At 41.8% G+C, this 72,089-nt stretch overlaps 1 protein-coding gene and 3 long non-coding RNA genes across 6 annotated transcripts in view; 1 reads left to right on the forward strand and 3 right to left on the reverse strand.

The window, feature by feature from the left end:
- Positions 1-11,054: 11,054 nt before the first annotated feature.
- On the reverse strand, positions 11,055-29,515 carry LOC111922598 (uncharacterized). 2 transcript variants are annotated; one of them, XR_015282581.1, is made up of 5 exons: positions 29,430-29,515; positions 28,518-28,644; positions 27,773-27,883; positions 20,188-20,288; positions 11,055-13,098 (listed from the first exon to the last, which is right to left on the reverse strand). It is a non-coding gene; the product is annotated as an uncharacterized LOC111922598 (long non-coding RNA). The 2 variants fall into 2 exon arrangements; XR_015282582.1 differs by lacking the exon at positions 20,188-20,288.
- On the forward strand, positions 22,281-29,499 carry LOC147654518 (uncharacterized). Of its 2 annotated transcripts, none has more exons than XR_015282584.1 (5): positions 22,281-24,183; positions 24,708-25,673; positions 25,908-26,380; positions 27,649-27,763; positions 29,432-29,499. It is a non-coding gene; the product is annotated as an uncharacterized LOC147654518 (long non-coding RNA). The 2 variants fall into 2 exon arrangements; XR_015282583.1 differs by having other exon boundaries at positions 25,908-26,068.
- A 28,742-nt stretch (positions 29,516-58,257) lies between the features above and the next one.
- On the reverse strand, positions 58,258-62,032 carry LOC111922257 (uncharacterized). Its single transcript, XM_086875838.1, has 9 exons — positions 62,024-62,032; positions 61,739-61,780; positions 61,529-61,644; positions 61,319-61,397; positions 60,205-61,241; positions 60,082-60,123; positions 59,819-59,987; positions 59,657-59,735; positions 58,258-59,579 (listed from the first exon to the last, which is right to left on the reverse strand). The coding sequence occupies exons 1-5, from the start codon at positions 62,030-62,032 to the stop codon at positions 61,062-61,064; spliced, it is 426 nt and encodes a 141-aa protein (XP_086731964.1). The 3' UTR covers positions 58,258-59,579; positions 59,657-59,735; positions 59,819-59,987; positions 60,082-60,123; positions 60,205-61,061.
- The window catches only part of LOC147654519 (uncharacterized), a 19,030-nt gene continuing 5,198 nt past the window's right edge, over positions 58,258-72,089 (reverse strand). The window contains exons 9-10 of the long non-coding RNA XR_015282585.1: positions 62,381-62,957; positions 58,258-59,042 (exon numbers count right to left, since the gene is read on the reverse strand). This is a non-coding gene — a long non-coding RNA (uncharacterized LOC147654519). The remainder of the gene's footprint in view (positions 59,043-62,380; positions 62,958-72,089) is intronic.

Raw genomic sequence — 72,089 nt, forward strand, 5'->3', positions numbered from 1 at the left:
TCGTCGCGAGTGCCAGAAGCCCCAGAACGCGGCCGCGGTAAGGACCCCGGCAGAGTGAGGCGTCGTCACCGCTGCCTGTCGGCGACCGACCTGCTGGCGCCCGGCCCCGGCGCCGCCGAGCGCACAGCCCGTGTCCGCACGGCCGGAAAAGCCGCGGAAAATTGCGCCGGAGCGGCGTCGGCGCCGGAGTGTTTGTCAGGCAGTCGAAAGCATGCACCCACCGCCCGGGGGTCCTTCCATTTTCCCGCCTTTTTGGCCGCCATCCTTGGGAGGTCAAGCCGGGCACGACCGGGCAGCCATGTTGTGCGTGGCGTGACGTCACTTCCGCCCTTCCGCGCCGCCATCTTTGTTGTGGCTGAAGCCACTTCCGGCTGTGCGGCCATCTTTGTTGAGGCAAGATTAAGGCCCCCGCTGCTCTCAACGCGTCTGTCTAACTTACTTGCCTGAACGAAAAACCTGCCGACGCCGACCGACTCCGAGCACTCCGCCCGATTGTCCGCCGCCTTTCCCGGGGCGAGGACGATGGCGGCGGGGCGCAGCGGCTCCGTAGCCGGGCGGCGGCCGCACCTGCGGCGGCAGGCGTTGGAGTCAACGCCTCTGCCGGGGTCCTCCCGGCCGGCTCCGGAGTGGGGGGGGCCCGACGCGGCTCGGCTCGGTTCGGCTCTTTCCGTCCTGCTTCGGCTCGGCTCTTTCCGTCCCGCTTCGGCTCGGTTCGGCCCCGCCCGCTTCGGCTCGGCTCGGCCCTGCTCGGCCCCCGCTCGACCCGGCCCCGCCCGCCTCGGCGCACAGCTGCAGTACCGCTCTGTGCCCACAAGGCGGCAGCACTGCCGCACAGCTCAGCCCGGGGCGGGCGGGGGGGCGCCCCTGCACGTGCAGAGAAGCGAGGCAAGAAACCACGTGTGCAACCCCCTTCCAAAAACTCTTCTCCGAGGAACGCCCCAAAACCCACCCCCCATCGAAACTTAGCAAGCCCTGCCTCTAACCAAATAAAAAACAAAATACCCCTTCACTTAAATGTAATTAATATTTATTTCTATCAAATTGAGCTATATTTATACACATAGATATAATGCATAATCAATATAAAAATATATGAACGTCTATCCATATATTTTTCATATTGAATATTAATCTACTTGTCTAGTTTTAGATTACTTGGTGTTTTTTGCTTTTTATTTAAAATTACATATAGATATATCTCCCTATATTTATTCCTTTATTATAGACCTGTATATTTTCATTTCTATATTAATCATTTAAAAGCCCTGCCTCTAAACCTCTAACCAAATCAAAAACAATTAAACCCTTGTTTTAAATGTTTTTAATATCTATTTCTATTATACTGATTTTCTATATTTGTACGAACAGATATAATGCATAACAGATATTAAAGTACATTACCTATCTGTATATCTATCTGTATAGCTTTCATACTGATCATTAATTAACTTGTCCAGCTTTGGATTACTGGTATTTATTTCTTTTTTATGGCTCTATCTATCTATCTATCTATCTATCTATCTATCTATCTATCTATCTATCTATCTATCTATCTATCTCCCTATATTTATTTCTTTATTATAGATGTGTATATTTTCATTTCTATATTTCTATTTCTTTATTATAGATGTGTATATTTTCATTTCTATATTATTCACTTAAATGCCATGCCTGTAACCAAATAAAAACCAGTAATTCCCTTGATTGAAAGATTTAAAATACCTATTTCTATAATATTGATTTTCTTTATTTATACACACAGAGATAAAATGCACAACAGATATTAAAATACATTACCATCTATCCGTATATTTTTCATATTGAATATTAACCAGCTTGTCTAGATATAGATAATTGGTGTTTATTTCTTTTTTATGGCTCTATCTCTTTATCTCTCTCTCTCTCTCTCTTTCTCTCTATCTATCTATCTATCTATCTATCTATCTCACTACATATATTTCTTTCTTATAGATGTGTATATTTTCATTTCTATATTATTCATTTAAATGCCATGCCTTTAATTAAATAAAAAAAGAAAAGCCCCTTGTTTAAAAAAATTAAAATATTTTTCTAAAATATTGATCTTCTATATTTATACACACAGATACAATGCATAACAGATATTAATGTACATTACCATCTATCTATATAGTTTTCATACTGATCATTAATTTACTTGTCCAGATTTGTATTACTGGTATTTATTTCTTCTTTTATGGCTCTATCTATCTATCTATCTATCTATCTATCTATCTATCTATCTATCTATCTATCTATCTCCCTATCTATATATCTCCATATCTATCACCCTATATACATTTCTTTATTATAGATGTGTATATTTTGATTTCTATATTATTCATTTAAATGCCATGCCTCTATCCAAATAAAAAACAAAAAGCCCCTACATTTAAATATTTGTAATATTTATTTCTATCACATTGGTCTTCTTTATCTATACACATAGAAATCAGACATAATTGATATTAAAATATATTATATTAGCATCTATCCATATAGTTTTCATACTGAATATAAATCGACTTTTCTAGATTTAGATTATCTGTATTTACTTTTTTTTTATGGCTCTATCTCTCTCTATATATATCTCCCTATATCTATTTCTTTATTATAGATGTGTATATTTTCATTTCTATATTATTCACTTAAATGCCATGCCTGTAACCAAATAAAAACCAGTAAATCCCTTGATTGAAAGATTTATAATATCTATTTCTATAATATTGATTTTCTTTATTTATACACACAGGGATATAATGCACAACAGATATTAAAATACATTACCATCTATCCGTATATTTTTCATATTGAATATTAACCAGCTTGTCTAGATATAGATAATTTGTGTTTATTTCTTTTCTATGGCTATATCTCTCTATCTTTCTGTCTCTTTCTCTATCTCTCTATCTATCTATCTATCTATCTATCTATCTATCTATCTATCTATCTATCTATCTATCTCTCTATCTATCTATCTATCTATCTATCTATCTATCTCTCTATCTATCTATCTATCTATCTATCTCCCAATCTTTCTCCCTATATTTATTTCTTTATTATAGATGTGTATATTTTCACTTCTATATTATTCATTTATATGCCATGCCCCTATCCAAATAAATAACAAAAGGACTCTACATTTAAATTTTTGTAATATTTATGTTTATCATATTGATCTTCTTTATCTATACAGAGATATCATACAGAACTGATATTAAAATATATTATATTAGCATCTATCCATATAGTTTTCATACTGAATATTAGTCTACTTGTCTAGACTTGGATTACTTGTATTTCTTTCTTTTTTATGGCTCTCTCTCTATATATAGATCTACCTAGCTTTCCCTATATTTATTTTTACATGTATACATTTATATATTTCTCTTTCTAATGTTCTGCTTTTTGAAATTTGCATTTCTTTCTCTTGGAAACTCTCCCAATTCTTTCAGCTAACAGGTCAGAATGACAAAAATATAAATCCCTACTCAACCCCGAGCGCAGAACGCGCTCGTCTCTATGGACCTTAGGCCCAGAAATTTCTCTCGGTGCATTTTAATACCTCAGGGATGCACACATGTGTTTTATACACTCCCATTTTACAGGGAAGTAAGAGGTGGAAAGACAAAACCCACTTTCTTAACCCTAAGCCGTTCCTGACATAACAAAACCCTAACGACGGAGTGCACAGAGAGGGGGTTCCTTTCCAAGGGGATTTAGAGAGGTCAATTCCTGTCCCTTGCCAATACCTACCGTAAAAACCAGAACAACTCCACAGGTTTTTGGATTCTGCACCCAGCCCTCCCAGGGAATTTCCTGGCAGCTCGGGGTCCCCTCTGGGCAAGGGTACCCAGCACCAGCCCTCCCCATTCCCCGCTCACCTTGCTCCTCCAGCGCAGCGTGTCCCTCCCTCTGGTGGGGCCTCGGCGTGCCCCAAGGGACACGGGAGCCCCCCAGTCTCCATCCCGTCCCCCCCAGCCTTTGCTCTTCCCCCCCAAAGAAGGCACAGAACAACTCCAACTGCCCTGGACAGCAGCACCTTGCTTTATTGGAAGCCTTTCTAGGTCCAGACTACAGGGCTGGGGTGATGGTGCTGCCTTCTGCATGCCTTTCCTTTGTGGACGCAAAGCCCTGAAGCAACCGGGATCCTCCTGAGAGGGCCACTCCATTCCAGCAGCAGTGGAATGGTGGTGGTTGTGTTTTTCTGGTTCACATTTGGTGCTGTGCATTTATTTTTAGGTAACTATGGTGGTTCATGTGTATTTCTGGTTCGATATGGTGGTCTGCAGATGCATTTTGGGTTGAATATGGTGATGTGCATTTATTTGTGGTTAAAAATGGTTGTGCTCATGCATTTCTGGCCAAACGCGGTGCTGTACATTTGTGTGGTTTCCGGATGCTGTGCCACACGTGTTTTGGTGGGCTTGTGTGGTGTGGTTTATTTGGAGGGCTGTGTGGGTTGGTTAGTGGATGGTACAGCAGTGTGCATGTGCTGACGAGGTGTGGTGGATTTACATGGCTGCCGTGATGTATGTACTATCTATTGGAAATATTGGCAATATGATTTTGGTGAACATGGAGGGGTGTTGTTGTCATTGGTGACCTTGCAGTAGGGGATGAAGCAGCATATATAACATATAAGCATATATAACATCTATATATATCTTATTTAATATTAATCTACATGTCTATGTTTATATTACTTATATTTCTTTTTTATGTCTATATCTTAATGTATTTATTATAGATTTGTGCATTTTAATTTCTACATTATTTATTTAAAAGCTCTACCTCTAACCTAATAAACACCAAACAGCCCCTTTACCTGAAATGGTAATCAAACATTTTTTTAATGTCTATTTTTATCAAATATATATTTATATACTACATTGATATATGTATAATGCACAAGAGATATTTTTCCTGGTTTAGGGTAAATTTGGGAGAAAAGTTTTGAAAAGGGTTTTTAATAAAGAAAATTTAAGTGTTTTTTTTATTTTGTTTAATTGGTTTGGGAAAAGATTTCTTTGGAGGAAAATTGAAAAAAATGTTTATTTAATGAGTAAAGTATTTATAATTATAAACAAATGAATAATAAATAATAAAATTATTTGTTGTTTGAAGAGATGGTCAATTTAGAAAGTTCTTGTTGGGAAGTATAGTTTTCTTTGTTTAGTTATATATCAGTTTTTTTGGTGTTGCAAAGCGTTGAGGCCCAGACCCCCGAGGGCTGGATGTGTGAGTTTTTGGTGTTTGGGTTTTTAGTTTAGAGTACATTTGAATAGATTTAAGAGAAAGAAAAAAATATATATAGTTTGGAGAATTTTTTTGTTTTAGTTTGTTAAAAATTAATTCAAAGTAAGGGAGACTTTTGTTTTGTTGTACAGAATATCGTTAGGAGAAGGATGTGAGGGAATGAGTGTTGTTTTTGAAAATAACTTGTGTGGGGTGTTTTGTTTCTTTTGGAAATTAGTTATATATATAGACAGATAAGAGTAGAGATATTGAGTAAAAAGTGAGGTTTATACGTATTTTTTATTTAATGCTTAGATTTTTTTGAGGTATATAGTTTTTGAGGTATACATTGTGTTATTTTTTCATATTATTTATCATGTGTCATTTGGTTTTTGAGTTAAGACAATTTTACGGATTTTTTTCTATTTAACCTGGAATTGATTTTAATTGCTTTTTTAAATACATTTTTTTATTTGTTACTGGGATTTTGGTTTTGTTAATGATATGTCAGGGTTTAGATTGGGTAGGGTTAGTTTGCTTGGTGGAGTTTGGGGTGTTAATGAATTAGGTGGCTTTTGCTAGATGTTTTTTAATATTTGAAAGACTTTTTTATTTAATGTTTTTAAAATGGTTTTTAATAGTTTTGTTGGGTTGTTTTTTTGTACTTGGTGCATGGTAGGGGATATGGTATATTTACTGAATATTATGTTTTTTAGTTGAGGTGTTGATAAGGTTGTTTTTGAAATGAGTTTTATGGTTTGATTTAATTTTTTAGGGGCATTATGTTTTTAAAGGGCTTGTTTTTTAAGGTTAAGGATGATGTTTTGAGTAGCAGTGTGAGGTATAGGGTAGTTTTTTATTTATTGATGTATTTTTATTATTGTGAGTATGTAGTGCTTATGTATGTTTGGGGTACAGTAATGTAGCTAATTTGTTAGGTTTCTTATATTTCTATTTGGATTATTGTTTCTTAGAGGGGGTTCATTTGTTTGATTGTAGTATGTTTTAAACTCATGGCTAATGTGAAAAATATTGTTTATGGTTAAATTTATTTTTTGGTTTTGTGTTTATTTGGAGATAGTATTTTTATTTTGATGATTCAAGGTATTATGAGATTATTGAGTTAGGAACAATTTGGTTTTGTTTGGTTAATTGCAGTTTATTTTTGATCTTTTCTTTTTGTAGTTGCATGTACCTGTTTATTGCTTTGGTGGTTTTTATTAGTTGTATTTTTTGAGATATGAATATATATATGATGGATATGAATATATTATATGATGGATTTTTACAGTTAGTTTGTTTTTGTAGTGATTTCTTATTTTTTAGTAGTTTAATTTTTTTTATTGTTAATGTTAATCTTTAGTTATTTTTCTAGAGCATTGATTATTATTTATGAATTAGAAGGTAGAGATGTGGTTAGGTTGTTTTTAGTAATGCTTAGGGCTCATTGAATGGTTTTCAGTTTAGTAAGCTGTTGAGGTTTTTTTAAGCAGATTGGGTTGTGTTAGGTTGAGGTTTTTTTAAGCAGATTGGGTTGTGTTAGGTTTTATATAGCTTTTTGTGTTTTGTTTTACTTTTATGATGGGGTATGAATTATTAGTAAAAAGAGTGTAGTGGGGTTTTTTTGCTCCTCCTCTAATAAACAGGGTATAATTACTAATACACTTTTAAAACATGTTACTGGGATTGGGATGTAGGGTAGGCCAAAGAAAAAATAAACTAAAGCTATTTGGTACAAATTTCAGTACTTTTATAAAGTTTTTATCCATCATTATTACTGACCTTAGCATAACAGCTATAGTAATCTGTTCTCTTTTACTGTGAAAGTTATGTAGTAGGGACAGTATTGGAGTTATTTTTGGATAAGAAAATAAACTTAGGGACAAGAAAGGCATTAAAACCTCCAAAAAGCTCAGAGACTAGAACAACATAAAGGCCTCCACCCTGAGAGACATGAACTTAAGTAACACCATTACAAAGTCCTTTATCCCAGCACACAGTAAGCACCAATACAATATAATCAGCATGGGTTTTCCTTACTCTTCTGAACCCCACATTCGGCAGCAAATAATAAAATGCTTAGGAAGCTAAGACACAACTCAAAGCACTGCAGGATAACTTCACAGATGCAGACATCTTGTGTTGATCTAGGAAAAGCCTCTAGATTCCAAAGTAAAACCTATGTCACAAATTTCAAATTACAGGGGCCTGGGACTTGGCCTTTTACACCTACAGCCAGGCTGGGCAGCAGGGCAGAGCAGCTCCGGGGCAACTACACCCAGACACCCGTGACACACCAGACAACAGACGAGGGGACACAATGGGGAGACAAAACTCTGGGCCACAAGGACGGCCGCAAGGACTGAGAGAATGCGGAACGAGATGAGCCGGGTGAGAATGAAGGCGAGCTGATGAAGCTCACAGAACCCGGGAGGAAGAAGATGCTGATGGAACAATTAACTCCAGGAACTGCCAAGACAGATGCTCAAGAACCTGAGGGCCGCAGTCCCCTACCTATCTTTGCGTTTCTTCAAGTCCTAAGCCGCAACAATGGATCCTCGCGGCGCACGGCTGTTGACACAGCTCGGAAGAAGACATCTACAAGACATCCGATCGGATGTTTTTCAAAAGAGACGCGATTCCAAGGCCTCTGAGAGCAGCCGAGCCAAGGAGCCCAGAGATCGCAGATGCTATAAGTGACGCTGGGGTTTCTGGTAAGCCCCCAGAAGGGATAAGGGAAGGCACATACAACACAGGAGGCACAAAAGACACAGAAGGCACGATGGACGAGTGACACGCCACGCCCCGAGGCTGCTCTGTCCTGCACACCTCAGCACTGTGAACAAAAGTGAGGCTCTCCCACCGTGCGGCCTAAGGGGCCACAGCCTGGACCTCCCCGTCCCCAAAGCTGACTCAAATATCCCAGGTCACAAGTCCCGACCCGGCACCCCACTTTCATCCCCTCTGCGGGTCGTAGCCTTCGACTCAGCTCTCGGATGCCCGCTGGGGAGGATCCACACGGAGAGCCAAGGAAGGCCACCTGGCTATCCGGGAAGTTCCTGCCATCGCCAGGCTGTCGTCTCTCCGTCAGCTACAAAAAATAAAACAGAAAATCAGCAGCTGATCTGTGCAGGGCGTCGGCCAAAACCCGACAATTCCGCTACTCACGGTCTCCTGCGAACGGCCGTGTCCTGAGGCCGCACAACACGGCCACGCCGGGACCAGGCAGCGTCGTCGCAGGGCACGCCTGAGTTAAGAGAAGAAAAAGTGATGAGGCATTGCTGAGACTTGAACAGGCCCTCGCTCCTCCCCCCGACATCCCCAACTCACGGGAAGCCCTCGGCCCCTTCCTGAAGGCCAGCCACAAGGCCCCTTTACGTGGAAAAGGCTCCGTCACGCGGTCCCTGTGACGCTTCCGCAGGGCTCACGGGAGCGGCGAAGCAGGCGTGCCGGCCGGCTGGCGACGGGGTCTCGACGAAACGCGACTGGACCGCCTAAAGCACGCAAACAAGAAGGGACGCTTGGCGTTGCACCAGAAACTGAGAGCCCAGCGATAACAACAACCTCCCTCCACCGGTCAACGCTCACCTTGCCCGCTTCACCTTGACTGCTGCTAGATGGCTCTATTTCCTAAAAATAAAGACAAAGAGGAGACCTGTAACACAGGGACCGGTTCCAGTTGCCCTGCAAAGACAAACACTGACTTACCTTCTCGGGGGAACCCCCTTACCCTGGATGGGGCGCTCTGCCACTGATTTCATCCATCCGCATCTGAAAGAGAGCTGAGACAAAAGTCAAAGTGCTGCAGGGTAACTTCACAGCTCCAGACATCTTGGTTGATCGAGGAATATGTTCTAGACCCCAACTACACCCTACATCACAAAGTTCAAATTACAGGGGCCTGGGACTTGGCCTTGTACACCTACAGCCAGGCTGGGCAGCAGGGCAGAGCAGCTCCGGGACAACTACACCCAGACACCCGTGACACACCAGACAACAGACGAGGGGACACAATGGGGAGACAAAACTCTGGGCCACAAGGACGGCCGCAAGGACTGAGAGAATGCGGAACGAGATGAGCCGGGTGAGAATGAAGGCGAGCTGATGAAGCTCACAGAACCCGGGAGGAAGAAGATGCTGATGGAACAATTAACTCCAGGAACTGCCAAGACAGATGCTCAAGAACCTGAGGGCCGCAGTCCCCTACCTATCCTTGCGTTTCTTCAAGTCCTAAGCCGCAACAATGGATCCTCGCGGCGCACGGCTGTTGACACAGCTCGGAAGAAGACGTCTCCAAGACATCCGATCGGATGTTTTTCAAAAGAGACGCGATTCCAAGGCCTCTGAGAGCAGCCGAGCCGAGGAGCCCAGAGATTGGAGATGTTAAGAACGGCGTCAGGGTTTCTGGTAAGCCCCCAGAAGGGATAAGGGAAGGCACATACAACACGAGAGGCACAAAAGACACAGAAGGCACGACGGACAAGTGAAACGACGCACCCCGAGGCTGCTCTGTCCTGCACACCTCAGCACTGTGAACAAAAGTGAGGCTCTCCGACCGTGCGGCCTAAGGGGCCACAGCCTGGACCTCCCCGTCCCCAAAGCTGACTCAAATATCCCGGGTCACGAGTCCCGACGAGTCCCAACTTTCATCCACTCTGCGGATCTCAGTCATCGACTATGCTCTCGAATGCCCGGTGGGAAGGATCCATGTGGAGCGCCAAGGAAGGCCGCCTCGCCATCCAGAAAGTTCCTGCCATCTCCAGGATATCATCTCCAGGTCAGCTACAAAAAATAAAACAGAAAATCAGCAGCTGATCTGTGCAGGGCGTCGGCCAAAACCCGACAATTCCGCTACTCACGGTCTCCTATGAATGGCTGTGTCCTGAGGCCACATGCTACAGACATGCCGGGTGCCGGACGCCATCAGCACAGGGCACGCCTGAGTTAAGAGAAGAAAAAGTGATGCGGCGTTGCTGAGACTTGAACAGGCCCTCGCTCCTCCCCCCGACATCCCCAACTCACGGGAAGCCCTCGGCCCCTTCCTGAAGGCCAGCCACAAGGCCCCTTTACGTGGAAAAGGCTCCGTCACGCGGTCCCTGTGACGCTTCCGCAGGGCTCACAGGAGCGGCGAAGCAAGCGTGCCGGCCGGCTGGCGACGGGGTCTCGACGAAACGCGACTGGACCGCCTAAAGCACGCAAACAAGGAGGGACGCTTGGCGTTGCACCAGAAACTGAGAGCCCAGCGATAACAACAGCCTCCCTCCACCGGTCAACGCTCACCTTGCCCGCTTCACCTTGACTGCTGCTAGATGGCTCTATTTCCTAAAAATAAAGACAAAGAGGAGACCTGTAACACAGGGACCGGTTCCAGTTGCCCTGCAAAGACAAACACTGACTTACCTTCTCGGGGGAACCCCCTTACCCTGGATGGGGCGCTCTGCCACTGATTTCATCCATCCGCATCTGAAAGAGAGCTGAGACAAAAGTCAAAGTGCTGCAGGGTAACTTCACAGCTCCAGACATCTTGTGTTGATCGAGGAATATGTTCTAGACCCCAACTACACCCTACATCACAAAGTTCAAATTACAGGGGCCTGGGACTTGGCCTTGTACACCTACAGCCAGGCTGGGCAGCAGGGCAGAGCAGCTCCGGGACAACTACACCCAGACACCCGTGACACACCAGACACCCGACGAGGGGACACAATGGGGAAACAAAACTCTGGGCCACAAGGACGGCCGCAAGGACTGAGAGAATGCGGAACGAGATGAGCCGGGTGAGAATGAAGGCGAGCTGATGAAGCTCACAGAACCCGGGAGGAAGAAGATGCTGATGGAATGGCAAACTCCAGGAACCGCCAAGACGGAGGCCCAAGAATCTTATGGCCGCAGTCCCCTACCTATCTTTGCGTTTCTTCAAGTCCTAAGCCGCAACAATGGATCCTCGCGGCGCACGGCTGTTGACACAGCTCAGAACAAGAGGTCTAAAAGACATCCGATCGGATGCTTTTCAAAAGAGACGCGATTCCAAGGCCTCTGAGAGCAGCCGAGCCGAGGAGCCCAGAGATTGGAGATGCTATAAGTGATGCTGGGGTTTCTGGTAAGCCCCCAGAAGAGATAGGGCAAGGCACGTACAACACAAGAGGCACAAAAGACACAGAAGGCACGACGGACAAGTGACACGCCACGCCCCGAGGCTGCTCTGTCCTGCACACCTCAGCACTGTGAACAAAAGTGAGGCTCTCCCACCGTGTGGCCTAAGGGGCCACAGCCTGGACCTCCCCGTCCCCAAAGCTGACTCAAAAATCCCAGGTCACGAGCCCCGACCCGGCACCCCGCTTTCATCCCCCCTCTGCGGGTGGTAGCCTTCGACTCAGCTCTCGGATGCTTGGTGGGGTGGATCCACATGGGGCGTGAAGGAAGGCCTCCTCGCCATCTGGGAAGCTCCTGCCATTGCCAGGATGTCGTCTCCTGGTCAGCTACAACCAAGAAGACCAAATATCAATGCAGGATCTTAGTGGCACATCTGTGAAAACCCAGCACTTACCTTCTCTAGAGAATGCCCAGGTTCATGGGCTGCACACTTCACCCCACAGGGAGGCAGAGGCTTGCTTCACAGCAGTATTGGCTGACAGCCAAATGACCACCACCTCAAGGAGGGGAGGAAGACTCTCCAGTCAGTGAGGGCCAGGGAGCCCAGGGTACCCCAAGGATAGAAACCCCAGCTTATATGACAGCAGTAGGCCCGAGCACTCACTATCGCTTCCTGGCTGGCCCTAGCACCAGGGGTACTGCCTGCACCTCTCGGGGGTTCTGGCACTCTGCTGCTTTCGGGTTCCTGCCTGCAGCTGTCTCAAGGAAACGGGAGCGCTGTTAGGGCTGCTGTTTAGGGTTTGAATAGTCCTGTACTCTACCTTATATCCCAACCTATACCCCTTTTATTTTCTCTGTTTGTCTCCAGCCCTCGAGCCCTTGACCTCTGAAGCCCTCCCTCAGCCTCTCCGTGTCACTGCCAAGCTGCCCCGCTGAACCCTACAAACTTACAACCCTACGCTTGCAACCGGGGATGCTCCTTATCCATAGGCCCCAAGAGATGTCCCTTAGCCCGGACCAGGCAATCCACAGTTGCTCCCTACCCTACCTAAGTTTGGCCCTGAGACAGGGCAGAGGCTGACAGAGCCGAACTCTTTGCGGAGGCCAGGCACGAAGCCTTACCAACCGCCGCCTCGAGGAGGGGTGGGAGCAATCCCCGGCTGCGGAGGGACAGAGAGCCCAGGGTGGGGCGGGGCGGGAAACCCCCTGTTTCCCCAACCCTGCGGATCGTCCCCCCACTATCTCTTCCTGGCTGGCCCTAGCACCAGGGAACTGCCTGCACCTCTCGTGGGTTCTGGCACTCTGCTGCTTTAGGGTTCCTGCCTGCAGCTGTCTCAAGGAAACGGGAGCGCTGTGAGGGCTGCTGTTTAGGGTTTGGGGTGGGGTACACCTGAACTCCACCTTACCTATACCCCTTCTTTTCACTGTTCACTCAGCCTTTTTATTTTTGGAATTCTTGTGACAGATTGAGGGCACCAGGGAGGGACTGTCAAGATTAAATCAAAAGGGGAAAGGTCACCCCTGCAACTCCACACTGGCTCAGCTGTTCAGGTGCTGCTTCCTGGCAAAAAGCTTTGTCCATCACCACCTCCTTTAAGCAGTGCTCCACGTCCAGTTGCATCCACGTGCTCCCCCAGACCCTATGAGATGCTCTCACCGTCACTCCATCAGATGCCACTGGGAGCCCACCAGAAACTCCTCTCCTTCAGCAGTTCCATGCCAAAGTTGATTTGCCACTCGTATTTGGCCCTGTAATAACAGCAAAATCATTGCCCTCTGTCAGGCACATGTTGTTAGACACAGGTTTTTCCATAGCCATCTTTTCAAGAACGAAGTGCCATCCCTGCTTGATGCTAAATCAACAGTAAATTCTGGAAAACCTAAATGAGAAAAAGAATCTAAAAGACTGACGAGTTAATATGGGAATCTTTATGTGATTAAACTAGTATGTTTTGAAATAAAGTAAATTCTTCCGGGTGTACTGCAAAAATCCAATTCCTAAAAAAAAAAACAAAAACAAAAAAACAAACAGCATCAAATTCCCACCCATATGATCAATAGAACCAGCCAAGGGAAAAAAATCTTAACCTAGAAAAAATCCAAACCACCTCAAAAAGATTCAACACTGAAACACAATGCATCCTAACACTTCAACTAACAATACTAAAATAAATTTTAAAAACAAGTATTCCCTCTATCCACACCACCAATACCACATAAAACAAATAAAGCAGTCTCATCACAGCACCCCCAAATCAAAAACCTAAATTGCACTAAAATCTTTAAAATAATCACAAATTAACCCCAAAATAAAGTTTAATCTCACTAACAAAAAAAAACCCAAAACAGGTAACAAACAAAAGCCACGCCATACAACCACCAGCAAAAACAGATGCTATGCTCTTTCACTAACAGTTCTTATCACATCAGCAAAGTTAAACATAAATAAAAAGCAACCCTATTGAACTCCACACATCACACTGAAAGGAATGATGAGCTTGTCTTTACAAACAAGCTGTGGGTCAGTTGATAAGATGTAGCTATCAGTGACAGACGACAGAAACAATGGGATGAATTCCAGTAGAAGATCAAAGAGGCACTGAAAGAACACTATGAGTTCCATAAAAGTTAAGAAGGGATTATGCATTGGGGGTGGAGGGGGAAAAGGTACCCCAGGTGTCAGGCGTTCCGGGCAGTCTGTACCTGTCAAGTACCTCAGCCTATGGGGAAAGGGAGAAGGGACAAGCGGCCGGGAATTAGGATAAAAAAGGAGGCTGTGCCCTCCAAAAATTTGAGAAACCCCAGGGGAATGCCCCATGGCCTCTCCCTTTATTTGAATAAAGTAAAAGGACTCCTCTGTCTCCTTTTTGGATATAAACCTCTGGTGTTCGTGGAGTAATTTTCCTGACAACACCAACTATTAAAAAAAAAAATCAAACCAAGTCACTGAACTCAAAGCCATTCAACTAACCCTAGACATCAGTAAAAAAACCCCAAAGCTCTACATTTATAGTAATACCTGAATAATTACCAAGACTCTATAAAAAATTTTAATAACTAATTAAAAACAAAAAACCAACCTAAACTACAACAAGTTAAAAAACACCACCCCCAAAAATATACCTATAAAAAGCCACCATATAAATGCCTGTGTCCCCAGAAATGAAGCTAATAAGAAACACCACAACAGAAAGGAATCCAAACTTATCATCAACACCTAAACTAAAAAACACAACATTAAATAAATAGAACATATACATTATTATACACCAACTACAAACCAAAAAAAAGATACAATCAATTACTAAAAATCACCTTAAAACCACTCAAAAAACTGCCAAAAATTAAAAACTGCATCTAACAAAAGCCACCTAATTAACACCCAAAACTCAGCTAACCAAACAAACCCTACCCAATCTGAACCCGTACATACAATAAACAAAACCAAATAATACATATCAAAATCTATTTTAATTGGTTCTACCTAAAATACAAACCAACCCATTCATAAAAATCATCTTTATTCAAAAACCAAATTTCACGTAGTGAACACAAAAAAATGAAACAACACACTATGTGCCACCACAAAAACTAATATTGAATAAAAACCACATAAATAACTCTGCTTACTCGATATTACTACCACTATTTATATTTACCTGTATCTCTATAAAAGTATATCTAAAAGTAAAAAATAATTTGACCATTAAGCCAAAGATATACAATAAAAATCAAGATGTCCTAAAATTACATTATATTATATCCCCACCATCTGCTTTATGCTTAAGCAAATTCTGTAACTTCAAAACTAACAAAGAAAAAAAAAACTTTTAACGTACAATCTGTATACAATACTAATGCAGTCTACCCCAAATTCTCTCTCAGCTCTATTGTTTAACCGAGACAACAAAAAATCCATTTTGTACTTTTTTGAAAATAACTTCTCATAGAGAGGAATGACGGGTTTGTCTTTACAAACAAGCTGTGGGTCTGCTGATAAGATGCAGCTATCAGTGAGAGACAACAGAAACAATGGGATGGATTCCACTAAAAGATCAAAGAGGCACTGAAAGAGTATCATGAATTCCACAAAAGCTAAGAATTAAGAAGGGATTATGCGTGGTGGGGGGAAAGGTACCCCAGGTGTCAGGCATTCCGGGAAGCCTGTACCTCTCAAGTACCTCAGCCTATGGGGAAAGGGAGAAGGGACAAGCAGCCGGCCCTCCGAAAATTTGAGAAACCCCAGGGGAATGCCCCATGGCCTCTCCCTTTATTCGAATAAAGTAAAAGGACTCCTCTGTCTCCTTTTTGGACATAAACCTCTGGTGTTTGTGGATTAATTTTCCTGACATCATTGATTAGTGAATACAAAATAATTGCCAAAACCATAGTAACTTCTTCTAAAACTGTTCAACTTTACTCCAATCCCAAAACCCAAGCTACCACCAAAACACCCCACGGCTCAAAAAGACCCACGCCACATCCCAAACACACGTGAAAAAAACACAAAACCTTCTAAACCTCCTGATCTCTACTCCACAACAAATAAACTATCTAATGTTATTCATTCTTCTTCCTACGCCCTACTTATTAAAATAAACATTTTTTTCACTTTTCCTCAAAAAAAAATTTCCTTTAAAATCTATTAAAAAACTAACTGAAACCTGATTTCTATCAAGAAACACATTCATTTTAAAACATTTCCTCCCAATTGATCTCAGACCTTTCCAAGGTTTGGATCCTGTTCCAGTGCACCTGAACCAAATCAACCTGCTCTGGCTCTGGAAACATCAACACCAAACCCAGAGCACGAAGCCCCTCGCTGTCCCTACCCTGCTGTCCCCCGGCCCTGCTCTCTCGCATCCTACGCTGCAGAGCGCTGGGAGCCAGGTTCAGCCCCGAGAATTGTCACATCCATTCCCTCGGACATTCCAGCTTCCACGGGGATATTGCGGGGACCCCCTGCATTCCATTCCCCAGTACAGCACCAAGACAAAGTTCTCACTCGGCCCGCGTCTCCAGAAAATCGCGTGCAAGGCTTAAATAAACCCCGAGGCTTGAGAAATACAGTCTGCCCGAAAAGCCCAGCTCTGCATCCAGGGGAAATGAACATCACAAACAGATTCACGCACCCCAGATGCACGGGACGCTGCCAGCTCGGACCTGCAGTTAACTCGGCAATGGAAAAACCTGAGCTCGAAGCCCTCCTGCAAGGGTACAAAAGGTATTGGACACAGTTTCTAGAAGGCACCACATCGTTATTTAAAGGCACAGCTCGGCTAAAGAGCAATATCGACAAAGCCCCGAGACAAAAAGCCCGGCAGGTCGGGCTTTTCCCCCTCCCCTCCTCCCAGCGGCTTTTGCCAGCGCACTCGGAAGCTGACAAGCCACAAGTGTTCCCCAGTGGCCCCCGCCGGGACTCGCTCCCGGGCTGGCGCCGCTCCAGGTGCGGGGGGACCGGGGGAGCCACGCGAGCCCCGGCAGCGGCGGCACTCGGCACCCGGGGGCGGCCCCGCGCTCCCGGCCGGAAAGCGGCTCCTCCGGCGGGCGGGGGCAGCTCCGGCCCCGGGAGAGCCCGGCCCGCCCAGCGGCACCGGGACCGGCCCGAAGGGGCCCCGGCGGTGCCCGAGCCCCGCGCCCGGAGCGGACAGAGCAGCCGGGACAGACACAGCTCCGCGCCGCGGCTCCCGCCTGCCCGCCCGGCCTCAGCACGGCTCTGTCACTCCTCGGGGGCTGCCCAGCCGCCAAATTCCCCAGGGAATGCCAGAAGCGCTGCCGTGCAGGGCTGTAAGGGGTCAGAATCGCTCTCAAAAGCAGCGCCACGGCTCCATGTGACCCCTGCTGGAAAAGCCGGTGTTTCTGTCAATTGAACCCCGGAAACTGAGGCAACGGGGGGGGGGGGGGGGGGGTGTTCGTGCCTTTTTAAACCAACACGATAGCAAATAAATGAGTGCTCCCCCCCTTCAATTTAATCCCCTAAAAGTAAAAAGTTGTTTTTCCCTTGATTGAAATCTCTCAAATGATAGGAAAAGGGGAACACTCAATCAGACCCTTAAAAAGTAGTGACTATAAGGCTTCCTTCTCAATTTAAACCTCAGGATGATGGAAAGTGGGGGGTTCCCCTCAAGTCAAACCCATAAAATAGCAACAATATTTCCCCCCTTCCATTTAAAATGGAACATGGGGATTCACTGTTCACTGATACCCCTAACACCCTGGAAAAGGCAGGTTTTCCTCCAATCAGCACCCTTTAAATCATAGGTGTGTTGTGAATTCATGTTGTAAATATTGGCTTTCCACAATTATTCTGATAAATATATTATATGCTTTCACTATATTCTTTTCTCTCTTAGCAAGTTATAGGCTTAGATAGGAATTCTGAATGGTAAGGATATGTCTCATCTGGAGAAGGCAAGATAACTCCAACAGGCAAGACAATGGGAGGATCAAGCTGTGGAAAACAGGCTGTTATCAGCAGCAGGAAATGGAGAGCAAACTGTTACCAAAAAGCCGGTACCAGGACGTTGGCAAGGGGGAAAGATATGAAGCCCATCTGCTCTCTGAGGAAGTATAAGGGGCCTGGACTCTTATCAACAAGTGACCATCTGCAGCAGAAAGGAAACCAAAAACTCCGAAATAATGCTGACCAGCTAGACCAGCAAAAATTATGCTGACCAACAGAAAATAAAATTGAAAAAAAATATGATCCAAGAAGGTGGAACCAGGGAGGGGACATGCTTGAATATGCATTAACCTCTCGCAGCAAGGATGGGATAAAAAGGACACTCCTGAGATACCAGGTGTGCTCTTGGCAGCGCGCCAAGGCACCCGGCCGTATCTCTTTGCTTTACTTTATGTCTCTTATTGTCTTTATTAAACATTTTTAAAATTTTACAGGAGTGAACTTCATTTTTCACAGGTGGACTCCCCCCCAGTGTAAAAATAGATAATAACAGGAGTTTCTTCCCTCAATTTATGCCCCCCTTTTGTCCTCATAATACCCATTTCTTCCGGGGGGAATTGGGGAGCAAACGGCAAAATGAAATCAAAAGGGAAAATCCCTTTTGCAAATCCCTGCGAACCCGCACAGGCTTACTTGGCTCAGATGCTGCTTTAAACAATGCTCCATGTCCAGGTGTATCCAGCTGTTCTCCCAGATCCTATGAGACACTCCCAGTATTATTCCATGAAATACCCCCCAGGAGCTCACCAAAAATCCCTCTGCTCCAACTGCTCCACACTCCATGCTCAAGCGAAGTGACAGAAACCCTCCCCCTAAAATAGCCCCGGGCAGGACCCACCCATTCTTTACCATAACTGCTCACACCTGGGGCTGCTCTGAGAGCTCATCAACCTCACAGTTCAGTTTGTGCTGTTGCCATCCTACGGGTGAGGGGAGGGGCAGAAGGGACTTGTCGCTCATTCCCTGGACAGGACATTGTCTGCACCTGACACACTGGGGCACCAGGCTTTCCTTGCTATGGATCAGGACACTTCTCCTCCTGGTGCCCAAGGCTGAAAATGGAATTCCACCTCCACAAGTCCATGTGTTTGAGTTTCACAATTCCCAATGTAATTCCCCATGGATCATAAGCCATCACCTCTAATTTTTCCTCTAGAATCACTGCTGATTTGCCTTTCTGTGGAAGTGCTTGACGCATGGATGCAGAGTTCAGGGGCTTGTTTATGGCTTATCCTGACGAGCACAAATGAAATCCAAACACCCAGAATTACAGGGAAATATGGATAAAGTTTATAAATACTCCTCTTCCCTGCAAATCCCTGGCAACCTCCCATTGACCTTTTACTCTTAACCTCTGAATTTTGACCTTTGACTCTTGACTTTAGCTCTCTGAAGTTTGATTCCCTGATAATTGACCTTGAACCACATAACCTTGGAAAATTAACCCATAACATTGCACCTGGGACCCTTTACTCTTGATCTTTGAACACTGACCATTCACATGTGACCCTTGAAGTTTGAATCCCTGACTTTCCAATTTAACCATTGACCCCTGACCTTTTGCACTTGACCTCAGCCCTTTGACCCTGCCCCAACATCAATATTACTGACCTACAGTGATTTCAGCATATGAATGCTACCACAGTTATCTCACCCAGCCGTGTCAATACCACTATCAGTCTCTATCCCAGCCCCAGTGATTATAGCTCCAGCCCTAGTGATCCCTTCCCTGCCCCAGTGATTTCAGCTCTTGGCCCACGAGCTTTATTTCACTGCAAGCTCTCTTCTTCCAGCTCCACATCCACTTCCTTTTCCCTCCGCTCTGCTAGGTGAAGCTGCTCCAGGTTGAGACAAAGGATTTTTGTTCTTGGTTCCAGCTCTGAGGTTTCACCTTAAGGCCGAGAAATGCCACTCCAACCCCATCCCAACCCCAAAGCAATCTTTACTGTATTTACAGCCTGCCCCGTTGTGTACCATTCTATGCTTGCTTCCCACATGTACAGTCACTATCCCCTCAGAACAGTGTTTGCAGCAGTCCCCATCCCAGCCCCAGTGACTTCAGCTTCAGTCCCACAAGCTTTATTTGACTGCCAGCTCTTGTGCTATCCTTCTGCCTCCTCATCTTCCCAGCAGTGCCACATCATGCTGCTTTCTGGCTCTCCAGGCAGGATCTCTGTTTTAGCTCTAGCTCTCTGTGGTTTGAGCTTAGCTCTTGAACCCACATTCCAGCCCCAACCTGACCATCCTTACTGGAGGAACAGCTCTGCAAGGCCCTATCCCCGCCCTTACACTGATTTCAGCTCCAGCCACGCAGTTCGCATCCCAGCTCCATATTCCTTATCCCAGCCCCACAACAGTTTTACCCTAAACCCTACCATGTTTCTGTCTGCTCCAGCTCTGCTTCCTGAGTTCCTGCTCCTCAGCTTCCCACTTCTGGTGGCTGAAAGTTGCTCCCGCTTCTCACTGCAACCCAGGGCTGTTGATCAGGCCACAAGTCAGTTATTACTATCACTTCAATGTCTCTAGATACTGTCCTACCCACCCTAATGGGAGCCCAACTTTGGGGACACTTGAGGCCTCTAGCCCAACAGGTACCTTCCCCCTCCCCCTGGGTCTCAGCCCAGCACTTGCCCAAAGGCCCCCCCTCACCCCCCCCAGGCATTACCAGGGGCTGGGAATAGCCATTGGGCCCCTGCTCCCCCATCCCAAAAGGTGCCCTTGGGCCCTCCCAGCCCCCAGACCCTCAGACTCTCCTTGGTACCAGCAGACAGGGGCTGCTAATCCCCCAGGCACCTCCTGCAGGCCCTGAGCTGCAGCTCCATCCCCTTCCCCCATGGCATTTATCCAGCTCCAGCCTCAGTATTTCCATTGCCCCACATTGGTTTAGGCATGATTCAAGTGCCAAGGTCTTTATTCCACACTCTGGGGCTTTATGTCTCCACTGGTCCCACAATGGGTGTTTCAGCCCCAGCCCCACAATCTCTACTGAATTAACATCAGCTATCCAGCAAAAAAGCCCCTAAAGTAATTAATTTTAAGAATTAATTAATAAATAACATTTAATTAATAATTAAATCATAAATAATAATGAACTAGTAAATAATCAATATTTTACTAATTAATAATTTATATTTATTTAATATTTAATTAATAATCAATAAATAATAACTAATAAATATTAGCTAACTAATAAATAATAAATATTTAATTAAATAATTATTAATAAATATTTATTATTTAATAGTATTAAATAATTAGTAAATAACAAACTAATAAATAATAAATATTGAATTAAATAATGATTAACAAATAGTATTTAATAATAGTAGATAATATTTAATCATTATTTATTAATACTTAGTTAAACTAATACATATAAGGATAACAATATATCTTGTTAAAAGTAATTATAATTAATAATAATTTTATTATTTTAATAAAACAAGCAAAACAAAGCAACGTAATAAAGAAAATCGTTATTATTTTAAATAAAATCAAACTAAAATAATAAAAACTAAAAAACCCAGCTTTATTCTCGATATTTTAAACATTATCTTCGATCCAGAAACTACAAAACAGATCCTCTCTGTCCCGCAGAAACAACAGCTCATCTCCCTGTGCCACTCCAGACCCCGCACCCGCCTCCGGCCGCCCGAAAAGCCCAGGACGTGGCAGAAAGAATTGGCCACGACCAGCCCCGCCGCCCCAGGACACCGCCGGCCCCCAGATGCTGGCCCCAGCAGACGCGGGCATGGCACCCGACCTCACCGGCGCTCCCCGGATCAGCGAGCGCAGGGCTCCCGTCCTGGCGCACCGGCGCTCCCTGGATCGCGCCCGCGCACCTCCCGCTACCGCCCGCCTCTCCACCGCTCGCCGCCGAACTAAGGCCCGCACCCCTCCAGCTCACACTATTTATAGCCCACACCGGCCAGCCCAGCCAATCACAGCCCGAGGCAGCGCCGGGCCCGCCAATCCCAGCCCGCCCGTTCCCGCCGCGCTCGTCTCCGCGACCCCCCGCTGTCCCCTCAGGCCTCGCTCCCGCGATCCCGCCCGCTCCCCCCCTTCTCCCCGTTTCTTTGGGCGAAGTTACGGCCGGGACCTGAACGGGGAGCCCCCGCCCACCCTTCCCGGGACCCAGCAGCACCTCTCGGGGCTGCGGCAGCTCGGCTCTGCCGGCTCCCAAAGCGACAGCGGCCGGAGCGGCACCCCAGCAAAACGGGGGAGCGGGAACGGGCCACGACTCAGCAGGCTGAGCTTGGCGAGACCGCTCCTGGATTCAAAGGGCGGCAGTGATTGGCCACCTAGAACCCTGACCTAGAACCCTAACCTAGAACCCTAACCTAGAACCATAACCTAGAACCCTGACCTAGAACCCTGACCTAGAACCATAATCTAGAACCCTGACCTAGAACATGACCTAGAACCCTGACCTAGAACCATAACCTAGAACCATAATCTAGAACCCTGACCTAGAACCCTGACCTAGAACCCTGACCTAGAACCATAATCTAGAACCCTGACCAAGAACATGTTCTGTACATCTGTAGTGGTGCTGAGTTTTCCTTTGGTTAAGGAGACCTTAACCACATTCACTGTGGGGAAAGCTGATGGACTCCTGACTGCAGGGCTGGGGTGATGGTGCTGCCTTCTGCATGCCTTTCCTTTGTGGACACAAACCAGTGCAAAAGCAAGGTCCTGAAGCAACCGGGATCCTCCTGAGAGGGTCACTCCGTTCCAGCAGCAGTGCTGAACACACTCCCCCTCCTCTCCCAGCCCTGGCCAGCGCTACAGCAGGCAGAGGAGGGAGCTGCCTGGGGAAAATGGAATCTTGGCCCTGCTCCACCAGGTACCAACCTCTTCCTCTGCTAGACAATGTGCCTTCACACAAAAGACGAGTCCCCAAAGGATGGGCCTTGCAGGCTCTTGCCTTGGAGTGGGAGCAGCTCCACCCTGCTGTTATTCTGCTGACTGTGTGAGTGTGCTGCCTCTCCCTGATGAATTAATCTTGATCTGCGGTGTCATAAAATACGCTCTTCTGATTTTATTATATTCATCTAAGGTTGTATTTCTTCTTAGCTTTAGATTTCTCGTTAACGTGAGATGAAAGCGGAAATATCTGCTCTGTGTTTTCAAGATGCAGACGGTCCCTGTACAGCTCAGTTTGGGTGTGTGGTTTGCCTCATCTTCTCACAAAAACATGTTGAAAGGGCAGGAATAGTGAATGAGTTATAATAAGCAAACTACTCCATGCTGTGAGAGTAAATTAAAAACTTGCAGTATCTTTGTCTAAATTGCAAACTAACCAGCGAATCTTGTACTTTGGAGACTTGAATTAAGGGCTTTATTCCTCCTGTTATTTAAAATCTGATGATGATTCTGATTTCTCTGCTTTTTCATGTCTGTGAGGAACCAATAAGGCTACCGAGTCACAGACTGAGAAGTAGCTGTAATGATTCAAATGACCTAAGCCTAAGGAGAGAGTACTGAAGTGTTCAAAAGAGAACCCAAACCTTTCCAGCTGATGAGCTCGGAGGAAATATTAGCTGATCATTCCATTGTGGCTCGTTTATTTAAATCAGATCCTGGTGTCTTCTGTAGTGTGGCCAGCACTTGTCAGCAGCCATTTAGTGTGATATATTGGTGTCAAACTTCTTGTCAGGATGTTGGTTGACAGCAGCAGTAAAAACTGTTGAACGCAGCAAAGAGATTTAAAAATGCTCAAGTGTTTTTTAAAATGCTTGTCAGGTACCTTTCTGTGGCTGTGTCACACCTAATGGGCTGTAAAGATGTCACTATAAATCAGTGCTGAAAATGGGACTGGGTACTAAATGCAGGGGTATAAGGAAGGGCAGAGAGAAGAGATCCTTGGAAGGCATTTTGGAAAACTGCTGTGAGGCCAGGAGGCCTTCGGTTCATCCCCAGTGATGCCACGGTTGGCTTAGTCCTGCCCAGCAGCGACAATCCAAGTGTTACATGGACAGTTTTTCTCCCAGCTTCTCTGCCCCAGGAGGCCCACTCCCAACAGGAGGAGATGAAAAGAAGCCTGGACTTCTTTTTGAGAAGGAAATTTTAGGAGGCTCTGTGCCAGCTAAATCCCTGGCTCAGCTGAGGGTTCACGGGGCAGCCTGCCTTGGATCAGAACCAGCCAAAACCGAGTCTTCATGCCTAAATATGTCCTGCTTCCTGTAGTTTTTCCCTGCCTTGCTCTTTCTGCTGCACATTTCCTCCCTGTTGTTCATTTTCCAGGGACAAGAATTAGTTCCTTCAGCCAGGCAGACTTGGCCTCTGGCAGCATCCAGTACGTCCACACCAGTGAGGAGGAAAAGCACACGGATGCCTTCACCTTTTCTGTGTCTGATGGGACAAACGAGGTCAGTCCCAGCCTGACTTTTGCCTGAGTGGGCAGATGTGGCTGTTCCTCCTTCTCCTGCTGTGGGATTTCCCACATCGCTCAGGTCAGGGAGGGAGGAAGGCCTGTGCAGGGAACAGGGAGCCACCTGCCCTGTGGGCTCACCAAGAGCTGGGTGCCTGGTTTTCAGCTGCTTGCCAACTGTTGCTGGAGCTCGGCTTTGATCCAGTGCACTGACAGCGTAGTGACGACAGCCAGCCCCTGGAGAAATGCCTTTTTCCTGCTTCCTGAAAGAGAAGAAGTCTAGCTGCACATAGAGGGAGAGGGGCAAAACTGAGTGAGAGAGGGAGGGAAAGTGGATGTCCGTAAATATCACAGAAAGAGGGAGAATTAATGAGTGGGGAGGGATAAAGAAGTGATCTGGGCTTAGCAGCTCAGACAAGGCTGAAATGAAGAGACCCAAACTGGGGATCGCTGTGCTCTTGCGATGAAGTCACACTCTTGGAAGGCTGAATTCGGCAAGGGAAGCTTTTCTTCCTGTCCGAGGTGAGCCAGACATTTGACATCACCATAAACCCCGTGGATGACTCCTTGCCCATCGTGCAAATCTTTGGGATGACAGTTCAGGAAGGGGTGAGAAAAACCATCACGGAGTTTGAGCTCAAAGCGACAGATGCTGACACAGAGGTAAGGCAGGACCACCCCCAGCCTCCTTGCTCCCCTCTTGTGCTGCACATCTGGGCTTGTGTTTAAAGACTTAACGCTGAATTTATGCTCAGCATGGATGGAAATGGCACTTCCTCTTCTTCCTGGGTCTGGCCAGAGGCTGAGCTGTCTAACACTGGCTCTATCTCACTGCTGTTTCCCCTGCAGCAAGAGATCTGGCTGCCTGAGCCAAAATCCTGCCCCCAAGGTTTTTGCCCTGGCAGAAGTGGCAAGGGACACGCTGCCCAGAATGGCTGCAGGACTGGGGGCTGCTCTTGTGTTCGTGGAGCAGGCACAGGGGTGGGTGGGAGCTGTCTCAGACCAGCTGAAGCAGGAATTCAGTAGGATGTGCCTTGTTTTATAGGGAGACACCTACAAAACAAAATCCCTTGGGAGAGGGACAAGGACAGGGCGGGGCTTAGGGGGAACCAGGAATGTTCTGTGCTAACCCTTGTGTTGGGAACACCAACGCAGGGGAGCGGCCTGGCCAGAATCCCTGTCCGGGCCTCCTGAGCTGGAAGGGCAGTGTCCTGAGGTCGTGTCCCCAGCTTTGCCCCTCCATGTCCGGGCACAGGTGGAGTCCCTGACGTTCGGGGTGGTGCAGCCGCCCCGGCACGGGCTTATGGAACGCAGCGGCCATGGGCAGCGTCCTCTGCAGGCCACCACCTTCACCATGGATGACTTCACATCTACCAGAAGCGCGGCAGCTACAGGCACCGCGGCGGCAGCGCGCTCAGGGACCGCTTCACCCTCACCGTCTCCGACGGCACCAGCCCCCTCTTCGTGGTGCAGGAGGGAGGGAAGAAGGTCAGGCAGGAGAAGGGATGGGAGAGGGCCTTGGGAGCTCACAGGGATCTGCCTCCTCTCGGGGCAGGGGGGGACTGAGATGCTGACTGAATGTTCTCAGTCACGTCTTTGCTTCTTCCCCTCCCTGCAAACTCTGCCCTTGGTGCCAGCAGAGCCGAAGGGAGCCGAGCTGGTGACGTGGTGGCTGAGGCTCTGACTTGCACAGTAACCCCCGTGTCTCTGAACTGTTGTCAGGTGTGGCCCACATCATGTTTAAGGTGGAGATCGTGTCCAACGAAGACCGGGAGTGGCACGAGTCCTTTTCTCTGGTGCTGGGCCCAGATGATCCTGTGGAAGCAGGACCTAGGGACCTGCTGATTCAAGGCTGAAGTGAACCTTTAAGAAATGAGGAACAGGTTGAGTATGGAATTATCAGAGCGCAGCACAACTCGCTGCCTGTTGAGGAGGGTGAAACAGAGAAACCTTATGAATGTGATTGTTTGGCAGAACATTCTGAAAAAAGAAGGCTAGAATCGAAGTAGAAATGAAAGCCTGCTTTGAGTCATAAGATACAGAGTACTGGTTACTATATGACCAGAGAACAATAGCCAAGCCAGCTAAAGGAAAATCCCTGCTGATAAAACAATGCCCTTCTGCTGACAGAAAGCCCAAAGGCCAAGAAGCAAGGAAAGAACTTGTAAAGCTTGTAGAGCCTCAAATGCAACACTGTATGTAAAGTCTTTAGTGGGTGTATCTCATAGTGATTGGATACTGGGAATTAGAATATTCACTGTAGAAAAAGATACATTGGATTGTGACAAGAACTTTGCTCTCTTAGCTTTTCACTCTTAAACCTCTCTCTCTTAACCTCTCTCGTACCTCTTAACCTCTCTCGTACCTCTTGGCTCTTCTCTCTTACCCCTTTACTCCTCTCTCAGCTCCCCTCTCCCCCTCTCTTACCTCTTCCACTCTTTCCCTCTCTTACTCTTACCCTCTTGGTTTTTCCCCTCTTACCCCTCTCTTGTCTCCCCCCTCTCCTAAGCCTCCCTGGTTTCCCCCGCTCTCCCTCTGTTGCTCTTACTCCCTCCCTCCCCTTTTCCAACCTCTCCTCCCCTGCTCTCCCTGCTCTCCCCCCTCCCCTGGACCACGTGGATGCCGAGGCTGGTGGTGGACAGAGGTGTCCCCTCTCTTTACCCTTATAATAAATTGCTTATACCTGAACAGCTTGACCCTGGAGAAGTCTCTCACCGCAAGCGAGCATTTTACACAGCAATATCTAATCAATGATTTCTAAACATTTATCCAAGCTTAAACAGCTTATTCCTAATTATCACCACCTTTAGAACCAGCGCTCACCTGCCCCTGCAATACACAGGCACAGGGAGGGAGCTGCAGTTATTTACACAACAGAACAAGTAACATACCAAATTAAACACCCAGCACTATACCTCACTTTTGGAAACAAAACCTGGGCACACACTTTAGTGTGCAAAAGCCCTGTAAGAATAAAACCTGCTCTAAATATCTTAGGCATCAAGCCACAGACACGCCTATGAAATTCAGTGCAGCAGTGACAAAAAAAAGGAATTATTTCCTTAACCTGTGAATAATCCCCTCTAAGATTCTGTGATGCAGTTGCCGCTGCACACAGCCACAAGCGGCCATTTTATTAACAGGCAAAAGAACAAAGGCAATCCCAATTTCTCCCTTTTTGTCTGCAAAGAAACAGAGAAGGGAGAGATGCTTCTCAGAGGAGCATGGTAAAAAGACACATGGTGTAGAATATGGAACAGCTGATGGTTCAGCATCTCTTCTACTGCAAGATCTAGAGGATATCTGATGATACCTTGGAGGCAGGAGTCACAAAAGCTGCCGGAGAGGGAATAGAAAAGAGCTCAACGCTATCTGCTCTTACATTTTAGCACTGTGACCTTTACCTTAACTTACAGTTAAGTGTTTCTAACAGTGTAAATCCCTTTTGTTTTGATTTTAACAGAGTGCAAGAATTCAGTGATGAAGTAACAGTGGCATACAGCCTTTCATTTCCCCTGGTCCTCTCACCCAGCAATGAGGTCTCACAACAACAATACAACAATGAATAGTTATAGAAGGTAACTCACTGTGCTGAAGAGTTCTTCAGAAGGATGGAAGCCACAATTGAGGCAGATCCTTGGACAGACAAGCCAGAGGTGTTTAGGCCTTGTGTTTCCTCATTACCCCAGAACCAGCCCCTAAAGGGGAACACAAAGTTCACAGGCTTGTATTTGGAATTAACGCCATATAAAGAACAAAACATCCTAAAAAAGCTACATATCATACAAATAAACCAGCTACCTTCTTTATGCCGCTTTTCTGTGGAGCCACAACTTCACAGAAGTAGATCTTGTTCTATCAATACAATGTTTTATTATTGATGGGCTTGTTGAAATCAGAGTGAACTCCAAGCACCCAGATATTCACAGAAGACAAACATCTCTCTGAATACAACTGAAAAGGCCAGAAGGGCTGCTCCATTTTACCCCTGATAGCCACGTTTGTCTCTAGAGTACATCAGATGATCAATGCACGGCCTTGAATCTATTTTTTTTCCCCCTGTGTTCCTCCTTTCCATCCTTCTGCGTAGCCTTGTAGCAGATAAATCTGTTCAATAAAGGGCCCAGCTGACTGTGAGCAGAAGGCAAAGCAGAGGATTTGTCAGCATGAAAACCCACACTGCAAAGATGAACGAGCATCAGGGGCAGTTAAAAATCTGCTAGAAATTAGTGCTAATGTCACACTACCCTCTCTTCCCTGTTTTCCATATCCAAAAGGAAAGGAAGTTGTGCATGAGCCAGAAAAGCTAAAAGGGTCGGGCAATGTGCTCACCTGCCATCCCACACAGCTGGGTGTGACTTAATGCACCAAACACAATGGAATTGTAGACAGCTGGGCAATAGACACCACGAAGCACACAGGTTTTCAGTGCTGTCAGCAGCTGCAAGGGGAGGATTGCCTCCGAGAAACATATCAAAACAATGAAAATTTAAAAAAAACAAATTAACATCTATTTCCACCACACATGTTTAAATTTATATACTATATTCATTTATATATGACAAGCAATATATAAAGTATCAAAATATATTATTTTAACATGTATACGTATGTTATTATATATTAAATATATTATATACATTTTAATGATATATATTTATTATATATATAATACATATATTAAATAAATATAAATAATATATATTAAATATAAATCTGTTTGTATATATTGGCATTACTTATATATCTTTACTTTTCTGGTTGCACGTATGTCTATATCTTTATATATTTAATATACATTTCTATGTTTTTATTTTTGTTGTATTTATTTAAAAGCCCCGAAGCTAACCTAATAAAAACCAAACAGTCCCTTTATCTTAAACGGTATTTAAAAATATTTTAATATATAATTTTTATCATATTTATATACCTTGTTGATATACATAACACATAACATATCCTAAAAGATATCATATTACCATCTATACGTACAGAAATCATATTATAGATTATAAATCAATATATATGTATATATTGCTATTACTTATTTTTACACCTACATATATATATATATGTCTATATATATATATTTCTCTATACCTTTATATATTCATTCTTTAAATATTTTATTTATTTGTATTTTTCTTATTTATTTAAAAGCCCTGCCTCTAACTAAATAAAAACCAAGCAGCCCCTTTATCTTCAATATTTTTTAATATCTATTGTGATCATCTTTATACTTACAGGTATATACTCGGTTGCTAACCTGCCCCCGCCCCACCCGCCGCTCTCACTGTTCCGGCACACAGAGCAGCCGCCTCCTCGGGCTGCTTCGGTCCCAGGGCCGGGGAGCGACCGTTCGGTCCCGATGCCATTGGGGTTTCCGCCATTTCCCCGGGCCGTGGGGGAGAGAACGGAGCGAGAGGAGCGGCAGCAACGTACGGGTCGTCACGAGTGCCAGAAGCCCCAGAACACGGCCGCGGCAAGGACCCCGGCAGAGAGAGGCGTCTTCACCGCTGCCTGTCGGTGCCCGACCGGCTCGCGCCTGGCCCGGGCACTGCCGAGCGCACAGCCCGTGTCCGCACGGCCAGAAAAGCCATGGAAAATTGCACCGGAGCGGCGTCGGCGCCGGGGTGTTTGTCAGGCAGTCGAAAGCATGCACCCACTGCCCAGGGTCCTTCCATTTTCCCGCCTTTTTGGCCGCCATCCTTGGAAGGTCAAGCCAGCCACGACCGGGCAGCCATCCTGTGTGTGTCATGACATCACTTCCGCCCTTCCTCGCCACCATCTTTGTTGTGGCTGAAGCCACTTCCGGCTGAGCGGCCAGCTTTGTTATGGCACAATTAAGGCCCCCGCTGCTCTCAGCACGTCTAACTTGTGTGAACGAAAAACCTGCCGACGCCGACCGATTCCGAGCACTCCGCCCGATTTTCCGCCGCCTTTCCCGGGGCGAGGATGATGGCAGCGGGGCTCAGTGGCTCCGTAGCTGGGTGGCGGCCCCGCCTGCGGCGGCAGGCATTGGAGTCAACGCCTCTGCTGGGGTCCTCCCGGCCGGCTCCTGCGGGGTGGGGTCCCGACGCAGCTCCGCTCAGTTCGGCTCTTTCCAGCCCGCTTCGGCTCGGTTCGGGCCCGCACGCTTCGGCTGGGCTCGGCCCCGCCCGGTCCCACCTGGCTAGGAGCACAGCTGCAGTACCGCTCTGTGCCCACAAGGCAACAGCACTGCCGCACAGCTCAGCCTGGGGTGGGCGGGGGGGCGCCCCAGCACGTGCAGAGAAGCGAGGCAAGAAACCACGTGTGCAACCCCCTTCCAAAAACTCCTCTCCAAGGAACTCCCCCAAAAACCCCCGCATCGAAACTTAGCAAGCCCTGCCTCTAACCAAATAAAAAACAAAATACCCCCTCATTTAATTGTATTTAATATTTATTTCTATCATATTGATCTATATTTATACACATAGACATAATGCATAATCAATATAAAAATTAAAATATAAATAATGTAAATATTTATATATATTTATATATAAATATAAAATGAACGTCTATCCACATATTTTTCATATTGAATATTAATCTACTTGTCTAGTTTTAGATTACTTGTATTTATTTGTTTTTATTTCAATTTATATATATATAGCTCCCTATATTTATTTCTTTTTTATAGATGTGTATATTTTCATTTCTATATTAATCATTTAAAAGCCCTGCATCTCAGCCTCTAACCAAATAAAAAACAATTAAACCCTTGTTTTAAATGTTTTTAATATCTATTTCTATAATATTGATCTTTTATATTTGTACACACAGATACAATGCATAACAGATATTAAAGTACATCACCATCTATCCCTATAGTTTTCAAACTAATCATTAATTTACTTGTCCAGATTTGGATTACTGGTATTTATATCTTCTTTTATGGCTCCATCTATCTATCTATCTACCTATCTATCTATCTATCTATCTATCTATCTATCTATCTATCTATCTATCTATCCCCCTATCTATCTCCCTATCTCTATATCTCCCTATCTATATATCTCCCTATCTATCACCCTATATACATTTCTTTATTATAGATGTGTATATTTTCATTTCTATATTAATCATTTAAAAGCCCTGCCTCTAAGCCACTAACCAAATAAAAAACAATTAAACCCTTGTTTTACATGTTTTTAATATCTATTTCTATAATATTGATCTTTTATATTTGTACACACAGATACAATGCATAACAGATATTAAAGTACATCACCATCTATCCCTATAGTTTTCATACTGATCATTAATTTACTTGTCCAGATTTGGATTACTGGAATTCATTTCTTCTTTTATGGCTCTATCTATCTATCTATCTATCTATCTATCTCACTACATATATTTCTTTCTTATAGATGTGTATATTTTCATTTCTATATTATTCATTTGAATGCCATGCCTTTAATTAAATAAAAAAAGAAAAGCCCCTTGTATAAAAAAATTAATATATTTTCCTATAATATTGACCTTCTATATTTATACACACAGATATAATGCATAACAGATATTAAAGCACATTACCATCTATCAATATAGTTTTCATACTGATCATTAATTTACTTGTCCAGATTTGGATTACTGGTATTCATTTCTTCTTTTATGGCTCTATCTATCTATCTATCTATCTATCTATCTATCTATCTATCTATCTATCTATCTATATATCTCCCTATATTTATTTCTCTATTATAGATGTGTATATTTTCATTTCTATATTATTCATTTAAATGCCATGCCTGTAACCAAATAAAAACCAGTAATTCCCTTGATTGAAAGATTTATAATATCTATTTCTATAATATTGATTTTCTTTATTTATACACACAGAGATATAATGCACAACAGATATTAAAATACATTACCATCTATCCGTATATTTTTCATATTGAATATTAACCAGCTTGTCTAGGTATAGATAATTTGTGTTTATTTCTTATTTATGGCTATATCTCTCTATCTCTCTCTCTATCTCTCTCTCTATCTCTCTATCTCTATCTATCTATCTATCTATCTATCTATCTATCTATCTATCTATCTATCCATGTCCCTATCTATATATCTCCCTATCACCCTATATACGTTTCTTTAGTATAGATGTGTATATTTTCATTTCTATATTAATCATTTAAAAGCCCTGCCTCTAAGCCTCTAACCAAATAAAAAACAATTAAACCCTTGTTTTAAATGTTTTTAATATCTATTTCTATAATATTGATCTTTTATATTTGTACACACAGACACAATGCATAACAGATATTAAAGTACATCACCATCTATCCCTATAGTTTTCATACTGATCATTAATTTACTTGTCCAGATTTGGATTACTGGAATTCATTTCTTCTTTTATGGCTCTATCTATCTATCTATCTATCTATCTATCTATCTATCTATCTATCTATCTCACTACATATATTTCTTTCTTATAGATGTGTATATTTTCATTTCTATATTATTCATTTAAATGCCATGCCTTTAATTAAATAAAAAAAGAAAAGCCCCTTGTATAAAAAAATTAATATATTTTCCTATAATATTGACCTTCTATATTTATACACACAGATATAATGCATAACAGATATTAAAGCACATTACCATCTATCTATATAGTTTTCATACTGATCATTAATTTACTTGTCCAGATTTGGATTACTGGAATTCATTTCTTCTTTTATGGCTCTATCTATCTATCTATCTATCTATCTATCTATCTATCTATCTATCTATCTATCTATCTATCTATCTATTTATCCCCCTATCTATCTCCCTATCTATATATCTCCCTATCTATGTATCTCCCTATCTATCACCCTATATACATTTCTTTATTATAGATGTGTATATTTTCATTTCTATATTAATCATTTAAAAGCCCTGCCTCTAAGCCTCTAACCAAATAAAAAACAATTAAACCCTTGTTTTACATGTTTTTAATATCTATTTCTATAATATTGATCTTTTATATTTGTACACACAGACACAATGCATAACAGATATTAAAGTACATCACCATCTATCCCTATAGTTTTCATACTGATCATTAATTTACTTGTCCAGATTTGGATTACTGGTATTTATTTCTTCTTTTATGGCTCTATCTATCTATCTATCTATCTATCTATCTATCTATCTATCTATCTATCTATCCCCCTATCTATCTCCCTATCTATATATCTCCCTATCTATATATCTCCCTATCTATCACCCTATATACATTTCTTTATTATAGATGTGTATATTTTCATTTCTATATTAATCATTTAAAAGCCCTGCCTCTAAGCCTCTAACCAAATAAAAAACAATTAAACCCTTGTTTTACATGTTTTTAATATCAATTTCTATAATATTAATCTTCTATATTTGTACACACAGACACAATGCATAACAGATATTAAAGTAGATCACCATCTATCAATATAGTTTTCATACTGATCATTAATTTACTTGTCCAGATTTGGATTACTGGAATTCATTTCTTCTTTTATGGCTCTATCTATCTATCTATCTATCTATCTATCTATCTATCTATCTATCTATCTATCTCTCTATCTCTCTATCTCCCTATATTTATTTCTTTATTATAGATGTTTATATTTTCATTTCTATATTATTCATTTAAATGCCATGCCTGTAAGCAAATAAAAACCAGTAATTCCCTTGATTGAAAGATTTATAATATCTATTTCTATAATATTGATTTTCTTTATTTATACACACAGAGATATAATGCACAACAGATATTAAAATACATTACCATCTATCTGTATATTTTTCATATTGAATATTAACCAGCTTGTCTAGATATAGATAATTTGTGTTTATTTCTTATTTATGGCTATATCTCTCTATCTCTCTATCTCTATCTCTCTGTCTATCTATCTATCTATCTATCTATCTATCTATCTATCTATCTATCTATCTATCTATTTATCCCCCTATCTATCTCCCTATCTCTATATCTCCCTATCTATATATCTCCCTATCTATCACCCTATATACATTTCTTTATTATAGATGTGTATATTTTCATTTCTATATTAATCATTTAAAAGCCCTGCCTCTAAGCCTCTAACCAAATAAAAAACAATTAAACCCTTGTTTTACATGTTTTTAATATCTATTTCTATAATATTGATCTTTTATATTTGTACACACAGACACAATGCATAACAGATATTAAAGTACATCACCATCTATCCCTATAGTTTTCATACAGATCATTAATTTACTTGTCCAGATTTGGATTACTGGTATTCATTTCTTCTTTTATGGCTCTATCTATCTATCTATCTATCTATATATCTCCCTATATTTATTTCTTTATTATAGATGTGTATATTTTCATTTCTATATTAATCATTTAAAAGCCCTGCCTCTAAGCCTCTAACCAAATAAAAAACAATTAAACCCTTGTTTTAAATGTTTTTAATATCTACTTCTATAATATTGATCTTTTATATTTGTACACACAGACACAATGCATAACAGATATTAAAGTACATCACCATCTATCCCTATAGTTTTCATACTGATCATTAATTAACTTGTCCAGATTTGGATTACTGGAATTCATTTCTTCTTTTATGGCTCCATCTATCTATCTATCCATCTATCTGTCTGTCTGTCTGTCTCTCTCTCTATCTATCTATCTATCTATCTATCTATCTATCTATCTATCTATCTATCTATCTATCTATCTATCTATCTATCTATCTATCTATCTATCTATCTATCTATCTATCTATCTATCTATCTATCTATCTATCTATCTCCCTATATACATTTCTTTCTTATAGATGTGTATATTTTCATTTCTATATTATTCTATATATCACAGCTGCAGTACCGCTCTGTGTCCACAAGGCGGCAGCACTGCCGCACAGCTCAGCCCGGGGCGGGCGGGGGGGCGCCCCTGCACGTGCAGAGAAGCGAGGCAAGAAACCACGTGTGCAACCCCCTTCCAAAAATTCTTCTCCGAGGTACGTCCCAAAACCCACCCCCCATCGAAACTTAGCAAGCCCTGCCTCTAACCAAATAAAAAACAAAATACACCTTCACTTAAATGTAATTAATATTTATTTCTATCATATTGAGCTATATTTATACACATAGATAAAATGCATAATCAATATAAAAATATATGAACGTCTATCCATATATTTTTCAAATTGAATATTAATCTACTTGTCTAGTTTTAGATAACTTGGGTTTTTTTTTGGTTTTTATTTCAATTTATACATAGATATATCTCCCTTTATTTATTTCTTTATTATAGATGTGTATATTTTCATTTCTATATTAATCGTTTAAAAGCCCTGCCTCTAAGCCTCTAACCAAATAAAAAACAATTAAACCCTTGTTTAAAATGTTTTCAATATCTATTTCTATAAAATTGATCTTTTATATTTGTACACACAGATACAATGCATAACAGATATTAAAGTACATCACCATCTATCCCTATAGTTTTCAAACTGATCATTAATTAACTTGTCCAGATTTGGATTACTGGTATTTATTTCTTCTTTTATGGCTTTATCTATCTATCTATCTATCTATCTATCTATCTGTCTATCTATCTATCTATCTCTCTATCTATCTATCTATCTATCTATCTATCTATCTATCTATCTATCTATCTATCTATCTATGTATCTCCCTATCTATATATCTCTCTATCACCCTATATACGTTTCTTTATTATAGAAGTGTATATTTTCATTTCTATATTAATCATTTAAAAGCCCTGCCTCTAAGCCTCTAACCAAATAAAAAACAATTAAACCCTTGTTTTAAATGTTTTTAATATCTATTTCTATAATATTGATCTTTTATACTTGTACACACAGACACAATGCATAACAGATATTAAAGTACATCACCATCTATCCCTATAGTTTTCATACTGATCATTAATTTACTTGTCCAGATTTGGATTACTGGTATTTATTTCTTCTTTTACGGCTCTATCTATCTATCTATCTATCTATCTATCTATCTATCTCACTACATATATTTCTTTCTTATAGATGTGTATATTTTCATTTCTATATTATTCATTTAAATGCCATGCCTTTAATTAAATAAAAAGAGAAAAGCCCCTTGTATAAAAAAATTAATATATTTTCCTATAATATTGACCTTCTATCTTTATACACACAGATATAATGCATAACAGATATTAAAGCACATTACCATCTATCTATATAGTTTTCATACTGATCATTAATTAACTTGTCCAGATTTGGATTACTGGTATTCATTTCTTCTTTTATGGCTCTATCTATCTATCTATCTATCTCTCTATCTCCCTATATTTATTTCTTTATTATAGATGTGTATATTTTCATTTCTATATTATTCATTTAAATGCCATGCCTGTAAGCAAATAAAAACCAGTAATTCCCTTGATTGAAAGATTTATAATATCTATTTCTATAATATTGATTTTCTTTATTTATACACACAGAGATATAATGCACAACAGATATTAAAATACATTACCATCTATCCGTATATTTTTCATATTGAATATTAACCAGCTTGTCTAGATATGGATAATTTGTGTTTATTTCTTATTTATGGCTATATCTCTCTATCTCTCTATCTCTCTGTCTATCTATCTATCTATCTATCTATCTATCTATCTATCTATCTATGTATCTCCCTATCAATATATCTCTCTATCACCCTATATACGTTTCTTTATTATAGATGTGTATATTTTCATTTCTATATTAATCATTTAAAAGCCCTGCCTCTAAGCCTCTAACCAAATAAAAAACAATTAAACCCTTGTTTTACATGTTTTTAATATCTATTTCTATAATATTGATTTTTTATATTTGTACACACAGACACAATGCATAACAGATATTAAAGTAGATCACCATCTATCCCTATAGTTTTCATACTGATCATTAATTTACTTGTCCAGATTTGGATTACTGGGATTACTGGTATTTATTTCTTCTTTTATGGCTCTATCTATCTATCTATCTATATCACTACATACATTTCTTTCTTATAGATGTGTATATTTTCATTTCTATATTATTCATTTAAATGCCATGCCTTTAATTAAATAAAAAGAGAAAAGCCCCTTGTATAAAAAAATTAATATATTTTTCTATAATATTGATCTTCTATATTTATACACACAGATATAATGCATAACAGATATTAAAGTACATTACCATCTATCTATATAGTTTTCATACTGATCATTAATTTACTTGTCCAGATTTGGATTACTGGGATTACTGGTATTTATTTCTTCTTTTATGGCTCTATCTATCTATCTATCTATCTATCTATCTATCTCACTACATATATTTCTTTCTTATAGATGTGTATATTTTCATTTCTATATTATTCATTTAAATGCCTTGCCTTTAATTAAATAAAAAAAGAAAAGCCCCTTGTATAAAAAAATTAATATATTTTCCTATAATATTGACCTTCTATATTTATACACACAGATATAATGCATAACAGATATTAAAGCACATTACCATCTATCTATATAGTTTTCATACTGATCATTAATTAACTTGTCCAGATTTGGATTACTGGTATTCATTTTTTCTTTTATGGCTCTATCTTTCTATCTATCTATCTATCTATCTATCTATCTATCTATCTATCTATCTATCTATCTATCTATCTATTTATCCCCCTATCTATCTCCCTATCTATATATCTCCCTATCTATGTATCTCCCTATCTATCACCCTATATACATTTCTTTATTATAGATGTGTATATTTTCATTTCTATATGAATCATTTAAAAGCCCTGCCTCTAAGCCTCTAACCAAATAAAAAACAATTAAACCCTTGTTTTACATGTTTTTAATATCTATTTCTATAATATTGATCTTTTATATTTGTACACACAGACACAATGCATAAGAGATATTAAAGTACATCACCATCTATCCCTATAGTTTTCATACTGATCATTAATTTACTTGTCCAGATTTGGATTACTGGAATTCATTTCTTCTTTTATGGCTCTATCTATCTATCTATCTATCTATCTATCTATCTATCTATCTCACTACATATATTTCTTTCTTATAGATGTGTATATTTTCATTTCTATATTATTCATTTAAATGCCATGCCTTTAATTAAATAAAAAAAGAAAAGCCCCTTGTATAAAAAAATTAATATATTTTCCTATAATATTGACCTTCTATATTTATACACACAGATATAATGCATAACAGATATTAAAGCACATTACCATCTATCTATATAGTTTTCATACTGATCATTAATTAACTTGTCCAGATTTGGATTACTGGTATTCATTATTTCTTTTATGGCTCTATCTATCTATCTATCTATCTATCTATCTATCTATCTATCTATATATCTCCCTATATTTATTTCTTTATTATAGATGTGTATATTTTCATTTCTATATTATTCATTTAAATGCCATGCCTGTAACCAAATAAAAACCAGTAATTCCCTTGATTGAAAGATTTATAATATCTATTTCTATAATATTGATTTTCTTTATTTATACACACAGAGATATAATGCACAACAGATATTAAAATACATTACCATCTATCCGTATATTTTTCATATTGAATATTAACCAGCTTGTCTAGATATAGATAATTTGTGTTTATTTCTTATTTATGGCTATATCTCTCTATCTCTCTATCACTCTATCTATCTATCTATCTATCTATCTATCTATCTATCTATCTATGTATCTCCCTATCTATATATCTCCCTATCTATCACCCTATATACGTTTCTTTATTATAGATGTGTATATTTTCATTCCTATATTAATCATTTAAAAGCCCTGCCTCTAAGCCTCTAACCAAATAAAAAACAATTAAACCCTTGTTTTAAATGTTTTTAATATCTATTTCTATAATATTGATCTTTTATATTTGTACACACAGACACAATGCATAACAGATATTAAAGTACATCACCATCTATCCCTATAGTTTTCATACTGATCATTAATTTACTTGTCCAGATTTGGATTACTGGGATTACTGGTATTTATTTCTTCTTTTATGGCTCTATCGATCTATCTATCTATCTATCTATCTATCTATATCACTACATACATTTTTTTCTTATAGATGTGTATATTTTCATTTCTATATTATTCATTTAAATGCCATGCCTTTAATTAAATAAAAAAAGAAAAGCCCCTTGTATAAAAAAATTAATATATTTTCCTATAATATTGACCTTCTATATTTATACACACAGATATAATGCATAACAGATATTAAAGCACATTACCATCTATCTATATAGTTTTCATACTGATCATTAATTAACTTGTCCAGATTTGGATTACTGGTATTCATTTCTTCTTTTATGGCTCTATCTATCTATCTATCTATCTATCTATCTATCTATCTATCTATCTATCTATCTATCTATATATCTCCCTATATTTATTTTATTATAGATGTGTATATTTTCATTTCTATATTATTCATTTAAATGCCATGCCTGTAACCAAATAAAAACCAGTAATTCCCTTGATTGAAAGATTTATAATATCTATTTCTATAATATTGATTTTCTTTATTTATACACACAGAGATATAATGCACAACAGATATTAAAATACATTACCATCTATCCGTATATTTTTCATATTGAATATTAACCAGCTTGTCTAGATATAGATAATTTGTGTTTATTTCTTATTTATGGCTATATCTCTCTATCTCTCTATCACTCTATCTATCTATCTATCTATCTATCTATCTATCTATGTATCTCCCTATCTATATATCTCCCTATCTATCACCCTATATACGTTTCTTTATTATAGATGTGTATATTTTCATTCCTATATTAATCATTTAAAAGCCCTGCCTCTAAGCCTCTAACCAAATAAAAAACAATTAAACCCTTGTTTTAAATGTTTTTAATATCTATTTCTATAATATTGATATTTTATATTTGTACACACAGACACAATGCATAACAGATATTAAAGTACATCACCATCTATCCCTATAGTTTTCATACTGATCATTAATTTACTTGTCCAGATTTGGATTACTGGGATTACTGGTATTTATTTCTTCTTTTATGGCTCTATCTATCTATCTATCTATCTATCTATCTATATCACTACATACATTTCTTTCTTATAAATGTGTATATTTTCATTTCTATATTATTCATTTAAATGCCATGCCTTTAATTAAATAAAAAAAGAAAAGCCCCTTGTATAAAAAAATTAATATATTTTCCTATAATATTGATCTTCTATATTTATACACACAGATATAATGCATAACAGGTATTAAAGTACATTACCATCTATCTATATAGTTTTCATACTGATAATTAATTTACTTGTCCAGATTTGGATTACTGGTATTCATTTCTTCTTTTATGGCTCTATCTATCTATCTATCTATCTATCTATCTATCTATCTATCTATCTATCTATCTATCTATCTATTTATCCCCCTATCTATCTCCCTATCTCTATATCTCCCTATCTATATATCTCCCTATCTATCACCCTATATACATTTCTTTATTATAGATGTGTATATTTTCATTTCTATATTAATCATTTAAAAGCCCTGCCTCTAAGCCACTAACCAAATAAAAAACAATTAAACCCTTGTTTTACATGTTTTTAATATCTATTTCTATAATATTGATCTTTTATATTTGTACACACAGACACAATGCATAACAGATATTAAAGTACATCACCATCTATCCCTATAGTTTTCATACTGATCATTAATTTACTTGTCCAGATTTGGATTACTGGAATTCATTTCTTCTTTTATGGCTCTATCTATCTATCTATCTATCTATCTATCTATCTATATCACTACATACATTTCTTTCTTATAGATGTGTATATTTTCATTTCTATATTATTCATTTAAATGCCTTGCCTTTAATTAAATAAAAAAAGAAAAGCCCCTTGTATAAAAAAATTAATATATTTTCCTATAATATTGATCTTCTATATTTATACACACAGATATAATGCATAACAGATATTAAAGTACATTACCATCTATCTATATAGTTTTCATACTGATAATTAATTTACTTGTCCAGATTTGGATTACTGGAATTCATTTCTTCTTTTATGGCTCTATCTATCTATCTATCTATCTATCTATCTATCTATCTATCTATCTATCTATCTATCTATCTATCTATTTATCCCCCTATCTATCTCCCTATCTATATATCTCCCTATCTATGTATCTCCCTATCTATCACCCTATATACATTTCTTTATTATAGATGTGTATATTTTCATTTCTATATGAATCATTTAAAAGCCCTGCCTCTAAGCCTCTAACCAAATAAAAAACAATTAAACCCTTGTTTTACATGTTTTTAATATCTATTTCTATAATATTGATCTTTTATATTTGTACACACAGACACAATGCATAACAGATATTAAAGTACATCACCATCTATCCCTATAGTTTTCATACTGATCATTAATTTACTTGTCCAGATTTGGATTACTGGTATTTATTTCTTCTTTTATGGCTCTATCTATCTATCTATCTATCTATCTATCTATCTATCTATCTATCCCCCTATCTATCTCCCTATCTATATATCTCCCTATCTATATATCTCCCTATCTATCACCCTATATACATTTCTTTATTATAGATGTGTATATTTTCATTTCTATATTAATCATTTAAAAGCCCTGCCTCTAAGCCTCTAACCAAATAAAAAACAATTAAACCCTTGTTTTACATGTTTTTAATATCAATTTCTATAATATTAATCTTCTATATTTGTACACACAGACACAATGCATAACAGATATTAAAGTAGATCACCATCTATCAATATAGTTTTCATACTGATCATTAATTTACTTGTCCAGATTTGGATTACTGGAATTCATTTCTTCTTTTATGGCTCTATCTATCTATCTATCTATCTATCTATCTATCTATCTATCTATCTATCTCTCTATCTCTCTATCTCCCTATATTTATTTCTTTATTATAGATGTTTATATTTTCATTTCTATATTATTCATTTAAATGCCATGCCTGTAAGCAAATAAAAACCAGTAATTCCCTTGATTGAAAGATTTATAATATCTATTTCTATAATATTGATTTTCTTTATTTATACACACAGAGATATAATGCACAACAGATATTAAAATACATTACCATCTATCTGTATATTTTTCATATTGAATATTAACCAGCTTGTCTAGATATAGATAATTTGTGTTTATTTCTTATTTATGGCTATATCTCTCTATCTCTCTATCTCTCTATCTCTCTGTCTATCTATCTATCTATCTATCTATCTATCTATCTATCTATCTATCTATCTATTTATCCCCCTATCTATCTCCCTATCTCTATATCTCCCTATCTATATATCTCCCTATCTATCACCCTATATACATTTCTTTATTATAGATGTGTATATTTTCATTTCTATATTAATCATTTAAAAGCCCTGCCTCTAAGCCTCTAACCAAATAAAAAACAATTAAACCCTTGTTTTACATGTTTTTAATATCTATTTCTATAATATTGATCTTTTATATTTGTACACACAGACACAATGCATAACAGATATTAAAGTACATCACCATCTATCCCTATAGTTTTCATACAGATCATTAATTTACTTGTCCAGATTTGGATTACTGGTATTCATTTCTTCTTTTATGGCTCTATCTATCTATCTATCTATCTATATATCTCCCTATATTTATTTCTTTATTATAGATGTGTATATTTTCATTTCTATATTAATCATTTAAAAGCCCTGCCTCTAAGCCTCTAACCAAATAAAAAACAATTAAACCCTTGTTTTAAATGTTTTTAATATCTACTTCTATAATATTGATCTTTTATATTTGTACACACAGACACAATGCATAACAGATATTAAAGTACATCACCATCTATCCCTATAGTTTTCATACTGATCATTAATTAACTTGTCCAGATTTGGATTACTGGAATTCATTTCTTCTTTTATGGCTCCATCTATCTATCTATCCATCTATCTATCTATCCATCTATCTGTCTGTCTCTCTCTCTATCTATCTATCTATCTATCTATCTATCTATCTATCTATCTATCTATCTATCTATCTATCTATCTATCTATCTATCTATCTATCTATCTATCTATCTATCTATCTATCTATCTATCTATCTATCTCCCTATATACATTTCTTTCTTATAGATGTGTATATTTTCATTTCTATATTATTCTATATATCACAGCTGCAGTACCGCTCTGTGTCCACAAGGCGGCAGCACTGCCGCAGAGCTCAGCCCGGGGCGGGCGGGGGGGCGCCCCTGCACGTGCAGAGAAGCGAGGCAAGAAACCACGTGTGCAACCCCCTTCCAAAAATTCTTCTCCGAGGTACGTCCCAAAACCCACCCCCCATCGAAACTTAGTAAGCCCTGCCTCTAACCAAATAAAAAACAAAATACACCTTCACTTAAATGTAATTAATATTTATTTCTATCATATTGAGCTATATTTATACACATAGATAAAATGCATAATCAATATAAAAATATATGAACGTCGATCCATATATTTTTCAAACTGAATATTAATCTACTTGTCTAGTTTTAGATAACTTGGGTTTTTTTTTGGTTTTTATTTCAATTTATACATAGATATATCTCCCTTTATTTATTTCTTTATTATAGATGTGTATATTTTCATTTCTATATTACTCGTTTAAAAGCCCTGCCTCTAAGCCTCTAACCAAATAAAAAACAATTAAACCCTTGTTTTAAATGTTTTTAATATCTATTTCTATAATATTGATCTTTTATATTTGTACACACAGACACAATGCATAACAGATATTAAAGTACATCACCATCTATCCCTATAGTTTTCATACTGATCATTAATTTACTTGTCCAGATTTGGATTACTGGTATTTATTTCTTCTTTTATGGCTCTATCTATCTATCTATCTATCTATCTATCTATCTATATCACTACATACATTTCTTTCTTATAGATGTGTATATTTTCATTTCTATATTATTCATTTAAATGCCTTGCCTTTAATTAAATAAAAAAAGAAAAGCCCCTTGTATAAAAAAATTAATATATTTTCCTATAATATTGATCTTCTATATTTATACACACAGATATAATGCATAACAGATATTAAAGTACATTACCATCTATCTATATAGTTTTCATACTGATAATTAATTTACTTGTCCAGATTTGGATTACTGGAATTCATTTCTTCTTTTATGGCTCTATCTATCTATCTATCTATCTATCTATCTATCTATCTATCTATCTATCTATCTATCTATCTATCTATCTATCTATCTATTTATCCCCCTATCTATCTCCCTATCTATATATCTCCCTATCTATGTATCTCCCTATCTATCACCCTATATACATTTCTTTATTATAGATGTGTATATTTTCATTTCTATATGAATCATTTAAAAGCCCTGCCTCTAAGCCTCTAACCAAATAAAAAACAATTAAACCCTTGTTTTACATGTTTTTAATATCTATTTCTATAATATTGATCTTTTATATTTGTACACACAGACACAATGCATAACAGATATTAAAGTACATCACCATCTATCCCTATAGTTTTCATACTGATCATTAATTTACTTGTCCAGATTTGGATTACTGGAATTCATTTCTTCTTTTATGGCTCTATCTATCTATCTATCTATCTATCTATCTATCTATCTATCTATCTATCTATCTATCTATCTATCTATCTATCTATTTATCCCCCTATCTATCTCCCTATCTATATATCTCCCTATCTATATATCTCCCTATCTAGCACCCTATATACATTTCTTTATTATAGATGTGTATATTTTCATTTCTATATGAATCATTTAAAAGCCCTGCCTCTAAGCCTCTAACCAAATAAAAAACAATTAAACCCTTGTTTTACATGTTTTTAATATCAATTTCTATAATATTAATCTTCTATATTTGTACACACAGACACAATGCATAACAGATATTAAAGTAGATCACCATCTATCAATATAGTTTTCATACTGATCATTAATTTACTTGTCCAGATTTGGATTACTGGGATTACTGGTATTTATTTCTTCTTTTATGGCTCTATCTATCTATCTATCTATCTATCTATATCACTACATACATTTCTTTCTTATAGATGTGTATATTTTCATTTCTATATTATTCATTTAAATGCCATGCCTTTAATTAAATAAAAAAAGAAAAGCCCCTTGTATAAAAAAATTAATATATTTTCCTATAATATTGACCTTCTATATTTATACACACAGATATAATGCATAACAGATATTAAAGCACATTACCATCTATCTATATAGTTTTCATACTGATCATTAATTAACTTGTCCAGATTTGGATTACTGGTATTCATTTCTTCTTTTATGGCTCTATCTATCTATCTATCTATCTATCTATCTATCTATCTATCTATCTATCTATCTATCTATCTATCTATCTATCTATTTATCCCCCTATCTATCTCCCTATCTCTATATCTCCCTATCTATATATCTCCCTATCTATCACCCTATATACATTTCTTTATTATAGATGTGTATATTTTCATTTCTATATTAATCATTTAAAAGCCCTGCCTCTAAGCCTCTAACCAAATAAAAAACAATTAAACCCTTGTTTTACATGTTTTTAATATCTATTTCTATAATATTGATCTTTTATATTTGTACACACAGACACAATGCATAACAGATATTAAAGTACATCACCATCTATCCCTATAGTTTTCATACAGATCATTAATTTACTTGTCCAGATTTGGATTACAGGTATTCATTTCTTCTTTTATGGCTTTATCTATCTATCTATCTATCTATCTATCTATCTATCTATCTATCTATCTATCTATCTATCTCTCTATCTATCTATCTATCTCTCTATCTATCTATCTATCTATCTATCTATCTATCTATCTATCTATCTATGTATCTCCCTATCTATATATCTCTCTATCACCCTATATACGTTTCTTTATTATAGAAGTGTATATTTTCATTTCTATATTAATCATTTAAAAGCCCTGCCTCTAAGCCTCTAACCAAATAAAAAACAATTAAACCCTTGTTTTAAATGTTTTTAATATCTATTTCTATAATATTGATCTTTTATACTTGTACACACAGACACAATGCATAACAGATATTAAAGTACATCACCATCTATCCCTATAGTTTTCATACTGATCATTAATTTACTTGTCCAGATTTGGATTACTGGTATTTATTTCTTCTTTTACGGCTCTATCTATCTATCTATCTATCTATCTATCTATCTATCTATCTATCTATCTCACTACATATATTTCTTTCTTATAGATGTGTATATTTTCATTTCTATATTATTCATTTAAATGCCATGCCTTTAATTAAATAAAAAGAGAAAAGCCCCTTGTATAAAAAAATTAATATATTTTCCTATAATATTGACCTTCTATCTTTATACACACAGATATAATGCATAACAGATATTAAAGCACATTACCATCTATATAGTTTTCATACTGATCATTAATTAACTTGTCCAGATTTGGATTACTGGTATTCATTTCTTCTTTTATGGCTCTATCTATCTATCTATCTATCTCTCTATCTCCCTATATTTATTTCTTTATTATAGATGTGTATATTTTCATTTCTATATTATTCATTTAAATGCCATGCCTGTAAGCAAATAAAAACCAGTAATTCCCTTGATTGAAAGATTTATAATATCTATTTCTATAATATTGATTTTCTTTATTTATACACACAGAGATATAATGCACAACAGATATTAAAATACATTACCATCTATCCGTATATTTTTCATATTGAATATTAACCAGCTTGTCTAGATATGGATAATTTGTGTTTATTTCTTATTTATGGCTATATCTCTCTATCTCTCTATCTCTCTGTCTATCTATCTATCTATCTATCTATCTATCTATCTATCTATCTATCTATGTATCTCCCTATCAATATATCTCTCTATCACCCTATATACGTTTCTTTATTATAGATGTGTATATTTTCATTTCTATATTAATCATTTAAAAGCCCTGCCTCTAAGCCTCTAACCAAATAAAAAACAATTAAACCCTTGTTTTACATGTTTTTAATATCTATTTCTATAATATTGATTTTTTATATTTGTACACACAGACACAATGCATAACAGATATTAAAGTAGATCACCATCTATCCCTATAGTTTTCATACTGATCATTAATTTACTTGTCCAGATTTGGATTACTGGGATTACTGGTATTTATTTCTTCTTTTATGGCTCTATCTATCTATCTATCTATATCACTACATACATTTCTTTCTTATAGATGTGTATATTTTCATTTCTATATTATTCATTTAAATGCCATGCCTTTAATTAAATAAAAAAGAAAAGCCCCTTGTATAAAAAAATTAATATATTTTTCTATAATATTGATCTTCTATATTTATACACACAGATATAATGCATAACAGATATTAAAGTACATTACCATCTATCTATATAGTTTTCATACTGATCATTAATTTACTTGTCCAGATTTGGATTACTGGGATTACTGGTATTTATTTCTTCTTTTATGGCTCTATCTATCTATCTATCTATCTATCTATCTATCTCACTACATATATTTCTTTCTTATAGATGTGTATATTTTCATTTCTATATTATTCATTTAAATGCCATGCCTTTAATTAAATAAAAAAAGAAAAGCCCCTTGTATAAAAAAATTAATATATTTTCCTATAATATTGACCTTCTATATTTATACACACAGATATAATGCATAACAGATATTAAAGCACATTACCATCTATCTATATAGTTTTCATACTGATCATTAATTAACTTGTCCAGATTTGGATTACTGGTATTCATTTTTTCTTTTATGGCTCTATCTTTCTATCTATCTATCTATCTATCTATCTATCTATCTATCTATCTATCTATCTATCTATCTATCTATCTATCTATCTATTTATCCCCCTATCTATCTCCCTATCTATATATCTCCCTATCTATATATCTCCCTATCTATCACCCTATATACATTTCTTTATTATAGATGTGTATATTTTCATTTCTATATTAATCATTTAAAAGCCCTGCCTCTAAGCCTCTAACCAAATAAAAAACAATTAAACCCTTGTTTTACATGTTTTTAATATCTATTTCTATAATATTGATCTTTTATATTTGTACACACAGACACAATGCATAACAGATATTAAAGTACATCACCATCTATCCCTATAGTTTTCATACAGATCATTAATTTACTTGTCCAGATTTGGATTACTGGTATTCATTTCTTCTTTTATGGCTCTATCTATCTATCTATCTATCTATATATCTCCCTATATTTATTTCTTTATTATAGATGTGTATATTTTCATTTCTATATTATTCATTTAAATGCCATGCCTGTAACCAAATAAAAAACAGTAATTCCCTTGATTGAAAGATTTATAATATCTATTTCTATAATATTGATTTTCTTTATTTATACACACAGAGATATAATGCACAACAGATATTAAAATACATTACCATCTATCCGTATATTTTTCATATTGAATATTAACCAGCTTGTCTAGATATGGATAATTTGTGTTTATTTCTTATTTATGGCTATATCTCTCTATCTCTCTATCACTCTATCTCTCTGTCTATCTATCTATCTATCTATCTATCTATCTATGTATCTCCCTATCTATATATCTATCACCCTATATACGTTTCTTTATTATAGATGTGTATATTTTCATTTCTATATTAATCATTTAAAAGCCCTGCCTCTAAGCCTCTAACCAAATAAAAAACAATTAAACCCTTGTTTTAAATGTTTTTAATATCTACTTCTATAATATTGATCTTTTATATTTGTACACACAGACACAATGCATAACAGATATTAAAGTACATCACCATCTATCCCTATAGTTTTCATACTGATCATTAATTAACTTGTCCAGATTTGGATTACTGGAATTCATTTCTTCTTTTATGGCTCCATCTATCTATCTATCCATTTATCTATCCATCTATCTATCTATCTATCGATCTATCTGTCTGTCTCTCTCTCTATCTATCTATCTATCTATCTATCTATCTATCTATCTCCCTATATACATTTCTTTCTTATAGATGTGTATATTTTCATTTCTATATTATTCTATATATCACAGCTGCAGTACCGCTCTGTGTCCACAAGGCGGCAGCACTGCCGCAGAGCTCAGCCCGGGGCGGGCGGGGGGGCGCCCCTGCACGTGCAGAGAAGCGAGGCAAGAAACCACGTGTGCAACCCCCTTCCAAAAATTCTTCTCCGAGGTACGTCCCAAAACCCACCCCCCATCGAAACTTAGCAAGCCCTGCCTCTAACCAAATAAAAAACAAAATACACCTTCACTTAAATGTAATTAATATTTATTTCTATCATATTGAGCTATATTTATACACATAGATAAAATGCATAATCAATATAAAAATATATGAACGTCGATCCATATATTTTTCAAATTGAATATTAATCTACTTGTCTAGTTTTAGATAACTTGGGTTTTTTTTTGGTTTTTATTTCAATTTATACATAGATATATCTCCCTTTATTTATTTCTTTATTATAGATGTGTATATTTTCATTTCTATATTAATCGTTTAAAAGCCCTGCCTCTAAGCCTCTAACCAAATAAAAAACAATTAAACCCTTGTTTAAAATGTTTTCAATATCTATTTCTATAAAACTGATCTTTTATATTTGTAAACACAGATACAATGCATAACAGATATTAAAGTAGATCACCATCTATCCCTATAGTTTTCATACTGATCATTAATTTACTTGTCCAGATTTGGATTACTGGAATTCATTTCTTCTTTTATGGCTCTATCTATCTATCTATCTATCTATCTATCTATCTATCTATCTATCTCACTACATATATTTCTTTCTTATAGATGTGTATATTTTCATTTCTATATTATTCATTTAAATGCCATGCCTTTAATTAAATAAAAAAAGAAAAGCCCCTTGTATAAAAAAAGTAATATATTTTTCTATAATATTGATCTTCTATATTTATACACACAGATATAATGCATAACAGATATTAAAGTACATTACCATCTATCTATATAGTTTTCATACTGATCATTAATTTATGTGTCCAGATTTGGATTACTGGAATTCATTTCTTCTTTTATGGCTCTATCTATCTATCTATCTATCTATCTATCTGTCTATCTATCTATCTATCTATCTATCTATCTATCTATCTCTCTATCTATTTATCCTTCTATCTATCTATCTATCTATTTATCCCCCTATCTATCTCCCTATCTCTATATCTCCCTATCTATATATCTCCCTATCTATCACCCTATATACATTTCTTTATTATAGATGTGTATATTTTCATTTCTATATTAATCATTTAAAAGCCCTGCCTCTAAGCCACTAACCAAATAAAAAACAATTAAACCCTTGTTTTACATGTTTTTAATATCTATTTCTATAATATTGATCTTTTATATTTGTACACACAGACACAATGCATAACAGATATTAAAGTAGATCACCATCTATCCCTATAGTTTTCATACTGATCATTAATTTACTTGTCCAGATTTGGATTACTGGAATTCATTTCTTCTTTTATGGCTCTATCTATCTATCTATCTATCTATCTATCTATCTATCTATCTATCTATCTATCTATCTATCTCCCTATATTCATTTCTTTATTGTAGATGTGTATATTTCCATTTCTATGTTATTGATTTAAATGTCAAGCATTTAAGTAAATAGGGGCGCCCAGTGAAAGGAGCCGCGGCGAGGTACGGGTCGTCGCGAGTGCCAGAAGCCCCAGAACGCGGCCGCGGTAAGGACCCCGGCAGAGTGAGGCGTCTTCACCGCTGCCTGTCGGCGCCCGACCTGCTGGCGCCCGGCCCCGGCGCCGCCGAGCGCACAGCCCGTGTCCGCACGGCCGGAAAAGCCGCGGAAAATTGCGCCGGAGCGGCGTCGGCGCCGGAGTGTTTGTCAGGCAGTCAATCGCACGCACCCACCGCCCGGGGTCCTTCCATTTTCCCGCCTTTTTGGCCGCCATCCTTGGGAGGTCAAGCCGGGCACGACCGGGCAGCCATGTTGTGCGTGGCGTGACGTCACTTCCGCCCTTCCTCGCCGCCATCTTTGTTGTGGCTGAAGCCACTTCCGGCAGAGCGGCCATCTTTGTTGTGGCACAATTTAGGCCCCCGCTGCTCTCAGCGCGTCTGTCTAACTTACTTGCCTGAACGAAAAACCTGCCGACGCTGACCGACTCCGAGCACTCCGCCCGATTGTCCGCCGCCTTTCCCGGGGCGAGGACGATGGCGGCGGGGCTCAGCGGCTCCGTAGCTGGGCGGCGGCCGCGCCTGCGGCGGCAGGCATTGGAGTCAACGCCTCTGCCGGGGTCCTCCCGGCCGGCTCCGGAGGGGGGGGGGGGCCGTCGCGGCTCGGCTCGGTTCGGCTCTTTCCGGCCCGTTTCGGCTCGGCTCTTTCCGTCCCGCTTCGGCTCGGTTCGGCATCGCCCGCTTCGGCTCGGCTCGAACCTCCTCGGCCCCCGCTCGGCCCCGCCCCGCCCGGCTCGGCGCACAGCTGCAGTACCGCTCTTTGCCCACAAGGCGGCAGCACTGCCGCAGAGCTCAGCCCGGGGCGGGCGGGGGGGCGCCCCTGCACGTGCAGAGAAGCGAGGCAAGAAACCACGTGTGCAACCCCCTTCCAAAAATTCTTCTCCGAGGTACGTCCCAAAACCCACCCCCCATCGAAACTTAGCAAGCCCTGCCTCTAACCAAATAAAAAACAAAATACACCTTCACTTAAATGTAATTAATATTTATTTCTATCATATTGAGCTATATTTATACACATAGATAAAATGCATAATCAATATAAAAATATATGAACGTCGATCCATATATTTTTCAAATTGAATATTAATCTACTTGTCTAGTTTTAGATAACTTGGGTTTTTTTTTGGTTTTTATTTCAATTTATACATAGATATATCTCCCTTTATTTATTTCTTTATTATAGATGTGTATATTTTCATTTCTATATTACTCGTTTAAAAGCCCTGCCTCTAAGCCTCTAACCAAATAAAAAACAATTAAACCCTTGTTTTAAATGTTTTTAATATCTATTTCTATAATATTGATCTTTTATATTTGTACACACAGACACAATGCATAACAGATATTAAAGTACATCACCATCTATCCCTATAGTTTTCATACTGATCATTAATTTACTTGTCCAGATTTGGATTACTGGTATTTATTTCTTCTTTTATGGCTCTATCGATCTATCTATCTATCTATCTATCTATCTATCTATCTATCTATATCACTACATACATTTCTTTCTTACAGATGTGTATATTTTCATTTCTATATTATTCATTTAAATGCCTTGCCTTTAATTAAATAAAAAAAGAAAAGCCCCTTGTATAAAAAAATTAATATATTTTCCTATAATATTGATCTTCTATATTTATACACACAGATATAATGCATAACAGATATTAAAGTACATTACCATCTATCTATATAGTTTTCATACTGATAATTAATTTACTTGTCCAGATTTGGATTACTGGAATTCATTTCTTCTTTTATGGCTCTATCTATCTATCTATCTATCTATCTATCTATCTATCTATCTATCTATCTATCTATCTATCTATCTATCTATCTATCTATTTATCCCCCTATCTATCTCCCTATCTATATATCTCCCTATCTATATATCTCCCTATCACCCTATATACATTCCTTTATTATAGATGTGTATATTTTCATTTCTATATTAATCATTTAAAAGCCCTGCCTCTAAGCTTCTAACCAAATAAAAAACAATTAAACCCTTGTTTTAAATGTTTTTAATATCTATTTCTATAACATTGATCTTCTATATTTGTACACACAGATACAATGCATAACAGATATTAAAGTAGATCACCATCTATCTATATAGTTTTCATACTGATCATTAATTAACTTGTCCAGATTTGGATTACTGGAATTCATTTCTTCTTTTATGGCTCTATCTATCCATCTATCTATCTCTCCATCTATCTATCTATCTATCTATCTATCTATCTATCTCACTACATATATTTCTTTCTTATAGATGTGTATATTTTCATTTCTATATTATTCATTTAAATGCCATGCCTTTAATTAAATAAAAAAAGAAAAGCCCCTTGTATAAAAAAATTAATATATTTTTGTATAATATTGATCTTTTATATTTATACACACAGATATAATGCATAACAGATATTAAAGTACATTACCATCTATCTATATAGTTTTCATACTGATCATTAATTTATGTGTCCAGATTTGGATTACTGGTATTCATTTCTTCTTTTATGGCTCTATCTATCTATCCTTCTATCCTTCTATCCTTCTATCCTTCTATCTCCCTATCTATATATCTCCCTATCTATATATCTCCCTATCTATCACCCTATATACATTTCTTTATTATAGATGTGTATATTTTCATTTCTATATTAATCATTTAAAAGCCCTGCCTCTAAGCTTCTTACCAAATAAAAAACAATTAAACCCTTGTTTAAAATGTTTTCAATATCTATTTCTATAAAATTGATCTTTTATATTTGTACACACAGATACAATGCATAACAGATATTAAAGTACATCACCATCTATCTATATAGTTTTCAAACTGATCATTAATTTACTTGTCCAGATTTGGATTACTGGTATTTATTTCTTCTTTTATGGCTCTATCTATCTATCTGTCTATCTCCCTATCTATCACCCTATATACATTTCTTTATTATAGATGTGTATATTTTCATTTCTATATTATTCATTTATATGCCATGCCTCTATCCAAATAAATAACAAAAGGTCCCTACATTGAAATATTTGTAATATTTATTTCTATCATATGGATCTTCTTTATCTATACACATAGATATCACACATAACTGATATTAAAATATATTATATTAGCATCTATCCATATAGTTTTCATACTGAATATTAATCTACTTGTCTAGACTAGGATTACTTGTATTTCTTTCTTTTTTATGGCTCTCTCTCTATATATATAGATCTATGTAGCTTCCCTATATTTATTTTTACATGTATACATTTATATATTTCTCTTTCTAACGTTCTGCTTTTTGAAATTTGCATTTCTTTCTCTTGGAAACTCTCCCAATTCTTTCAGCTAACAGGTCAGAATGATAAAAATATAAATCCCTACTCAACCCCGAGTGCAGAACGCGCTCGTCTCTATGGAACTTAGGCACAGAAATTTCTATCGGTGCATTTTAATACCTCAGGGATGCACACATGTGTTTTATACACTCCCATTTTACAGGGAAGTAAGAGGTGGAAAGACAAAACCCACTTTCTTAACCCTAAGCTGTTCCTGACATAACAAAACCCTAACGATGGAGTGCACAGAGAGGGGGTTCCTTTCCAAGGGGATTTAGAGAGGTCAATTCCTGTCCCTTGCCAATACCTACCGTAAAAACCAGAACAACTCCACAGGTGTTTGGATTCTGCACCCAGCCCTCCCAGGGAATTTCCTGGCAGCTCGGGTCCCCTCTGGGCAAGGGCACCCAGCACGAGCCCTCCCCATTCCCCGCTCACCTTGTTCCTCCAGCACAGCGTGTTCCTCCCTCTGGCGGGGACCTCGGCGTGCCCCAAGGGACACGGGAGCCCCCAGTCTCCACCCCGTCCCCCTCAGCCTTTGCTCCTCCCCCCCAAAGAAGGCACAGAACAACTCCAACTGCCCTGGACAGCAGCACCTTGCTTTATTGGAAGCCTTTCTAGGTCCAGACTACAGGGCTGGGGTGATGGTGTTGCCTTCTGCATGCCTTTCCTTTGTGGACGCAAAGCCCTGAAGCAACCGGGATCCTCCTGAGAGGGCCACTCCATTCCAGCAGCAGTGGAATGGTGGTGGTTGTGTTTTTCTGGTTCACATTTGGTGCTATGCATTTATTTTTAGGTAACTATGGTGGTTCATGTGTATTTCTGGTTTGATATGGTGGTCTGCAGATGCATTTTGGCTTGAATATGGTGATGTGCATTTATTTGTGGTTAAAAATGGTTGTGCTCATGCATTTTTCACCAAACGCAGTGCTGTAAATTTGTGTGGTTTCTGGATGCTGTGCCACACGTGTTTTGGTGGGCCTGTGTGGTGTGGTTTATTTGGAGGGCTGTGTGGGTTGGTTAGTGGATGGGACAGCAGTGTGCATGTGCTGATGAGGTGCGGTTTATTTGGAGGGCTGTGTGGGTTGGTTATTGGATGGTAAGGCAGTGTGCATGTGCTGATGAGGTGTGGTTTATGTGGAGGACTGTGTGGGTTGGTTAGTGGATGGTACAGCAGTGTGCATGTGCTGATGAGGTGTGGTTTATTTGGAGGGCTGTGTGGGTTGGTTAGTGGATGGTAGAGCAGTGTGCATGTGCTGATGAGGTGTGGTTTATTTGGAGGGCTGTGTGGGTTGGTTATTGGATGGTAAGGCAGTGTGCATGTGCTGATGAGGTGTGGTTTATGTGGAGGACTGTGTGGGTTGGTTATTGGATGGTACAGCAGTGCGCATGTGCTGATGAAGTGTGGCGGATTTACGTGGATGCCGTGATGTATGTACTATTTATTGGAAATATTGGCAATATGATTTTGGTGAACATGGAGGGGTGTTGCTGTCTTCGGTGACCTTGCAGTAGGGAGTGAAGCAGCATATATAACATCTATACATATCTTATTCATATTGAATATTAATCTACATGTCTATGTTTATATTACTTATATTTCTTTTTTATATCTATATCTTAATGTATTTTTTATAGATCTGTACATTTTAATTTCTACATTATTTATTTAAAAGCTCTACCTCTAACCTAATAAACACCAAACAGCCCCTTTACCTGAAATGGTAATCAAACATTTTTTTAATGTCTATTTTTATCAAATTTATATTTATATACTACATTGATATATGTATAATGCACAATAGATATTTTTCCTGGTTTAGGGTAAATTTGGGAGAAAAGTTTTGAAAAGGGTTTTTAATAAAGAAAATTTAAGTGGTTGTTTTATTTTGTTTAATTGGTTTGAGAAAACATTTCTTTGGAGGAAAATTGAAAAAATGTTTATTTAATGAGTAAAGTATTTATAAACAAATGAATAATAAATAATAAAATTAGTTGTTGTTTGAAGAGATGGTCAATTTAGAAAGTTCTTGTTGGGAAGTGTAGTTTTGTTTGTTTAGTTATATATCAGGTTTTTTGGTGTTGCAAAGCGTTGAGGCCCAGACCCCCGAGGGCTGGATGTGTGAGTTTTTGGTGTTTGGGTTTTTAGTTTAGAGTACATTTGAATAGAGTTAAGAGAAAGAAAATATATATATACTTTGAAAATTTTTTTTAGTTTGTTAAAAATGAATTCAAAGTAAGGGAGACTTTTGTTTTGTGGTAGATCATATCGTTTGGAGAAGGTTGTGAGGAAATGAGTCTTGTTTTTGAAAATCACTTGTGTGGGGTGTTTTGTTCCTTTTGGAAATGAGTTATATATATAGACAGATAAGAGTAGTGATATTGAGTAAAAAGTGAGGTTTATACGTATTTTTTATTTAATGCTTAGATTTTTTTTGAGGTATACATTATGTTATTTTTTCGTATTATGGAGTTTTTTCTATTTAACCTGGAATTTATTTTAATTGCTTTTTTAAATACAATTTTTTATTTGTTACTGGGATTTTGGTTTTGTTAATGATATGTCAGGGTTTAGATTGGGTAGGGTTAGTTTGCTTGGTGGAGTTTGGGGTGTTAATGAATGAGGTGGCTTTTGCTAGATGTTTTTTAATATTTGAAAGACTTTTTTATTTAATGTTTTTAAGATGGTTTTTAATAGTTTTTTGATTTGGTTTTTTTTTTGTACTTGGTGCATGGTAGGGGATATGGTATATTTACTGAATATTATGTTTTTTAGTTTAGGTGTTGATAAGGTTGTTTTTGAAATGAGTTTTATGGTTTGATTTCATTTTTTAGGGGTATTATGTTTTTAAAGGGCTGGTTCTTTAAGGTTAAGGATGATGGTTTGAGTAGCAGTGTGAGGTATAGGGTATGTTTTTATTTATTTAGTGATTTTTATTATTGTGAGTATGTTGTGTTTATTTTGGTGTACTTCGGGTACAGTAATGTAGCTAATTTGTTAGGTTTCTTATATTTCTATTTGGATTATTGTTTCTTAGAGGGGGGGGTTCATTTGTTTGATTGTAGTATGTTTTAAACTTATGGATAATGTGAAAAAGATTTATGGTTAAATTTATTTTTTGGTTTTGTGTTTATTTGGCGATAGTATTTTTATTTTGATGATTCAAGGTATTATGAGATTATTGAGTTAAAACCAAATTGTTCCTGTATGGTTAATTGCAGTTTATTTTGGATCTTTTTTTTTTTTTTGTAGTTGCATGTACCTGTTTTTTTCTTTGGTGGTTTTTATTAGTTGTATTTTTGGGGATGTGTATATTTATATGATGGATTTTTAAAGGTAGTTTGTTTTTTGTAGTGATTTCTTATTTTTTAGGAGTTTAATTTTTTTGTTAATGAGGTCTATTTTTATAGAGCATTGATTATTACTTATGAATTAGAAGGCCGCAATTTGGTTAGGTTGCTTTTAGTAATGCATAGAGCTCATTGAACGGTTTGCTGTTTAGTAAGTTGTTGAGGTTTTTTTAAGCAGATTTGGTTGTGTTAGGTTTTATATAGCTTTTTGTGTTTTGTTTTACTTTTAGGATGTGGTATGAATTATTAGTAAAAAGAGTGTAGTGGGGTTTTTTTTGCTCCTCTTCTAATAAACTGGGTATAATTACTAACACACTTTTAAAACATGTTACTGGGATTGGGATGAAGGGTAGACCAAAGAAACAATAAACTAAAGCTATTTGGTACAAACTTCAGTACTTTTATAACGTTTTTACCCATCATTATTACTGACCTTAGCATAAGAGCTATTTTAATCTGCGCTCTTTTACTGTGAAAGTTATGTAGTAGGGACAGTATTGGAGTTATTTTTGGATAAGAAAACAAACTTAGGGACAAGAAAGGCATCAAAACCTCCAAAAAGCTCAGAGACTAGAACAACATAAAGGCCTCCACCCTGAGAGACATGAACTTAAGTAACACCATTACAAAGTCCTTTATCCCAGCACACAGTAAGGACCAATGCAACATAATCAGCATAGGTTTTCTTATTCTTCTGAACCCCACATTCGGCAGCAAATAATAAAATGCTTAGGAAGCTAAGACACAACTCAAAGCACTGCAGGATAACTTCACAGATGCAGACATCTTGTGTTGACCTAGGAAAAGCCTCTAGACACCAAAGTAAAACCTACGTCACAAATTTCAAATTACAGGGGCCTGGGACTTGGCCTTTTACACCTACAGCCAGGCTGGGCAGCAGGGCAGAGCAGCTCCGGGACAACTACACCCAGACACCCGTGACACACCACACAACGGACGAGGGGACACAATGGGGAGACAAAAGTCTGGGCCACAAGGACGGCCACAAGGACTGAGAGAATGCGGAATGAGATGAGCCGGGTGAGAATGAAGGCGAGCTGATGAAGCTCGCAGAACCCGGGAGGAAGAAGATGCTGACAGAATGACAAACTCCAGGAACCGCCAAGACGGAGGCCCAAGAATCTTATGGCCGCAATCCTCTACCTATCTTTGCGTTTCTTCAAGTCCTAAGCCGCAACAATGGATCCTCGCGGCGCACGGCTGTTGACACAGCTCGGAACAAGAGGTCTAAAAGACATCCAATCGGATGCTTGTCAAAAGAGACGCGATTCCAAGGCCTCTGAGAGCTGCCGAGCCGAGGAGCCCAGAGATTGGAGATGTTATAAGTGTTGCTGGGGTTTCTGGTAAGCCCCCAGAAGGGATAAGGGAAGGCACATACAACACAGGAGGCACAAAAGACACAGAAGGCACGATGGACGAGTGACACGACGCGCCCAGAGGCTGCTCTGTCCTGCACACCTCAGCACTGTGAACAAAAGTGAGGCTCTCCCACCGTGCGGCCTAAGGGGCCACAGCCTGAACCGCCCCGAGCCGGCACCCGGCTTTCATCCCCTCTGCGGGTCATAGCCTTTGACTCAGCTCTCGGATGCCCGCTGGGGAGGATCCACACGGAGCGCCAAGGAAGGCCGCCTGGCTATCCGGGAAGTTCCTGCCATCGCCAGGCTGTCGTCTCTCCGTCAGCTACCAAAAATAAAACAGAAAATCAGCAGCTGATCTGTGCAGGGTGTCGGCCAAAACCCGACAATTCCGCTACTCACGGTCTCCTGCGAACGGCCGTGTCCTGAGGCCGCACGATACGGCCACGCCGGGACCAGGCAGCGCCGTCGCAGGGCGCGCCTGAGTTAAGAGAAGAAAAAGTGATGTGGCGTTGCTGAGACTTGAACAGGCCCTCGCTCCTCCTCCCGACATCCCCAACTCACGGGAAGCCCTCGGCCCCTTCCTGAAGGCCACCCACACGGCCCCTTTACGTGGAAAAGGCTCCGTCACGCGGTCCCTGTGACGCTTCCGCAGGGCTCACGGGAGCGGCGAAGCAGGCGTGGCGTGCCGGCCGGCTGGCGACGGGGTCTCGACGAAACGCGACTGGACCGCCTAAAGCATGCAAACAAGAAGGGACGCTTGGCGTTGCACCAGAAACTGAGAGCCCAGCGATAACAACAGCCTCCCTCCACCGGTCAACGCTCACCTTGCCCGCTTCACCTTGACTGCTGCTAGCCGGCTCTATTTCCTAAAAATAAAGACAAAGAGGAGACCTGTAACAACACAGGGACCGGTTCCAGTTGCCCTGCAAAGACAAACATTGACTTACCTTCTCAGGGGAACTCCCTTACCCTGGATGGGGCGCTCTGCCACCGATTTCATCCGTCCGCATCTGAAAGAGAGCTGAGACAAAAGGCAAAGTGCTGCAGGGTAACTTCACAGCTCCAGACATCTTGCGTTGCTCTAGGGATATGTTCTAGACCCCAACTACACCCTACATCACAAATTTCAAATTACAGGGGCCTTGGACTTGGCCTTTTACACCTACAGCCAGGCTGGGCAGCAGGGCAGAGCAGCTCCGGGACAACTACACCCAGACACCCGTGACACACCAGACAACCGACGAGGGGACACAATGGGGAGACAAAATTCTGGGCCACAAGAACGGCCGCAAGGACTGAGAGAATGCGGAACAAGATGAGCCGGGTGAGAATGAAGGCGAGCTGATGAAGCTCGCAGAACCCGGGAGGAAGAAGATGCTGACAGAATGACAAACTCCAGGAACCGCCAAGACGGAGGCCCAAGAATCTTAAGGCCGCAATCCTCTACCTATCTTTGCGTTTCTTCAAGTCCTAAGCCGCAACAATGGATCCTCGCGGCGCACGGCTGTTGACACAGCTCGGAACAAGAGGTCTAAAAGACATCCAATCGGATGCTTGTCAAGAGAGACGCGATTCCAAGGCCTCTGAGAGCTGCCAAGCTGAGGAGCCCAGAGATTGGAGATGTTATAAGTGTTGCTGGGGTTTCTGGTAAGCCCCCAGAAGGGATAAGGGAAAGCACATACAACACAGGAGGCACAAAAGACACAGAAGGCACGATGGACGAGTGACAGGACGCGCCCAGAGGCTGCTCTGTCCTGCACACCTCAGCACTGTGAACAAAAGTGAGGCTCTCCCACCGTGCAGCCTAAGGCGCCACAGCCTGAACCGCCCCGACCCGGCACCCCGCTTTCATCCCCTCTGCGGGTCGTAGCCTTTGACTCAGCTCTCGGATGCCCGCTGGGGAGGATCCACACGGAGCGCCAAGGAAGGCCGCCTGGCTACCCGGGAAGTTCCTGCCATCGCCAGGCTGTCGTCTCTTCGTCAGCTACCAAAAATAAAACAGAAAATCAGCAGCTGATCTGTGCAGGGCGTCGGCCAAAACCCGACAATTCCGCTACTCACGGTCTCCTGCGAACGGCCGTGTCCTGAGGCCGCACGATACGGCCACGCCGGGACCAGGCAGCGCCGTCGCAGGGCGCGCCTGAGTTAAGAGAAGAAAAAGTAATGTGGCGTTGCTGAGACTTGAACAGGCCCTCGCTCCTCCTCCTGACATCCCCAACTCACGGGAAGCCCTCGGCCCCTTCCTGAAGGCCACCCACACGGCCCCTTTACGTGGAAAAGGCTCCGTCACGCGGTCCCTGTGACGCTTCCGCAGGGCTCACGGGAGCGGCGAAGCAGGCGTGCCGGCCGGCTGGCGACGGGGTCTCGACGAAACGCGACTGGACCGCCTAAAGCATGCAAACAAGAAGGGACGCTTGGCGTTGCACCAGAAACTGAGAGCCCAGCGATAACAACAGCCTCCCTCCACCGGTCAACGCTCACCTTGCCCGCTTCACCTTGACTGCTGCTAGCCGGCTCTATTTCCTAAAAATAAAGACAAAGAGGAGACCTGTAACAACACAGGGACCGGTTCCAGTTGCCCTGCAAAGACAAACATTGACTTACCTTCTCAGGGGAACCCCCTTACCCTGGATGGGGCGCTCTGCCACCGATTTCATCCGTCCGCATCTGAAAGAGAGCTGAGACAAAAGGCAAAGTGCTGCAGGGTAACTTCACAGCTCCAGACATCTTGCGTTGCTCTAGGGATATGTTCTAGACTCTAACTACAACTGACATTACAAATTTCAAATTACATCACAAATTTCAGTCACAAATTGCCTTGGACTTGGCCTTTTACACCTACAGCCAGGCTGGGCAGCAGGGCAGAGCAGCTCCGGGACAACTACACCCAGACACCCGTGACACACCACACAACGGACGAGGGGACACAATGGGGAGACAAAACTCTGGGCCACAAGGACGGCCGCAAGGACTGAGAGAATGCGGAATGAGATGAGCCGGGTGAGAATGAAGGCGAGCTGATGAAGCTCGCAGAACCCGGGAGGAAGAAGATGCTGACAGAATGACAAACTCCAGGAACCGCCAAGACGGAGGCCCAAGAATCTTATGGCCGCAATCCTCTACCTATCTTTGCGTTTCTTCAAGTCCTAAGCCGCAACAATGGATCCTCGCGGCGCACGGCTGTTGACACAGCTCGGAACAAGAGGTCTAAAAGACATCCAATCGGATGCTTGTCAAGAGAGACGCGATTCCAAGGCCTCTGAGAGCTGCCGAGCCGAGGAGCCCAGAGATTGGAGATGTTATAAGTGTTGCTGGGGTTTCTGGTAAGCCCCCAGAAGGGATAAGGGAAGGCACATACAACACAGGAGGCACAAAAGACACAGAAGGCACGATGGACGAGTGACACGACGCGCCCAGAGGCTGCTCTGTCCTGCACACCTCAGCACGGTGAACAAAAGTGAGGCTCTCCCACCGTGCGGCTTAAGGGGCCACAGCCTGGACCTCCCCGTCCCCAAAGCTGACTCAGATATCCCAGGTCACAAGTCCCGACCCGGCACCCCGCTTTCATCCCCTCTGCGGGTCGTAGCCTTTGACTCAGCTCTCGGATGCCCGCTGGGGAGGATCCACACGGAGCGCCAAGGAAGGCCGCCTGGCTATCCAGGAAGTTCCTGCCATCGCCAGGCTGTCGTCTCTCCGTCAGCTACCAAAAATAAAACAGAAAATCAGCAGCTGATCTGTGCAGGGCGTCGGCCAAAACCCGACAATTCCGCTACTCACGGTCTCCTGCGAACGGCCGTGTCCTGAGGCCGCACGATACGGCCACGCCGGGACCAGGCAGCGTCGTCGCAGGGCGCGCCTGAGTTAAGAGAAGAAAAAGTGATGTGGCGTTGCTGAGACTTGAACAGGCCCTCGCTCCTCCTCCCGACATCCCCAACTCACGGGAAGCCCTCGGCCCCTTCCTGAAGGCCACCCACACGGCCCCTTTACGTGGAAAAGGCTCCGTCACGCGGTCCCCTGTGACGCTTCCGCAGGGCTCACGGGAGCGGCGAAGCAGGCGTGCCGTGCCGGCCGGCTGGCGACGGGGTCTCGACGAAACGCGACTGGACCGCCTAAAGCATGCAAACAAGAAGGGACGCTTGGCGTTGCACCAGAAACTGAGAGCCCAGCGATAACAACAGCCTCCCTCCACCGGTCAACGCTCACCTTGCCCGCTTCACCTTGACTGCTGCTAGCCGGCTCTATTTCCTAAAAATAAAGACAAAGAGGAGACCTGTAACAACACAGGGACCGGTTCCAGTTGCCCTGCAAAGACAAACATTGACTTACCTTCTCAGGGGAACCCCCTTACCCTGGATGGGGCGCTCTGCCACCGATTTCATCCGTCCGCATCTGAAAGAGAGCTGAGACAAAAGGCAAAGTGCTGCAGGGTAACTTCACAGCTCCAGACATCTTGCGTTGCTCTAGGGATATGTTCTAGACCCCAACTACACCCTACATCACAAATTTCAAATTACAGGGGCCTTGGACTTGGCCTTTTACACCTACAGCCAGGCTGGGCAGCAGGGCAGAGCAGCTCCGGGACAACTACACCCAGACACCCGTGACACACCAGACAACCGACGAGGGGACACAATGGGGAGACAAAATTCTGGGCCACAAGAACGGCCGCAAGGACTGAGAGAATGCGGAACAAGATGAGCCGGGTGAGAATGAAGGCGAGCTGATGAAGCTCGCAGAACCCGGGAGGAAGAAGATGCTGACAGAATGACAAACTCCAGGAACCGCCAAGACGGAGGCCCAAGAATCTTATGGCCGCAATCCTCTACCTATCTTTGCGTTTCTTCAAGTCCTAAGCCGCAACAATGGATCCTCGCGGCGCACGGCTGTTGACACAGCTCAGAACAAGAGGTCTAAAAGACATCCAATCGGATGCTTGTCCAAAGAGACGCGATTCCAAGGCCTCTGAGAGCTGCCAAGCTGAGGAGCCCAGAGATTGGAGATGTTATAAGTGTTGCTGGGGTTTCTGGTAAGCCCCCAGAAGGGATAAGGGAAAGCACATACAACACAGGAGGCACAAAAGACACAGAAGGCACGATGGACGAGTGACAGGACGCGCCCAGAGGCTGCTCTGTCCTGCACACCTCAGCACTGTGAACAAAAGTGAGGCTCTCCCACCGTGCAGCCTAAGGCGCCACAGCCTGAACCGCCCCGACCCGGCACCCCGCTTTCATCCCCTCTGCGGGTCGTAGCCTTTGACTCAGCTCTCGGATGCCCGCTGGGGAGGATCCACACGGAGCGCCAAGGAAGGCCGCCTGGCTACCCGGGAAGTTCCTGCCATCGCCAGGCTGTTGTCTCTTCGTCAGCTACCAAAAATAAAACAGAAAATCAGCAGCTGATCTGTGCAGGGCGTCGGCCAAAACCCGACAATTCCGCTACTCACGGTCTCCTGCGAACGGCCGTGTCCTGAGGCCGCACGATACGGCCACGCCGGGACCAGGCAGCGCCGTCGCAGGGCGCGCCTGAGTTAAGAGAAGAAAAAGTAATGTGGCGTTGCTGAGACTTGAACAGGCCCTCGCTCCTCCTCCTGACATCCCCAACTCACGGGAAGCCCTCAGCCCCTTCCTGAAGGCCACCCACACGGCCCCTTTACGTGGAAAAGGCTCCGTCACGCGGTCCCTGTGACGCTTCCGCAGGGCTCACGGGAGCGGCGAAGCAGGCGTGCCGGCCGGCTGGCGACGGGGTCTCGACGAAACGCGACTGGACCGCCTAAAGCATGCAAACAAGAAGGGACGCTTGGCGTTGCACCAGAAACTGAGAGCCCAGCGATAACAACAGCCTCCCTCCACCGGTCAACGCTCACCTTGCCCGCTTCACCTTGACTGCTGCTAGCCGGCTCTATTTCCTAAAAATAAAGACAAAGAGGAGACCTGTAACAACACAGGGACCGGTTCCAGTTGCCCTGCAAAGACAAACATTGACTTACCTTCTCAGGGGAACCCCCTTACCCTGGATGGGGCGCTCTGCCACCGATTTCATCCGTCCGCATCTGAAAGAGAGCTGAGACAAAAGTCAAAGTGCTGCAGGGTAACTTCACAGCTCCAGACATCTTGCGTTGCTCTAGGGATATGTTCTAGACTCTAACTACAACTGACATTACAAATTTCAAATTACATCACAAATTTCAGTCACAAATTGCCTTGGACTTGGCCTTTTACACCTACAGCCAGGCTGGGCAGCAGGGCAGAGCAGCTCCGGGACAACTACACCCAGACACCCGTGACACACCAGACAACCGACGAGGGGACACAATGGGGAGACAAAATTCTGGGCCACAAGAACGGCCGCAAGGACTGAGAGAATGCGGAACAAGATGAGCCGGGTGAGAATGAAGGCGAGCTGATGAAGCTCGCAGAACCCGGGAGGAAGAAGATGCTGACAGAATGACAAACTCCAGGAACCGCCAAGACGGAGGCCCAAGAATCTTATGGCCGCAATCCTCTACCTATCTTTGCGTTTCTTCAAGTCCTAAGCCGCAACAATGGATCCTCGCGGCGCACGGCTGTTGACACAGCTCGGAACAAGAGGTCTAAAAGACATCCAATCGGATGCTTGTCAAGAGAGACGCGATTCCAAGGCCTCTGAGAGCTGCCGAGCCGAGGAGCCCAGAGATTGGAGATGTTATAAGTGTTGCTGGGGTTTCTGGTAAGCCCCCAGAAGGGATAAGGGAAGGCACATACAACACAGGAGGCACAAAAAACACAGAAGGCACGATGGACGAGTGACACGACGCGCCCAGAGGCTGCTCTGTCCTGCACACCTCAGCACGGTGAACAAAAGTGAGGCTCTCCCACCGTGCGGCTTAAGGGGCCACAGCCTGGACCTCCCCGTCCCCAATGCTGACTCAGATATCCCAGGTCACAAGTCCCGACCCGGCACCCCGCTTTCATCCCCTCTGCGGGTCGTAGCCTTTGACTCAGCTCTCGGATGCCCGCTGGGGAGGATCCACACAGAGCGCCAAGGAAGGCCGCCTGGCTATCCAGGAAGTTCCTGCCATCGCCAGGCTGTCGTCTCTCCGTCAGCTACCAAAAATAAAACAGAAAATCAGCAGCTGATCTGTGCAGGGCGTCGGCCAAAACCCGACAATTCCGCTACTCACGGTCTCCTGCGAACGGCCGTGTCCTGAGGCCGCACGATACGGCCACGCCGGGACCAGGCAGCGCCGTCGCAGGGCGCGCCTGAGTTAAGAGAAGAAAAAGTGATGTGGCGTTGCTGAGACTTGAACAGGCCCTCGCTCCTCCTCCCGACATCCCCAACTCACGGGAAGCCCTCGGCCCCTTCCTGAAGGCCACCCACACGGCCCCTTTACGTGGAAAAGGCTCCGTCACGCGGTCCCCTGTGACGCTTCCGCAGGGCTCACGGGAGCGGCGAAGCAGGCGTGCCGTGCCGGCCGGCTGGCGACGGGGTCTCGACGAAACGCGACTGGACCGCCTAAAGCATGCAAACAAGAAGGGACGCTTGGCGTTGCACCAGAAACTGAGAGCCCAGCGATAACAACAGCCTCCCTCCACCGGTCAACGCTCACCTTGCCCGCTTCACCTTGACTGCTGCTAGCCGGCTCTATTTCCTAAAAATAAAGACAAAGAGGAGACCTGTAACAACACAGGGACCGGTTCCAGTTGCCCTGCAAAGACAAACATTGACTTACCTTCTCAGGGGAACCCCCTTACCCTGGATGGGGCGCTCTGCCACCGATTTCATCCGTCCGCATCTGAAAGAGAGCTGAGACAAAAGGCAAAGTGCTGCAGGGTAACTTCACAGCTCCAGACATCTTGCGTTGCTCTAGGGATATGTTCTAGACCCCAACTACACCCTACATCACAAATTTCAAATTACAGGGGCCTTGGACTTGGCCTTTTACACCTACAGCCAGGCTGGGCAGCAGGGCAGAGCAGCTCCGGGACAACTACACCCAGACACCCGTGACACACCAGACAACCGACGAGGGGACACAATGGGGAGACAAAATTCTGGGCCACAAGAACGGCCGCAAGGACTGAGAGAATGCGGAACAAGATGAGCCGGGTGAGAATGAAGGCGAGCTGATGAAGCTCGCAGAACCCGGGAGGAAGAAGATGCTGACAGAATGACAAACTCCAGGAACCGCCAAGACGGAGGCCCAAGAATCTTAAGGCCGCAATCCTCTACCTATCTTTGCGTTTCTTCAAGTCCTAATCCGCAACAATGGATCCTCGCGGCGCACGGCTGTTGACACAGCTCGGAACAAGAGGTCTAAAAGACATCCAATCGGATGCTTGTCCAAAGAGACGCGATTCCAAGGCCTCTGAGAGCTGCCAAGCTGAGGAGCCCAGAGATTGGAGATGTTATAAGTGTTGCTGGGGTTTCTGGTAAGCCCCCAGAAGGGATAAGGGAAAGCACATACAACACAGGAGGCACAAAAGACACAGAAGGCACGATGGACGAGTGACAGGACGCGCCCAGAGGCTGCTCTGTCCTGCACACCTCAGCACTGTGAACAAAAGTGAGGCTCTCCCACCGTGCAGCCTAAGGCGCCACAGCCTGAACCGCCCCGACCCGGCACCCCGCTTTCATCCCCTCTGCGGGTCGTAGCCTTTGACTCAGCTCTCGGATGCCCGCTGGGGAGGATCCACACGGAGCGCCAAGGAAGGCCGCCTGGCTACCCGGGAAGTTCCTGCCATCGCCAGGCTGTCGTCTCTTCGTCAGCTACCAAAAATAAAACAGAAAATCAGCAGCTGATCTGTGCAGGGCGTCGGCCAAAACCCGACAATTCCGCTACTCACGGTCTCCTGCGAACGGCCGTGTCCTGAGGCCGCACGATACGGCCACGCCGGGACCAGGCAGCGCCGTCGCAGGGCGCGCCTGAGTTAAGAGAAGAAAAAGTAATGTGGCGTTGCTGAGACTTGAACAGGCCCTCGCTCCTCCTCCTGACATCCCCAACTCACGGGAAGCCCTCAGCCCCTTCCTGAAGGCCACCCACACGGCCCCTTTACGTGGAAAAGGCTCCGTCACGCGGTCCCTGTGACGCTTCCGCAGGGCTCACGGGAGCGGCGAAGCAGGCGTGCCGGCCGGCTGGCGACGGGGTCTCGACGAAACGCGACTGGACCGCCTAAAGCATGCAAACAAGAAGGGACGCTTGGCGTTGCACCAGAAACTGAGAGCCCAGCGATAACAACAGCCTCCCTCCACCGGTCAACGCTCACCTTGCCCGCTTCACCTTGACTGCTGCTAGCCGGCTCTATTTCCTAAAAATAAAGACAAAGAGGAGACCTGTAACAACACAGGGACCGGTTCCAGTTGCCCTGCAAAGACAAACACTGACTTACCTTCTCAGGGGAACCCCCTTACCCTGGATGGGGCGCTCTGCCACCGATTTCATCCGTCCGCATCTGAAAGAGAGCTGAGACAAAAGTCAAAGTGCTGCAGGGTAACTTCACAGCTCCAGACATCTTGCGTTGCTCTAGGGATATGTTCTAGACTCTAACTACAACTGACATTACAAATTTCAAATTACATCACAAATTTCAGTCACAAATTGCCTTGGACTTGGCCTTTTACACCTACAGCCAGGCTGGGCAGCAGGGCAGAGCAGCTCCGGGACAACTACACCCAGACACCCGTGACACACCACACAACGGACGAGGGGACACAATGGGGAGACAAAACTCTGGGCCACAAGGACGGCCACAAGGACTGAGAGAATGCGGAATGAGATGAGCCGGGTGAGAATGAAGGCGAGCTGATGAAGCTCGCAGAACCCGGGAGGAAGAAGATGCTGACAGAATGACAAACTCCAGGAACCGCCAAGACGGAGGCCCAAGAATCTTATGGCCGCAATCCTCTACCTATCTTTGCGTTTCTTCAAGTCCTAAGCCGCAACAATGGATCCTCGCGGCGCACGGCTGTTGACACAGCTCGGAACAAGAGGTCTAAAAGACATCCAATCGGATGCTTGTCCAAAGAGACGCGATTCCAAGGCCTCTGAGAGCTGCCAAGCTGAGGAGCCCAGAGATTGGAGATGTTATAAGTGTTGCTGGGGTTTCTGGTAAGCCCCCAGAAGGGATAAGGGAAAGCACATACAACACAGGAGGCACAAAAGACACAGAAGGCACGATGGACGAGTGACACGACGCGCCCAGAGGCTGCTCTGTCCTGCACACCTCAGCACTGTGAACAAAAGTGAGGCTCTCCCACCGTGCAGCCTAAGGGGCCACAGCCTGAACCGCCCCGACCCGGCACCCCGCTTTCATCCCCTCTGCGGGTCGTAGCCTTTGACTCAGCTCTCGGATGCCTGCTGGGGAGGATCCACACGGAGCGCCAAGGAAGGCCGCCTGGCTATCCGGGAAGTTCCTGCCATCGCCAGGCTGTCGTCTCTTCGTCAGCTACCAAAAATAAAACAGAAAATCAGCAGCTGATCTGTGCAGGGCGTCGGCCAAAACCCGACAATTCCGCTACTCACGGTCTCCTGCGAACGGCCGTGTCCTGAGGCCGCACGATACGGCCACGCCGGGACCAGGCAGCGCCGTCGCAGGGCGCGCCTGAGTTAAGAGAAGAAAAAGTAATGTGGCGTTGCTGAGACTTGAACAGGCCCTCGCTCCTCCTCCTGACATCCCCAACTCACGGGAAGCCCTCGGCCCCTTCCTGAAGGCCACCCACACGGCCCCTTTACGTGGAAAAGGCTCCGTCACGCGGTCCCTGTGACGCTTCCGCAGGGCTCACGGGAGCGGCGAAGCAGGCGTGCCGGCCGGCTGGCGACGGGGTCTCGACGAAACGCGACTGGACCGCCTAAAGCATGCAAACAAGAAGGGACGCTTGGCGTTGCACCAGAAACTGAGAGCCCAGCGATAACAACAGCCTCCCTCCACCGGTCAACGCTCACCTTGCCCGCTTCACCTTGACTGCTGCTAGCCAGCTCTATTTCCTAAAAATAAAGACAAAGAGGAGACCTGTAACAACACAGGGACCGGTTCCAGTTGCCCTGCAAAGACAAACATTGACTTACCTTCTCAGGGGAACCCCCTTACCCTGGATGGGGCGCTCTGCCACCGATTTCATCCGTCCGCATCTGAAAGAGAGCTGAGACAAAAGTCAAAGTGCTGCAGGGTAACTTCACAGCTCCAGACATCTTGCGTTGCTCTAGGGATATGTTCTAGACTCTAACTACAACTGACATTACAAATTTCAAATTACATCACAAATTTCAGTCACAAATTGCCTTGGACTTGGCCTTTTACACCTACAGCCAGGCTGGGCAGCAGGGCAGAGCAGCTCCGGGACAACTACACCCAGACACCCGTGACACACCAGACAACCGACGAGGGGACACAATGGGGAGACAAAATTCTGGGCCACAAGAACGGCCGCAAGGACTGAGAGAATGCGGATCAAGATGAGCCGGGTGAGAATGAAGGCGAGCTGATGAAGCTCGCAGAACCCGGGAGGAAGAAGATGCTGACAGAATGACAAACTCCAGGAACCGCCAAGACGGAGGCCCAAGAATCTTATGGCCGCAATCCTCTACCTATCTTTGCGTTTCTTCAAGTCCTAAGCCGCAACAATGGATCCTCGCGGCGCACGGCTGTTGACACAGCTCGGAACAAGAGGTCTAAAAGACATCCAATCGGATGCTTGTCCAAAGAGACGCGATTCCAAGGCCTCTGAGAGCTGCCAAGCTGAGGAGCCCAGAGATTGGAGATGTTATAAGTGTTGCTGGGGTTTCTGGTAAGCCCCCAGAAGGGATAAGGGAAAGCACATACAACACAGGAGGCACAAAAGACACAGAAGGCACGATGGACGAGTGACAGGACGCGCCCAGAGGCTGCCCTGTCCTGCACACCTCAGCACTGTGAACAAAAGTGAGGCTCTCCCACCGTGCAGCCTAAGGGGCCACAGCCTGAACCGCCCCGACCCGGCACCCCGCTTTCATCCCCTCTGCGGGTCGTAGCCTTTGACTCAGCTCTCGGATGCCCGCTGGGGAGGATCCACACGGAGCGCCAAGGAAGGCCGCCTGGCTATCCGGGAAGTTCCTGCCATCGCCAGGCTGTCGTCTCTCCGTCAGCTACCAAAAATAAAACAGAAAATCAGCAGCTGATCTGTGCAGGGCGTCGGCCAAAACCCGACAATTCCGCTACTCACGGTCTCCTGCGAACGGCCGTGTCCTGAGGCCGCACGATACGGCCACGCCGGGACCAGGCAGCGCCGTCGCAGGGCGCGCCTGAGTTAAGAGAAGAAAAAGTGATGTGGCGTTGCTGAGACTTGAACAGGCCCTCGCTCCTCCTCCCGACATCCCCAACTCACGGGAAGCCCTCGGCCCCTTCCTGAAGGCCACCCACACGGCCCCTTTACGTGGAAAAGGCTCCGTCACGCGGTCCCCTGTGACGCTTCCGCAGGGCTCACGGGAGCGGCGAAGCAGGCGTGCCGTGCCGGCCGGCTGGCGACGGGGTCTCGACGAAACGCGACTGGACCGCCTAAAGCATGCAAACAAGAAGGGACGCTTGGCGTTGCACCAGAAACTGAGAGCCCAGCGATAACAACAGCCTCCCTCCACCGGTCAACGCTCACCTTGCCCGCTTCACCTTGACTGCTGCTAGCCGGCTCTATTTCCTAAAAATAAAGACAAAGAGGAGACCTGTAACAACACAGGGACCGGTTCCAGTTGCCCTGCAAAGACAAACATTGACTTACCTTCTCAGGGGAACCCCCTTACCCTGGATGGGGCGCTCTGCCACCGATTTCATCCGTCCGCATCTGAAAGAGAGCTGAGACAAAAGGCAAAGTGCTGCAGGGTAACTTCACA

The sequence above is a fragment of the Cyanistes caeruleus genome, chromosome 2 (assembly GCF_971803275.1).
Source record: "Cyanistes caeruleus chromosome 2, bCyaCae1.hap1.1, whole genome shotgun sequence".
In the NCBI taxonomy this organism is placed as follows: domain Eukaryota; kingdom Metazoa; phylum Chordata; class Aves; order Passeriformes; family Paridae; genus Cyanistes; species Cyanistes caeruleus.

Bases quoted from the DNA above. Each gene is read 5' to 3' on its own strand.
- LOC111922257 (XM_086875838.1), bottom strand. The intron at 61,645-61,738 runs GTGAGCGTTGAC...TGCATGCTTTAG, and splicing joins GTCAAGGTGAAGCGGGCAAG to GCGGTCCAGTCGCGTTTCGT. The intron at 61,242-61,318 runs GTGAGTAGCGGA...TATTTTTGGTAG, and splicing joins ACGGCCGTTCGCAGGAGACC to CTGACGAAGAGACGACAGCC.